General features: G+C 33.6%; 5 protein-coding genes across 5 annotated transcripts; 1 reads left to right on the top strand and 4 right to left on the bottom strand.

Moving 5' to 3' along the window:
* Nucleotides 1-14868: 14868 nt before the first annotated feature.
* On the bottom strand, nt 14869-16554 carry LOC142231127 (neprilysin-2-like). Its single transcript, XM_075301746.1, has one exon. It carries the CDS (start codon nt 16552-16554, stop codon nt 14869-14871), a length of 1686 nt encoding a protein of 561 aa, XP_075157861.1.
* Nucleotides 16555-30533: 13979 nt separating this feature from the next.
* LOC142231125 (neprilysin-2-like) lies at nt 30534-32246 on the bottom strand. Its single transcript, XM_075301745.1, has one exon. The coding sequence runs from the start codon at nt 32244-32246 to the stop codon at nt 30534-30536; it is 1713 nt and encodes a 570-aa protein (XP_075157860.1).
* A 2232-nt stretch (nt 32247-34478) lies between these two features.
* LOC142231124 (uncharacterized) lies at nt 34479-35873 on the top strand. Its single transcript, XM_075301744.1, has one exon. The coding sequence runs from the start codon at nt 34479-34481 to the stop codon at nt 35871-35873; it is 1395 nt and encodes a 464-aa protein (XP_075157859.1).
* A 19731-nt stretch (nt 35874-55604) lies between these two features.
* Nucleotides 55605-57776, bottom strand: LOC142230019 (neprilysin-1-like). The gene has a single exon (XM_075300630.1). It carries the CDS (start codon nt 57751-57753, stop codon nt 55735-55737), a length of 2019 nt encoding a protein of 672 aa, XP_075156745.1. The 5' UTR covers nt 57754-57776; the 3' UTR covers nt 55605-55734.
* Nucleotides 57777-67407: 9631 nt separating this feature from the next.
* Nucleotides 67408-69387, bottom strand: LOC142231123 (endothelin-converting enzyme-like 1). The gene has a single exon (XM_075301743.1). The coding sequence runs from the start codon at nt 69385-69387 to the stop codon at nt 67408-67410; it is 1980 nt and encodes a 659-aa protein (XP_075157858.1).
* Nucleotides 69388-72089: the final 2702 nt, after the last annotated feature.

Here is a 72089-nt window from a genome sequence, read left to right as displayed (position 1 = left end):
TAAGAAGTTAGAAGATACCTTGCCATCGGCAAGTGTTACCGCAACCCAAGTAATTCGATTGTGGATGACAGTCTATAGTACAAGTTTCTATGCAATCCATGGTGGATGGTACATAAGATTCGGCCAGGCCGAACTTACGGCCGTATATACTTGTTTCAAAGTCAAAAACCAAAACGACAAATACAAAATATTTTTTTTTGCTATTCCCTGCGCCTACTAACGTAACTTCCTACTTATTTCGTATAAATATGTAATAAAAACCACCAGCAATTCTTACTTACAGAAGTGCTACTTGGTAAGCGAAGGAGGAAGCACCCGCTTACTCTAGTGCAACTTAGTTGCGCTCATTTCATCACCTCCATACTTTTGTTGACGCTCAATCAAAAAAGTATTAAGTTCATCGCACGATATAAACGATGAATATTGTTGACTTACATGTTTAGAAGAAATAGCGCTGAATTCTGCGCTGAAAATTTTGCGTAGAATAGTAGTGCCTACAGTCTGGATACTATATTTCTAGTGCTTCCAATTTTATAATTATTTTTTGCTGGGAAGTATCTACTTTGGGTCAGAAATGAACCACATTGATTTTGGGAAAAAATCGGTTCGGATTTAGATATATCTAGATATATATATATATATATATATTATATATATATATATATATATATATATATATATATATATATATATATATATATATATATATATATATATATATATATATATATATATATATATATATATATATATATATATATATATATATATATATATATATATCTAGATATATCTAAATCCGAACCGATTTTTTCCCAAAATCAATGTGGTTCATTTCTGACCCAAAGTAGATACTTCCCAGCAAAAAATAATTATAAAATTGGAAGCACTAGAAATATAGTATCCAGACTGTAGGCACTACTATTCTACGCAAAATTTTCAGCGCAGAATTCAGCGCTATTTCTTCTAAACATGTAAGTCAACAATATTCATCGTTTATATCGTGCGATGAACTTAATACTTTTTTGATTGAGCGTCAACAAAAGTATGGAGGTGATGAAATGAGCGCAACTAAGTTGCACTAGAGTAAGCGGGTGCTTCCTCCTTCGCTTACCAAGTAGCACTTCTGTAAGTAAGAATTGCTGGTGGTTTTTATTACATATTTATACGAAATAAGTAGGAAGTTACGTTAGTAGGCGCAGGGAATAGCAAAAAAAAATATTTTGTATTTGTCGTTTTGGTTTTTGACTTTGAAACAAGTATATACGGCCGTAAGTTCGGCCTGGCCGAATCTTATGTACCATCCACCATGGATTGCATAGAAACTTGTACTATAGACTGTCATCCACAATCGAATTACTTGGGTTGCGGTAACACTTGCCGATGGCAAGGTATCTTCTAACTTCTTACCACCGTGTTCTCAATTGTAAGTTAGTCCATACGGGGAATATATTAAAGAAACAAAAAGGCCGATTAAATACGTAAATAAATTCAGTTTGACAAAATTTTCTATAGAAATAAAATTTTGACAAAACCTTCTATAGAAATAAATGTACCAAATTTCACCACGTACCAAATTTCAACCGGGTCGGATGAATTTTGCTCCTCCAATAGCTCTGGAGGTCATCTCGGGGGATCGGTTTAAATGGGGGTTATATAATTAAGACCGGTGTGGACCAATTTTTGCATTGTTGTTAGAGACCATATATTAACACCACGTACAAAATTTCAACCGGATCGGGTGAATTTTGCTCTTCCAAGGGGCTCCGGGGGTCAAATCTGGGGATCGGTTTATATGGGGGCTATATATAATTATGGACCTATATGGACCAATTTTTTCATGGTTGTTAGAGACCATACGCTGGTAGAAAAATGCTTCGTACTATTAACGAACGGGCTTCGTTGATTATTTTTCGTTAATATAACGAAATTTTTCGTTGTAAACGAAAGTGATCGTTAATACAATGAAATCAATCGTAAAAAAACAATTTTGTGTTTTTGTTTTTCGTTACATTAATGAAATACGTTTCGTTAATATTACGAATATAAACTTTTATATACTCCCAAACTGGAATTGAAAATTTTATTTATAAAACGAACGTGACCGTTAATATAACGATATGGACCGTTAAAAAATAAATTTAAAATTGGTATCTTTCGTCATATTAATGAAATATGTTCGTTAATAGTACGAATGGGGCTTTGAGTATTTCTGGCGTCTTTGTAATGTGTACATACACATGTATACATGACAATAAGCACATGTTTCCGTGTGCATCTTGAAACGGTAAAAAGTTCACTGGAAAATTGTCTGATGGGCAAACCTCCATTTGGTCGTTTGTATTATACAACATTTACGTTCTTTTCGCTAAAGAGTACACAGGCTCATTAGAGTTTCGTTGTGAGTTATAAACATAGATCGTGGGTGAGTTAATTTTTTTATATTTGCAATTTTGGGAAGTGAACATTCAGATGAAAATGTGTAATAATTACCGGAATTAACCTTAGTGACAACGAAATTGGAGAAATTGTATTAAAGGGTGATACGGTCAAAATTTGGTCAATATAAACTTGACGTATTTCTTTCAATTTTGCATTTAAAAAACCTGAACATTTAAAAAACCTGAATGTTGCTCCTATTTTGATTTTGGAATTCACTCTTGTCAAAATGCCGTCCAAGCAAGAAGAGCAGCGTATCAAAATTTTGCTCGCGAAAATCCGAGCTACTCGCACGCAAAGCTGGCAAAATCGCTAAATGTTGCCAAATCAACCGTTACAAATGTAATTAAAGTGTTTGGGGAACGTTTGTCGACAGCCAGGTAGTCTGGATCGGGGGGAAATCGAAAACCGGAAGCGGCTGAGACGACAAAGAGAGTTGCCGGTAGTTTCAAGCGAAACCCTAACCTCTTTCTCCGAGATGCCGCAAATAAGCTGGGTGTATCGTCTACAACCGTGCATCGAGCCAAAAAACGAGCCGGACTATCGACTTACAAGAAGGTAGTGACTCCAAATCGCGATGATAAACAAAATACGAGGGCCAAAGCGCGATCCCGGAGGCTGTACACTACGATTCTGACGAAGTTTGACTGCATGGTAATGGACGACGAAACCTATGTCAAAGCCGACTACAAGCAGCTTCCGGGACACGAGTTTTATACGGCAAAAGGAAGGGGAAAGGTAGCAGATGTTTTCAAGCACATAAAACTGTCAAAGTTCGCAAAGAAATATCTGGTTTGGCAAGCCATCTGTACCTGTGGCTTGAAAAGCAGCACTTTCATAGCTTCCGGGACTGTCAACCAAGAAATTTACGTGAAAGAGAGTTTGAATAATCGTCTGCTGCCTTTCCTGAAGAAACACGGCTTTCTTCGGCGAAGAAGGTGGACAACGTGGCTGTACAAAATCTGATGGCAGGTGTCAAGGTGTGAGGCCCGGCAATTCGGATTTGAAAAAGCGAAAGCCTAACTGAATATTTTTCCTGAATTTTATACTAATTGAACTTGAAATTTTGCATTTAAAAAACCTGAACACCCCCCCCCCCCATTTTGAAGGTGTGTGTGTGTAGAATGTTGCTCCTATTTTGATTTTGGAATTCACTCTTCAGTTGTCAAAATGCCGTCCAAGCAAGAAGAGCAGCGTATCAAAATTTTGCTCGCGAAAATCCGAGCTACTCGCACGCAAAGCTGGCAAAATCGCTAAATGTTGCCAAATCAACCGTTACAAATGTAATTAAAGTGTTTGGGGAACGTTTGTCGACAGCCAGGTAGTCTGGATCGGGGGGAAATCGAAAACCGGAAGCCGCTGAGACGACAAAGAGAGTTGCCGGTAGTTTCAAGCGAAACCCTAACCTCTTTCTCCGAGATGCCGCAAATAAGCTGGGTGTATCGTCTACAACCGTGCATCGAGCCAAAAAACGAGCCGGACTATCGACTTACAAGAAGGTAGTGACTCCAAATCGCGATGATAAACAAAATACGAGGGCCAAAGCGCGATCCCGGAGGCTGTACACTACGATTCTGACGAAGTTTGACTGCATGGTAATGGACGACGAAAACCTATGTCAAAGCCGACTACAAGCAGCTTCCGGGACACGAGTTTTATACGGCAAAAGGAAGGGGAAAGGTAGCAGATGTTTTCAAGCACATAAAACTGTCAAAGTTCGCAAAGAAATATCTGGTTTGGCAAGCCATCTGTACCTGTGGCTTGAAAAGCAGCACTTTCATAGCTTCCGGGACTGTCAACCAAGAAATTTACGTGAAAGAGAGTTTGAATAATCGTCTGCTGCCTTTCCTGAAGAAACACGGCTTTCTTCGGCGAAGAAGGTGGACAACGTGGCTGTACAAAATCTGATGGCAGGTGTCAAGGTGTGAGGCCCGGCAATTCGGATTTGAAAAAGCGAAAGCCTAACTGAATATTTTTCCTGAATTTTATACTAATTGAACTTGAAAAGGAAATTTAATTTGATTTTTTAAATAAACGATTTCACCGATTTACACGCGTTTTCCCTTGACCAAATTTTGACCGTATCACCCTTTATAAGTACGGAGATGTTCGCATTGTACTAATTCGCCAAGTATCGCCTTATATTCCAACCTATAGCCATATTTATATAGCCAAATTGACTTACGGAGCCTCTTATGAAGCGTTGCCTCACTTTCAAGAAATTGTTTCATTTGGGTTTTGGGGCGGATTTCCCTAGGGCCCGTTCTCATACCGCCTATTTAAAAGGAGGCATAACCTAACACAATCTAGCAATGACAATGAGATAAAGAAGTCATGCAACATTGTTACAAACAATTAAACTTAAGACCACATAGGTGATAAGCAAAAACATTGAAATACAAAATAATAATTGTTGCACATAAAATATCTCTACTATATATAAAACAAAATAAATTCAGAATACTATAAATACAATATAGGTGGCAATAATTTCGAATTAGTAATCGATTGTCAATTCAAGCATACTCAAAAGAGATATGAAACTCTTCATAAAATCGACAATAATCCTTATAGGACAACTACTAGTACTACTGGATTGTAAAGCAGAATCTACAATAGATGCGAATATTATAAATAGACGACACCTTGGGATAATCGAAAATGCTATGGATCTAGACTCTAGTCCTTGTGATGATTTCTACAAATATGCCTGCGGCAATTGGGCAAAAAATATCGAAGGTGTCGGAAGGGAATATCGCGATATATATGATTTGGCTTATTATCAAAGTAATAGAGATTTATCCCACTACCTAAGTAATGAAACAAATATGGAAGGTAAACCCGTTTTTGTATTGAAGACCCAGGAGTATTTGAAATCCTGTTTGAATCTTGAGCACTATACAACTTTCCACTATCTAATGTGGTTGAAGAACAACGAAAATTTAAACCTTATCGATATTTGGGGAAACTCATACGATTCCATAGATATTGATTGGATACGAACATTGGCTATTATGCATAAATACGGACAATTTGGAATTTTCATAGATCGCATTCTAAGCGAAGGAGAAAACAAGATCAGCATTGCATTGCAGAAGGTGAAAAATGTTCATCGCACGATATAAACGATGAATATTGTTGACTTACATGTTTAGAAGAAATAGCGCTGAATTCTGCGCTGAAAATTTTGCGTAGAATAGTAGTGCCTACAGTCTGGATACTATATTTCTAGTGCTTCCAATTTTATAATTATTTTTTGCTGGGAAGTGTCTACTTTGGGTCAGAAATGAACCACATTGATTTTGGGAAAAAATCGGTTCGGATTTAGATATATCTATATATATATATATATATATATATCTATATATATATATATATATATATATATATATATATATATATATATATATATATATATATATATATATATATATATATATATATATATATATATATATATATATATATATATATATATATATATATATATATATATATATATATATATATATATATATATATATATATATATATATATATATATATATATATATATATATATATATATATATATATATGTGTATATATATGACGTTAGTCGATTTGCCAAAAGCATGCCATGCACCAAATTTCATCAAAAACGTTTGCGGAATTCTGCAAAAAAGAAAGACATGGACAGACGGACGGTTGTATTTAAAATCAAGGTCGAAGTGGTAGCACAATCGGCTTCAACTTTGTCACAAATAGTTCCACAGTATGTGCTGACTTTGGTATCAGAGAGTATCATAAATGTTGGTGAAGTGTATAATTGGACCCGCTCGACTTTAGACTTCCCTTACCTTTTTAATTTCTCTACACTGAAAAAAAAGCATGACCAGTTCCAAAGATTTTGTCTTTACTTTAAAAATTTTGGTATTGATTTCGAGCCAAAGAAGCGAAGAATATAAGTAAGGAAACTTTTAAGATACAATTCTCTTTTAAATTTGGGTTTTGTGCACTTGGTTCTAGGAAGCAGATTTTAATTTTTCGTTGTTTAGCTTTTTTTTCTTCATAACAGGTTGGCTGATTACTCCCTGGTCTGACACATTAATGGCGTCGCTAGTTTTAAATGCTATTATTTTTATATAGTACCAACCTTCAAATGATTCGTGTCAAAATTTGACGTCTGTAAGTCAATTAGTTTGTGAGATAGAGCGTCTTTTGTGAAGCAACTTTTGTTATTGTGAAAAAAATGGAAAAAAGGAATTTCGTATTTTGATAAAATACTGTTTTCTGAAGGGGGAAAAAAATACGGGAAACCTTGATAATGGGTTTCCGGACTCTGCCCCAGGGAAATCAACAATAATTGATTGGTATGCAAAATTCAAGCGTGGTGAAATGAGCACGGAGGACGGTGAACGCAGTGGACGCCCAAAAGAGGTGGTTACCGACGAAAACATCAAAAACAAGTATATACGGCCGTAAGTTCGGCCAGGCCGAATCTTATGTACCCTCCACCATGGATTGCGTAGCAACTTCTACTAAAGGCTGTCATCCACAATCGAATTACTTGGGTTGCGATAACACTTGCCGATGGCAAGGTATCGTAAAACTTTTTAACACTGTCTTCTAAATTGTAAGTTAGCCCATACGGGGTATATATTAAACAAAAAAAGGCCGATTAAATACGTATATAATATAGTTTGACAAAATTTTCTATAGAAATGAAAACTTGACAAAATTTTCTATAGAAATAAAATTTTGACAAAATTTTCTATAGAAATAAAAACTTGACAAAATTTTCTATAGAAATAAAATGTTGACAAAATTTTCTATGGAAGTAAAATGTTGACAAAATTTTGTATAGAAATAAAATGTTGACAAAATTTTCTACAGAAATAAATTTTTTACAAAATGTTCTATAAAAATAAAATTTTGACAAAACTTTCTATGGAAATAAAATTTTGACAAACATTTCTATAGAAATAAACGTTTGACAAAACTTTCTATAGAAATGAAATTTTGACACAACTTTCTATAGTAATAAAATTTGACAAAATTTTCTATGGAAATAAAGTTTTGGTAGATTATTTTTTGGCGATATGGACCAATTTTTGTGTAATAAGTCATCGGCTATATATAACTAAAGACCGATATTGACCAATTTTTACATGGCTGTTAGAGGCCATATATTGACAAAATGTACCAAATTTCAACCGCATCGGATGACTTTTGCTATATATAATTATGGACCGATATGGACCAATTTTTGCATGGTTGTTAGATACCATATACTAACACCATGTACCAAATTTCAACTGGATCGGATGAATTTCGCTCCTCCAAGAGGCTCCTGAGGTCAAATCTGGGGATCGGTTTATATGGGAGCTATATATAATTATGAACCGATATGGACCAATTTTTGCATGGTTGTTAGAGACTATATACTAACACGACGTAGTAAATTTCAATTGGATCGGATGAATTTTGCTCCTCCAAGAGGCTCCGGAGTTCAAATCTGGGGATCGGTTTATATGGGAGCTATATATAATTATGAACCGATATGGACCAATTTTTGCATGGTTGTTAGAGGCCGTATACTAACATCAGGTACCAAATTTCAACAGGATCGGATGAATTTTGCTGCTCCGGGAGGCTCCCCAAGCCAAATATGGGGATCGGTTTATATGGGGGCTATACGTAAACGTGGTCCGACATGGCCGATTTTCAATACCATCCGACCTACATCAATAACAACTACTTGTGCCAAGTTTCAAGTCGATAGCTTGTTTCGTTCGGAAGTTAGCGTGATTTCCACAGACGGACGGACAGCCGGACAGACGGACAGACGGACGGACGGACGGACATGCTTAGATCGACTCAGAATTTCACCACGACCCAGAATATATATACTTTATGGGGTCTTAGAGCAATATTTCGATGTGTTACAAACGGAATGACAAAGTTAATATACCCCCATCCTATGGTGGAGGGTATAAAAATCCACAATATGATTTTGAATGACCTAAAATGAAGTTGATCGAGATAGCAGAAGCCTTAAAGATATCAAAGGAACGTGTTGGTCATATCATTCATCAATATATGGATATGCGGAAGCTCTGTGCAAAATTGGTGCCGCGCGAGCTCACATTTGACCAAAAATAACAACGTGTTAATGATTCAGAGCAGTGTTTGCAGCTGTTAACTCGTAATACAACCGAGTTTTTCCGTCGATATGTGACAATGGATGAAACATGGCTCCATCGCTACACTCCTGAATCCAATTGACAGTCGGCTGAGTGGACAGCGACCGGTGAACCGTCTCCGAAGCGTGGAAAGACTCAAAAATCCGTTGGCAAAGTAATGACCTCTGTTTTGTGGGATGCGCATGGAATAATTTTTATCGATTATCTTGAGAAGGGAAAAACCATCAACAGTGACTATTATATGGCATTATTGGAGCGTTTGAAGGTCGAAATCGCGACAAAACGGCTCCATATGAATAAGAAAAAAGTTTTGTTCCACCAAGACAATGCACCGTGCCACAAGTCATTGAGAACGATGGCAAAAATGCATGAATTGGGCTTCGAATTGCTTCCCCACCCACCGTATTCTCCAGATCTGGCCTCCAGCGACTTTTTCTTGTTCTCAGACCTCAAAAGGATGCTCGCAGGTAAAAAATTTGGCTGCAATGAAGAGGTGATCGCCGAAACTGAGGCCTATTTTGAGGCACAACCAAGGGAGTACTACCACAATGGTATCAAAAAATTGGAAGGTCGTTATAATCGTTGTATCGCTCTTGAAGGGAACTATTCTGAATAATAAAAACGAATTTTGACAAAAAAAATGTGTTTTTCTTTGTTAGACCGGAGACTTATCAGCCAATCTGTTATGCTATCAAAGTCCTTTAAAAACTTTTTAACGACAACTTTATTTTCCACATTAAGACTCGACTTCCAGTAGAAATTATGCTATGCTTGAAGTAAAAAACGTATTTAAATTAAAATGTTGAAAAACATGTCCTATTTTTGAACGATTTTTTGCTTTGTAGTCAAAATGGAAAAAGACAACAAATTTAAAGAAAATTTCATTGAATTATTAAAGTCAAGTTGACCTGACCACAAACATTTTTTCTTTCATGTTATGATACCCAGTTTTAAGTGAAATCACTTAATTATAAGGAAAATATGACTTCATTGAAAAGTTTATCAACTTTTGTAAAAGGAAAAAAACTTTATATTATGGAAATGCGTCTTCTATGCTAATCAAAATTTGCATTCGTATTTTAAAGACATGAAATCTTTAACCTCACGACAATATTTTTTTCAGTGTACGTATCCAAATATTGAAAAGGTCGAAAACTCGACTGTTTGTTTCTCATTACAATCCTTATTTGAAATAAAGTAAAAACAAACTCCGGTCACCATTATTGGAAACACGAATACAAAAGCATTATATATATTACATGCAAGGCCGTATTCAGTGGGGGGGGATGAGGGGGGTCAACCCCCCCCCCCCCCCCCCCCCGAAATGAATGAATATTTTTATATAAATAAATATATATTTTTATCTGCATAGAAAAATCTTATCGAAGATGTTGAAGAAAAGCTGGAGGTTTTATTTTGAAAAACGCTTACCTATAAAACTTGCACAAATCATAGAATACTAGTTGAAAAGCCCGTCAAACGACGGTAAAAAAAAAAACAAATTGTTTTTGTTCTCGCACCAAAAATTTCATTTTTGGAAAATGTCTTTCTGCTTTTTATGTGTGTTTGTTCTTCTTTTTGTGAATATGACTCGCTTTGTTTGGCCATAGCAACAACAACGAAACAGCCAAACACACATGTGTAAATGAAATGGCGCAAAACCTGCGAAAAGAACCTGCCTAATTCAGCGATGGAAGCACTTGGAAAGTGCAATAAAGAGATATTTCAAAACGTGCATATTCTTTTAAAAATTTTGGTCACTTTGCCAGTTACTCAGGTCACTTTGCCAGTTACAATTTTTAAGAAAGTACAAAAAAGGAATTTTTTGAGCGGAAAGGTACTGTTTACTAAATATCAACAAAATTTCACTGGAAGATTATTGTCAAGAGACTAAATTTTAAAGAAAATAAAATTTTGACAAAATTTTCTATATAAATAAAAGTTTGCAAAAATTTTCTATAGAAATAAAATTTTGCAAAAAAATTCTGTAGAAAAAAAAATGTTGCAAAATTTTTTCTATAGAAATAAAATTTTGCAAAAATTTCCTATAGAAATAAAATTTTTACAAAATTTTCAATTGAAATAAAATTGTGACAAAATTTTCTATAAAAATAAAATTTTGCAAAAATTCTATATAGAAATAAAATTTTGACAACATTTTCTACCGAAATAAAAAATCGATAGTATAGAATCGCATTCCTTTTTCGACTAAAACATTCTTGAAGTTAAATAAAATCCTGTTTTTTACTATGTCTTTTATAAAATCAAGATTTTCTTCCGACATGAACATGTCTGTTTTGCCATATTTGTAAAAGACTATTAGCAAATAAGGTTGATAAAGACTTTCTCAAAATATTAAAATATTTTGTCAAAGCTTTTGTACCATAAATCTGATATCGACTCAAAAATGTCTACACAAAATATACTAAATCATCGCGGGGGTACTACGGTACTGACGGGGTGAAAAAGTGTTGAAAAAAGTACTATAGTACTGCATTTTCCATCCCTGCAGTTACTACGTGCTCATCCCAGTGTTGCCGGGTTGGGGGTTTCCCCCCAAATTTAGGGGGTTTTTTGCACGTTTAGGGGGATTTTTAGGGGTAACATTTAGTTGGGGGGATTTTTGGGGGTAAAAAAAATATCTTAGATCTTATAAGGTGGAGCAATTCTCAACAAAATTTGGAACAATTCTAGCATGTATTTTGAGAAAAAAATAAGGGAAATCAACCCATGTTCCTAAATACAAGCAAGTATGCAATGACATTCTTTTTTAAACGCATCTGTTGAAGGGGCATTTTTATACCCTAAACCACATAGTGGTCAGGGTATAATAAGTTTGATCGGCCAAAATATGTGCCTACCAGAAATATTGATTTTAGACCCCATAAAATATATACCGATCGACTCAGAATCACCTCCTGAGTCGATCTAGCGCTTGGTGTCCGTCCGTCCGTCCGTCCGTTCACAGGATTCCGGTCGCAATTATTAACCGATTTTGATGAAATTTGGTACAGGGAGTTTTTTGGGCACAAGGACGAACGCTATTGAATTTGGAAGAAATCAGATCAAATTTAGATATAGCTCCCATATATATGTATCGCCCGATTTCGACAAATGAGGTAACGTTGCGCGTTTTTTCAAACGGATCGTCACCAAATTTGGCAGAAGGTAATCTTTTCCATCGCCCTTCAAGTCTGCAAAATTTCATCCAAATCGGTTCAGATTTAGATATAGCTCTCATATATATGTATCGCCCGATTTTCCCAAATTTGGCCACAAAACCTTTATTTATCAACCGATCTTACTCAAAGTTGGCTAAATATAATCTTCTATAGCACTAACTATATGTGCAAAAAATCATCGAAATCGGTTCAGATTTAGCTATAGCTCCCATATATGTACCACCCGATTTTTCTAAATTTGGCCATAAAATCCTTATTTATTAACCGATCTTACCCAAATTTGCCTAAATGTAGTCTTCTATAGCACTAACTATATGTGCAAAAAATCATCGAAATCGGTTCAGATTTAGATATAGCTCCCATATATATGTATAGCCCGATTTTCCCAAATTTGGCCATAGAACCCTTATTTATTAACTGATCTTACTAAAAGTTGGCTAGATCCAGTCCTCTATAGTACTAATTATATGTGCAAAATTTCATCAATATCGGTTCAGATGTAGATATAGCTCCCATATATGTATCACCCGATTTTGAAAAATTCGCCCATAATAACCTTATGTTTGACCATACAGGCCTCATTTCTTAACTGATCTTACTCAAATCTTGCACAAGGTAACCTTTTGTGGTATAAATCAAACCCGCAAAATATTATACAAATTGGTTCAGATTTAGATATAGCTTCCATATATATGCATCGCTCGATTTTCCCAAATTTGACCATAGTACTCTTATTTATTAACCAATGTTACTCAAATTTTAAATTTTGATGTACTAGCCGATCTTACTTATACGTACTTGTAGCTCTTACATAAGAATATTGCTCGATTTTTACAAATTTGTATTTATTACCCACACTAATTTAACGATTTTCTCTTTTTTAATAATGGGCTCAATATTAGTGGCATACTAGCTCCGTAGGCGCAATATCAACACAGCCAGTGTTGCTAGAAGTAGGGGAAATTCCCTATATGTAGGGTTTTTCTAATATTTAGCGTCTTGTAGGGACGTAGGGCCACAATGTAGGACATTTTCACTCAACACAATTTGTAATAATTTTTACATTTTGGTGGCTCTAGAGGAGGAAATTAGAAGCCGTCAAGGCTTGATCTTTAACAATGTGTGGTAAACTTTATTCCTGTAGAAAATTTTGTCAACATTTTATTTCTATAGAACATTTTGTCAAAATTGTATTTCTATAGAATTTTTTTTCAAAATATTATTTCTATAAAAAATTTTCTCAAAATTTTATTTCTGTGGAATTTTTTCTCAAAATTTTATTTCTACACACAAAAAAATTTTTTTCTGATAATTGATCCAATTAATTTTTAATTGAAATGTTTTCAATCACAGAAATGATAGTATCAATTAAAAAATTAATTGAAGGTCAATTAAAAATTTAATTGATCCAATTAAAAAATTAATTGATACTATTATTTTTGTGATTGATTTTTGTTTCAATTAAAAAATTAGTTGAATCAATTAAATTTTTAATTGAATATTTTTTAAAACTCAATTAAAATTTTAATTGGTCAAATTTTCGTGAAATTTTTTTGTGTGTATAGAATTTATTGTCAAAATTTTATTTCTATAGAAAAATTTCTCACAAAAATTTGTTTATAGAAACTTTTTCCAAAATTTTAATTTTATAGAGATTTAACAAAAAGGATTACTAATTTGGGTAGAATTCTACCAACTGTGGCAACCGTGGTCGTAATACAAATTTATATTCTAAGTTATATACGTAGCATATTCATGTTTTAAGATAATAAACTACATACAACCATTTTTGTTTTGTAAAATTTCTTAAATTTAACGAAAAATATAGTAGGGAAAATTGTTTGGGAATGTATGGGAAAGTAGGGAACTTTGTTTTGTTCTTGTAGGGTAAACCGAACATATTCCCTGGCAACATTGACTATGTGCTATAGTCAGATTGACACAAAGCACCCATAGACATGTACCCCTTAATTTTCTTAAAGATGCAACTGCGGTTTCTCTCCCAGACCTATATGTTACCCCACAAATGCTTATGATTACTAATTCTGTAATAGTGGTTTAGGGTATGATATAGTCGGCCCCGCCCGACTTTCTACTTTACTTACTTGTTAATATTTGATACAATTAAAACAAGGTTAGGTTAGGTTAGGTGGCAGCCCTATGTATCAGGCTTACTTAGACTATTCAGTCCGTTGTGATACCACTTTGGTGGACTTCTCTCGTATAACTGCCCGATTCCATGTTAAGATCAATGTAAAGGAACCTCCTTTTTATAGCCGAGTCCGAACGGCGTTCCACATTACAGTGCAACCACTTAGGGAAGCTTTGAAACCCTCAGAAAGGGATAATCCACCGCTGAAAAACTTTTTGGCGTTCGGTCGAAGCAGAAATCGAACCCGAATTTGTGACAAATGGTGTTATAATTTTTATTTATTTCAAAAGAAAATTTTTAGGATTAAAAAAAACTTATTTTGTCTAAAATTTTGTTCCTCTGAAAAAATCTTCTTTCACTTTATATATTTGTGTTAAATTTAATTTTTAAAGTGTATCACTACAGGATTTTTAACGAAATTTTGGGCCTCTTTTTGTACTATTTACATACTTAAAATTTTTGGGGGTTTATGAAAAAAGTCTAGACCAATTTAGGGGTTTTTTCTTAAGATTTGGGGGGAAGAATCAAAAATTACCTGGCAACACTGGCTCATCCGAACGTTTATTTTCAACAATGAAGAGATTAAAGACGTATCTTAGAAATTCGACTAGCGAGAGTAGACTCAATGGATTGGCATTAATGTCGGTTCGTCGCCGAATATATGTGCCGACTGAAGAAGTCATTGATTTATTTGCTGCCCAAAAAGCCCGTCGGCTCAATTTAATATTATAAAAATATTGTATACATACCTTTGCATAAATAAAATGTTCTACACATGAGATTATATGAATATTTTTTTTCAAGTTGAACCCCCCCCCCGAATTAAAATCCTGGCTACGGCCTTGATTACATGTCATTTTATTTAAAATTTATTTTTTTTTACATTTCGATTGTTAACAATGTTTCTACTCTAGTCTATACTCTTTTTTGCATGACAATTAAAGGCTTGATCAAATTTGGGAAAATTTTCAACAATGTCATTCACACGATCCCGATTTTTCCCATGCTGATCCCTAAATACATCGAATGATTGCTCTACACAGAATACTAGAGCGGAATTTAAGAAAAATAATTGGTCCTTAGTAAATTCACTATGTGATAATTCTGCAGGGATGCTTATATCACGATTCTTTACAATCTCATTGATATAGGCCAAACCAGTTATATCGGATAGTTTTTCTCGTGCCGTTTCACCATAACGATTTTGAACTTCTTCGGTTGCATTGCCATAGAAGGGATTATCTAGAAATGTTTGATACATCTCCTCATTGGGTTTTCCTTCAGCATCAAACTGAAGTCTATCAAATGTAAAAGCATGCATTATTTCATGGGCCAAAATGAATCCAAGCGAAGTGTATTTAAAGAAATCATGAAGATCTTTGTGATATATTGGCTGTCTTATGGTGTAGAAAGGAAAATATACTCTATTGCATTCGTGATTAAAATGTATGACATGCTCTCCTACAATTATGGAACATGGCGGATTCGCAAGGTTGGTTTCTCTTTTCAATGCCAATAATTTCAAATGGTTACCATAGAAATCCGATGCTTTGATTTCTATATTTTTGTAGAGATTATTCAAAATATTTTCGGCATTTTCGGCTGGGTATGTGCCGATTTTCAATTGCATTTTATCCAATTTGTTTATTATGTAATTCAGAGATGATTCCTTGAAACCATAGGGGTTTCGTAAAAATGTTCGATTCACTTCCTCTTTCATGGTGTTGAATAGCTCATAGACTCCATCGAAAATATCAGGGTGATATTGCAGATAAATCCATTCCATTACAGAGGCTAGGACATCACGAGTTGCTAGTATACATCCTTCAGCTACAAATGTTTTTGGGCGCATAGTATACAGATACTTTACAAAACGAATTATCAAATATTTGCCAAAAATATGATGGTCGAATGTTTGCGATTGATCTTTATCGGTGCCATTATGGGATATCTCATTTTGGACATATTCTAAAAGCTTATTTTCATCTGGGCGATCGCCCAATGTGGATGTAATTTTGTCATCGATTTCTTTAATTTGCATCCAAAGTTTTTCATAGTCAAAATGATCCATTTCCACATCTAGAAGGTGCAGTAACTTTTTGAATTCAAATTCAGATAGTTTTCCCATGACATTTGTGAGGGCTTCTCCTACAAAGCCATACTTCATGAAAACTCTTAATATATCTGTAGCATTTTCTTTGCCAGTCACCGCAGGATCTTTTAGAAAACTTGTTAATGTTATATTCTCCGTCTTCTCCAACCATAGCAAATATTCCCAGGGAGTATAAAGATCGGCATTATTCATGCATGACTGATAGTAATTTTGCACCAGATTTTCAAGTCTATTACCTGTTTCCTTTTGAAGTTTATACATGAGAATATTCCATTCACGCGCATATTGATATTCCAGGATAAGTGCATTTGAAGCAAGGAATTTACTAACACCATCCACATTGTTGGCCCAATTGCCACAGGCATATTCGTAAAAATTTTCGCATGGATTGGCCTTAGGGTTCATGGAATATTCGATCAGTTGTAATTGTCTGGTATTTATATTACCAACTGATGAAGCGATTACATCACCTTTGCTCTCCATCACAACGATTAAAAGGACTACCAAAGAGATTTGTATTATATTAATTTTTGTGTCTTTCATAATTTTCCAATTCAAAAACCTAATGAATTCTTAACTTTCAGATTCAAAGCTAAAACTATTACTGTATGTTTAGTGGTATACGCTGCAATTATTTATTGACTCCATCATGCAAATATGTTTTGAGGTAGTAAATATTAATGAGGTATGATCTTTGCACATTATCACCTTAAGGTTTTGCGAAATATTCTAAAATTTCGAAACATTGTAAATTCTATTACAAAGTATTGTAATACTTTCATTTACATTGTAGTAAGCTATGTGAAAGGGTATAATACCCAGTGGGGAAAATTGGGTTCGATGGGAAAACAAGTAAGTGAAATCTAACTATATTATACCCTTCACCACTACACAGAAAAAATCACCAAAATATTTCCGATTAAAAAGTTGATTGTAGTTGAAAATATTTTCAATTATTAAATTATTTAATACAATCAACTTTGTTTAGAAATAGAAATATTTAATTAAAAACAAGTAAGGAAAGTCTAAAGTCGCGCGGAGCCGACTATATCATACCCTAAACCACCATTACAGAATTAGTAATCATAAGCATTTGTGGGGTAACATATAGGTCTGGGAGATAAACCGCAGTTGCATATTTAAGAAAATTAAGGGGTACATGTCTATGGGTGCTTTGTGTCAATCTGACTATAGCTCATAGCCAATGTTGCCACGGAAAATGTTCGGTTTACCCTACAAGGACAAAAAAAGTTCCCTACTTTCCCAAACAATTTTCCCCGCTATATTTTTCGTTAAATTTAAAAAATTTTACAAAACATAAATAGTTCTAAGTACTTTATTATCTTTAAACATGAATATGTAACGTATATAACTTAGAATATAAATTTGTATTGCCACAGTTGGTAGAATTCTATCCAAATTAGTAATCTTTTTTGTTAAATCTCTATAAAATAAAATTTTTGAAAAAGTTTCAGTAAACAAATTTTTGTGAGAAATTTTTCTATAGAAATAAATTTTTGACAATAAATTCTATAGAAATAAAATTTTGAGAAAAAATTCCACAGAAATAAAATTTTGAGAAAATTTTTTATAGAAATAATATTTTGAAAAAAATTTCTAAAGAAATACAATTTTGACAAAATGTTCTATAGAAATAAAATTTTGACAAAATTCTCTACAGGAATAAAGTTTACTACACATTGTTAAAGATCAAGCCTTGCCGGCTTCTAATTTCCTCCTCTAGAGCCACCAAAATGTAAAAATTATTACAAATTGTGTTGAGTGAAAATGTCCTACATTGTGGCCCCACAAGATGCTAAATATTAGAAAAACCCCACATGTAGGGAATTTCCCCTACTTCTAGCAACACTGCCTGTGTTGATATTGTGCCTACGGAGTTTGTATGCTGGATCTAGCCAACTCTTAGTAAGATCGGTTAATAAATAAGGGTTCTATGGCCAAATTTGGGAAAATCGGCCAATACATATATATGGGAGCTATATCTAAATCTGAACCGATTTCGATGATTTTTTGCACATATAGTTAGTGCTATAGAAGACTACATTTAGCCAAATTTGGTAAGATCGGTTGATAAATAAAGGTGTTGTGGCCAAATTTGGGAAAATCGGGCGATACATATATATGAGAGCTATATCTAAATCTGAACCGATTTGGATGAAATTTTGCAGACTTGAAGGACGATGGAAAAGATTACCATCTGCCAAATTTGGTGACGATCCGTTTGAAAAAACGCGCAACGTGACCCCGTTTGTCGAAATCGGGCGATACATATATATGGGAGCTATATCTACATTTGATCCGATTTCTTCCAAATTCAATAGCGTTCGTCCTTGTGCCCAAAAAACTCCCTGTACCAAATTTCATCAAAATCGGTTAATAATTGCGACCGGAATCCTGTGAACAACAAATACATGGACAGACGGACGGACACCAAGCGCTAGATCGACTCAGGAGGTGATTCTGAGTCGATCGGTATATATTTTATGGGGTCTAAAATCAATATTTCTGGTAGGCACATTTTTTGGCCGATCAAACTTATTATACCCTGACCACTATGTGGTAAACAACTATGGGACCACAGACATTTTTGTCGGCGGCGGTGGCTGAAACTATGCTTGGTCTCCGGCGGCGGCGGATTGACGGCTAAGCCGATAGAAATTTGTTCAGCGGCAGACAATTTCCCATTACAAAATCAATTTAAAGTTATCCAAATGGTAATGAGATTAGTTGTACAACCAATCTTACAATCACATTTACATTTCATTCAGATTTTCTGTGCAAAATTTTTGCAAAATTATAATAGCAACTTGATACTGACGGATTTTGGGTGAAATGTTAACCATTTAATATTTAAATCTGACCCGATTTGCACAAGTTTTTTTAGACTTCTTAAAAAATCTCTAGACTTCAAATTTAAATTGGATAATGCCCTAGGGAGGTGCACAATGTTAGTAAGCAACTATGGGACCAGAGGCATTTTTGTCGGCGGTGGCTGAATTTATTTTTGGCCTCCGGCGGCGGCTTGACGGCTAAGCCGATAGAAATTTGTCTATTCAGCGGCAGACAATTACCCATTATACACCCAGACAAGGAATATGATCACCTCAACCATGTTTCAAGAGCAAAATGTCATTTTTGAATGGTGACCATTTAACATGTTTGTCGCAACCATGTTATTTTCTCGGGCATTATGTGTATGATTTCGCAAGCATATTATTTTTGGCGAGAAAACAACATTTTTGCCATAAACATGTTACATGGTCACCATCCAAAAATAACATTTTGCTTTTGAAACATGGTTGAGGTGATCATATTCCTTCTCTGCGTGTAAGATCAATTTGAAGTTATCCGAATGGTAATGAGATTGGTTGTACATCCAATCATACAATCAGATTTCCATTTCATTCAGATTTTCTGTGCTAAATTTTTGCAAACTTATTACAGCAACTTGTGACTGACGGATTTTGAGTGAAACCATTTTGACAAAAATTATTAATACATTTTTATACCCTGCGCCACACTGTGGAACAGGGTATTATAAGTTAGTGCATATGTTTGTAACATCCAGAAGGAGACGAGATAGACACATGGTGTCTTTGGCAATAATGCTCGGGGTGGTTCCCTGAGTCGATATAACCATGTCCGTCTGTCCGTCCGTCCGTCCGTCCGTCTGTCTGTGAACACATTTTTGTGATCAAAGTCTAGGTCGCAGTTTAAGTCCAATCGACTTCAAATGTGGCACATGTTCCTGTTTTGGGTCAGAACAGAACCCTATTGATGTTGGAAGAAATCGGTTCAGATTTAGATATAGCTCCCATATATATCTTTCGCCCGATATGCACATATATGGATCCAAAAGCCAGAGTTTTATCCCGATTAGCTTGAAATTTTGCACAAGGAGTATAATTGGTAGTATAGTCATGTGTGCCAAAATTGATTGAAATCGGTTCAGATTTAGATATAGCTCCCATATATATCTTTCGCCCGATATTGACTAATATGGTCCTAGAAGCCAGAGTTTAGGCCCAATTTGATTGAAATTTTGCACTAGGAGTACAACTAGTAGTGTAGTCAAGTGTGTCAAATTTGATTGAAATCGGTTCAGATTTAGATATAGCTCCCATATATATCTTTCGCCCGATATGGACTAATATGGTCCTAGAAGCCAGAGGTTTGGCCCAATTTGATTGAAATTTTGTACTAGGAGTACAACTAGTAGTATAGTCAAGTGTGCCAAATTTGATTGAAATCGGCTCAGATTTAGATATAGCTCCCATATATAGCTTTCGCCCGATTTACACTCATATGACCACAGAGGCCAATTTTTTACTGCGATTTAGTTGAACTTTTGCACAGGGAGTATAATAAGCATTGTAGCTATGCGTGCCAAATTTGGTTCAGATTTAGGTATAGCTCCCATATATTTTTTTTTCTGATTTCGACAAAAATGGTCAAAATACGAACATTTCCCTTTTAAAATCGCCTCTGCTTAGTCGAAGTTGTAAAAATTACTCTAATTTTCCTCTACTTCTAATACATATATATCGAGCGATAAATCATAAATAAAATTTTGTGAAGTTTCCTTAAAATTGCTTCATATTTAAATCTTTCCCATATTTTTTTACTATCATTGTGTTTCACCCTAGTGCATTAGCCAACTTAAATTTTGAGTCTATAGATTTTGTAAGAGTCTATCAAATTCTGTCCAAATCGAGTGATATTTAAATGTATGTATTTGGGACAAACCTTTATATATAGCACCCAACACATTTGACGGATGTGATATGGTATCGAAAATTTAGATCTACAAAGTGGTGCAGGGTATAATATAGTCGGCCCCGCCCGACTTTAGACTTTACTTACTTGTTTTTATTTAAATCAATGTTTTTGATTAAGTATAAATCGGGCGAAAGATATATATGGGAGCTATATCTTAACCTGAACTGATTTCAACCATATTTGACATGCATAGTAAGAATATTAATTTTACTCTTTGCGCAAAATTTAACGGAAATCGAAGTGAAACTGTGGCCTTTGGTTCATATAAGTGTAAATCGGGCGAAAGATATATATGGGAGCTGTATCTCAATCTGAACCGATTTCAACCAACTTTGGCAATCCTTATGACACTATCGATTTTACTCCCAGTACAAAATTTAAAGCAAATCCGGGCAAAACTCTGGCTTCTGGCGCCATATAAGTGCATATTGGGCGAAAGATATATATGGGAGCTATATCTAAATCTGAACCGATTTCAACCAAATTTGGCACACTATCAATTGCACTCCTTGTGCAAACTTTGAAGCAAATCGGGCTGATATTCTGTCTTCTGGGGCCATATTAGCAGAATCGGGTGAAAGATATATATGGGAGCTATTTATACCCTAAACCACATAGTGGTCAGGGTATAATAAGTTTGATCGGCCAAAAAATGTGCCTACCAGAAATATTGATTTTAGACCCCATAAAATATATACCGATCGACTCAGAATCACCTCCTGAGTCTTGGTGTCCGTCCGTCCGTCCGTCTGTCCATGTATTTGTTGTTCACAGGATTCCGGTCGCAATTATTAACCGATTTTGATGAAATTAAGTACAGGGAGTTTTTTGGGCACAAGGACGAACGCTATTGAATTTGGAAGAAATCGGATCAAATTTAGATATAGCTCCCATATATATGTATCGCCCGATTTCGACAAATGGGGTCACGTTGCGCTTTTTTTCAAACGGATCGTCACCAAATTTTGCAAAAGGTAATCTTTTCCATCGCCCTTCAAGTCTGCAAAATTTCGTCCAAATCGGTTCAGATTTAGATATAGCTCTCATATATATGTATCGCCCAATTTTTCTAAATTTGGCCATAAAACCCTTATTTATCAACCGATCTTACTCAAATTTGGCTAAATGTAATCTTCTATAGCACTAACTATATGTGAAAAAAATTATTGAAATCGGTTCAGATTTAGCTATAGCTCCCATATATATGTACCGCCCGATTTTTCTAAATTTGTCCATAAATCCCTTATCTATCAACCGATCTTACTCAAATTTGGCTAAATGTAGTCTTCTATAGCACTAGATATATGTGCAAAAAATCATCGAAATCGGTTCAGATTTAGATATAGCTCCCATATATATGTATAGCCCGATTTTCCCAATTTGGCCATAGAACCCTTATTTATTAACCGATCTTACTAAAAGTTGGCTAGATCCAGTCATCTATAGTACTAACTATATGTGCAAAATTTCATCCAAATCGGTTCACATGTAGATATAGCTCCCATATATGTATCACCCGATTTTGAAAAATTCGCCCCTAATAACCTTATGTTTGACCATACAGGCCTCATTTCTTAACTGATCTTACTCAAATCTTGCACAAGGTAAACTTTTGTGGTATTAATCAAACCCGCAAAATATTATGCAAATTGGTTCAGATTTAGATATAGCTTCCATATATATGCATCGCTCGATTTTCCCAAATTTGGCCATAGTACTCTTATTTATTAACCAATGTTACTCAAATTTTAAATTTTGATGTACTAGCCGATCGTATTTATACGTACTTGTAGCTCTTACATAAGAATATTGCTCGATTTTTACAAATTTGGATTTATTACCCACACTAATTTAACGATTTTCTCTTTTTATACCCTTCACCACTACTGTGGTACAGGGTACAATAAGATTGTGCATTTGTATGTAACGCCCAGAAGGAAAAGTCTGAGACCCATCGTTTAGTATACCGATCGTCTTAGAATTAAATTCTGAGTCGATTTAGCGATGTCCGTCTGTCTGTCTGTCCGTCTGTCTGTCTGTCTGTTCATGTATTTTTGTGTGCAAAGTACAGCTCGCAGTTTGAGTCCGATTGTCCTAAAATTTAATATAGGGTCCTGTTTCGGCTCAAAGACGATCCCTATTGATTTTTGGAAAAAATCGGTTCAGATTTAGATATAGCTGCCATATATATTTTTCACCGATCTGGTCATAATTGGCGTGTATATCAACCGATCTTCCTCAAATTCCGTACATCCGAATATTTTTTGAGTCTCGAAAAACTTGCAAAATATCAGCCAAATCGGTTCAGATTTAGATATAGCTCCCATATATAGCTTTCGCCCGATTTACACTCATTTGCCCACAGAGGCCAATTTTTAACTCCGATTGAGTTGAAATTTTGCACAAGGAGTAGAATTAGCATTGTTACTATGCGTGCCAAATTTGGTTGAAATCGGTTCAGATTTGGATATATCTCCCATATATAGCTTTCACCCGATTTACACTCATATGACCACAGAGGCCAATTTTTAACTCCCATTTAGTTGAAATTTTGCACAGGGAGTAGAATTAGCATTGTAGATATACGTGCCAAATTTCATTGAAATCGGTTCAGATTTAGATATAGCTCCCATATATATGTTTTTCTGATTTCGACAAAAATGGTCAAAATACCAACATTTTCCTTGTAAAATCGCCACTGCTTAGTCGAAAAGTTGTAAAAATGACTCTAATTTTCCTAAACTTCTAATACATATATATCGAGCGATAAATCATAAATAACATTTTTCGAAGTTTCCTTACAATTGCTTCAGATTTAAACGTTTCCCATATTTTTTTTTACTTACATTGTGTTCCACCCTAGTGCATTAGCCAACTTAAATTTTGAGTCTATAGATTTTGTAAGAGTCTATCAAATTCTGTCCAAATCGAGTGATATTTAAATGTATGTATTTGGGACAAACCTCTATATATTCAGCGCCCAACACATTTGACGGATGTGATATGGTATCGAAAATTAGATCTACAAAGTGGTGCAGGGTATAATATAGTCGGCCCCGCCCGACTTTAGACTTTCCTTACTTGTTTTTATTTAAATCAATGTTTTTGATTAAGTATAAATCGGGCGAAAGATATATATGGGAGCTATATCTTAACCTGAACTGATTTCAACCATATTTGACATGCATAGTAAGAATATTAATTTTACTCTTTGCGCAAAATTTAACGGAAATCGAAGTGAAACTGTGGCCTTTGGTTCATATAAGTGTAAATCGGGCGAAAGATATATATGGGAGCTGTATCTCAATCTGAACCGATTTCAACCAACTTTGGCGCACCTTATGAAACTATCGATTTTACTCCCTGTACAAAATTTAAAGCAAATCCGGCCAAAACTCTGGCTTCTGGGCTCTGGGGCCATATAATTGCATATTGGGCGAAAGATATATATGGGAGCTATATCTAAATCTGAACCGATTTCAATCAAATTTGGCACACTATCAATTGCACTCCTTGTGCAAACTTTGAAGCAAATCTGGCTGATATTCTGTCTTCTGGGGCCATATTAGCAGAATCGGGTGAAATATATGGGAGCTATTTATACCCTAAACCACATAGTGGTCAGGGTATAATAAGTTTGATCGGCCAAAAAATGTACCTACCTGAAATATTGATTTTAGACCCCATAAAATATTTACCGATCGACTCAGAATCACCTCCTGAGTCTTGGTGTCCGTCCGTCCATCCGTCTGTCCATGTATTTGTTGTTCACGGGATTCCGGTCGCAATTATTAACCGATTTTGATGAAATTAAGTAAGGGAGTTTTTTGGGCACAAGGACGAACGCTATTGAATTTGGAAGAAATCGGATCAAATTTAGATATAGCTCCCATATATATGTATCGCCCGATTTCGACAAATGGGGTCACGTTGCGCTTTTTTTCAAACGGATCGTCACCAAATTTTACAAAAGGTAATCTTTTCCATCGCCCTTCAAGTCTGCAAAATTTTATCCAAATCGGTTCAGATTTAGATATAGCTCTCATATATATGTATCGCCCAATTTTTCTAAATTTGGCCATAAAACCCTTATTTATCAACCAATCTTACTCAAATTTGGCTAAATGTAATCTTCTATAGCACTAACTATATGTGCAAAAAATCATTGAAATCGGTTCAGATTTAGCTATAGCTCCCATATATATGTACCGCCCGATTTTTCTAAATTTGTCCATAAAACCCTTATCTATCAACCGATCTTACTCAAATTTGGCTAAATGTAGTCTTCTATAGCACTAGATATATGTGCAAAAAATCATCGAAATCGGTTCAGATTTAGATATAGCTCCCATATATATGTATAGCCCGATTTTCCCAATTTGGCCATAGAACCCTTATTTATTAACCGATCTTACTAAAAGTTGGCTAGATCCAGTCATCTATAGTACTAACTATATGTGCAAAATTTCATCGAAATCGGTTCACATGTAGATATAGCTCCCATATATGTATCACCCGATTTTGAAAAATTCGCCCCTAATAACATTATGTTTGACCATACAGGCCTCATTTCTTAACTGATCTTACTCAAATCTTGCACAAGGTAAACTTTTGTGGTATTAATCAAACCCGCAAAATATTATGCAAATTGGTTCAGATTTAGATATAGCTTCCATATATATGCATCGCTCGATTTTCCCAAATTTGGCCATAGTACTCTTATTTATTAACCAGTGTTACTCAAATTTAAAATTTTGATGTACTAGCCGATCGTATTTATACGTACTTGTAGCTCTTACATAAGAATATTGCTCGATTTTTACAAATTTGGATTTATTACCCACACTAATTTAACGATTTTCTCTTTTTTAATAATGGGCTCAATATTAGTGGCATACTAACTCCGTAGGCGCAATATCAACACAGCCAGTGTTGATAGAAGTAGGGGAAATTCCCTATATGTAGGGTTTTTCTAATATTTAGCCTCTTGTAGGGACGTAGGGCTACAATGTAGGACATTTTCACTAAACACAATTTGTAATAATTTTTACATTTTGGTGGCTCTAGTGGAGAAAATTGGAAGCCGGCAAGGCTTGATCTTTAACAATGTGTAGTAAACTTTATTCCTGTAGAGAATTTTGTCAACATTTTATTTCTATAGAACATTTTGTCAAAATTGTATTTCTATAGATTTTTTTTTTTCAAAATATTATTTCTATAAAAAATTTTCTCAAAATTTTATTTCTGTGGAATTTTTTCTCAAAATTTTATTTCTATAGAATTTATTGTCAAAATTTTATTTCTATAGAAAAATTTCTCACAAAAATTTGTTTATAGAAACTTTTTCGAAAATTGTATTTTTATAGAGATTTAACAAAAAAGATTACTAATTTGGGTAGAATTCTACCAACTGTGGCAACCGTGGTGGTAATACAAATTTATATTCTAAGTTATATACGTTGCATAGTCATGTTTTAAGATAATAAAGTACTTAGGACCATTTTTGTTTAGTATTTTTTTTTTAATTTAACGAAAAATATAGTAGGGAAAATTGTTTGGGAATGTATGGGAAAGTAGTGAACTTGTTTTGTCCTTGTAGGGTAAACCGAACATTTTTCGTAGCAACATTGACTATGAGCTATAGTCAGATTGACACAAAGCACCCATAGACATGTACCCCTTAATTTTCTTAAATATGCAACTGCGGTTTATCTCCCAGACCTATATGTTACCCCACAAATGCTTATGATTACTAATTCTGTAATGGTGGTTTAGGGTAAATATAGTCGGCCCGCCCGACTTTCTACTTTACTTACTTGTTTTATATATGAACCGATTTTTTCCAAAATCAATAGGGTTATATTTTGGCCCGGCCCTGAGCAATATTTCCAAAGACACCATATGTCTTTCTCGTCTCCTTCTGGGGTTTGCAAACATATGCACTTTTTGTATAAATATATTTTTTCCATTAAAAATCAATAAAAAAAATTAAAAATGACCGGCTGAAATTTGGTACATGGTGTTTGTATATGGTCTCTAACAACCAACCAAAAATTGGTGCACATCGGTCCATAATTACATATAGCCCCCATATAAACCGATCCCCCGATTTGGCTTGCGGAGCCTATAAGAGAAGCAAATTTCATCCGATCCGGCTGAAATTTGGTACATGGTGTTAGTATATGGTCTCTAACAACCATGCAAAAATTGGTCCACATCGGTCCATAACTATATATAGCCCCCATATAAACCGATCCCCAAATTTGGTTGCGGTGCCTCTAAGAGAAGCAAATTTCATCCGATCCGGCTGAAATTTGGTACATGGTGTTGGTATATGGTCTCTAAAAACCATGCTTAAATTGGTCCACATCGGTTCGTAATTATTTATATAGCCCCCATATAAACCGATATATAGCCCCCATATAAACCGATCCCCAGATTTGGCTTGCGGAGCCTAAAAGAGAAGCAAATTTCATCCGGCCCGGTTGTAATTTGGAACATAGTGTTATGGTCTCTAACAGCCATGTGGTCTCTAACATCCATGCAAAAATTGGTCCACATCGGTTCACAATTATATATAGCCCCCATATGGCCGCTAATAACCATGCCAAAATTGGTCCATATCGGTCTATAGTTATATATAGCCGATCCCCAATCACACAAAAATTAGTACATATCGTTTCTTAACCATGGTTGCCACTCCAGCCAAAAATAATCTACCAAAATTTTATTTCTATAGAAAATTGTGTCCAGATAAAATTTTATCTCTATAGAAAATTTTGTCAAAATTTTATTTCTATAGAAAATTGTGTCAACGTTTTATTTCTATAGAAAATTTTGTCTAAATTTTATTTCTATAGAAAATTTTGTCAAAATTTTATTTCTATAGAAAATTTTGTCAAAATTTTATTTCTATAGAAAATTTTGTCAAAATTTTATTTCGATAGAAAATTTTGTCAAACTGAATTATATATGTATTTAATAAGTCTTTTTTAATTTAATATATACACCGTTTGGACTTACTTATTATTTAGAAGACGGTGTTGGGAGATTTTAAGATCGGCAAGCGTTACCGCCACCCAAGTAATTCGATTGTGGATGGCAGTGCTTATAAGAAGTTTCTACATAAGCTTCGGCCTGGCCGAACTTACGGCCGTATATACTTGTTGTATTGTAAAATTTTTTTAAATTTAACGAAAAATATTGTAGGGAAAATTGTTTTGGAATGTATGGGAACCGAAACATGTACAGTCCAGGCGTGTATAGATTGGTATCTGGCGTTTTCTTTTCAATGGCTCTATTAACCATGTTCCTTAATCTATATCTGTCCATAAAGCTCGAAAAATAATTGTATAATTAGATATAATGCATTTGGACGTCAATTGCCTGTTTCATTATCAGGCTAACATGAAATATAATAAGCAACGATGAGCCCGTCGTAAAACTAGGAAAAAACACGACTAATGTACGCGTTAGAATTGTTGTTGTATCCTGGAAACCAGTTTCTGTTAATTGTCATATGTTGTAGTTGACTGTAGAAACAATAAGCATTGTTCGACTGTTCACCACTTAGGTGAATTCTAACAAATTAGCTTTCTAAAAATAAATTTCGTGTTGTTGCATTACTATGTAACAAAACGAAATAAAATAAGATTAAGGGACTTGTAAGTTATATGAAAAGATGATGTACAGTGGGAGAAAAGATGATTCAATTTGTAAGAGGAAATTTCCTAAATGTTATCTCCATAAGGAGTTAGCATAAAGGGCCCAAAATTGAGTTATCTCTCCCAGCCAGATCTATACTAAAGGCTGTGGAAAGGTTCATTCGCCCGAACCGAAACATGTACAGTCCAGGCGTGTATAGATTGGTATCTGGCGTTTTCTTTTCAATGGCTCTATTCAGTGATGCCATGCGTAGGGAAAAATCCTTTTTTGTGGGGTTTTTTTCCTAAAATTACATCTGTAGGGAAAAAAGGACAGATTTTTCATTTTTCCACAAATGTAGGGAATTTTTCCAATTTCCATAGTTTACTACATTTTGCAACAAGAAGAGTACTTTTCCTTAATATTCCAGATATTTGAAGATACAAAATATATGGTAGTCAAAGCTTCAACGAATGGAATACGCAATTCACCGTTAACGATGTTATTGTAATGATTTTATTTAGAAAAGTTCAGCGGTAACATTAAAAGATGTTTTGCATTGGTATTTAATTACAAATGCGTAAATAGATTTCATTTGCAGGAATGAACGCTTCCATTAAGGTTCATAAACAGGTGACAGCTTCCTCAACTTGGTGCCTCTCAATATTTTCTAATACAAAGATCACTTGCAGTGCATACGCGGATTCGTGTACATAAATGTAGGATTAAATATTATTACAATACTTATTCGAGCCTATTGGACAGAAGATTAAGGGAATTAGAACTATTACTGAAAAGAACTTGTCCAATAAGCTCGAATAAGTATTGTAATAATATTTAGTTTAAATGACTTGGACATTAAGCCGGCCTGCACTGGTGTCAGAATAACATAAAAATAGTAAATGAAGGATTTTTATTCCGGAATATCTTCAAAAACTGTTTTACAACTGTTACATTCACAACAGTTTTTAATGTTTTAGAAAAATGTCGTCTAGAGAAGAAAATAAAACTATTCCAACAAAATTTAGAAAATAGTCTTCTGACCATATTGGCTCATTGTTGAATTAAAGCGTTGGCTAGAGGCGGTCGAAAAAGACGATTTTAAATACCAATGCATTGCTTGTGGAAAGTTCGTAAATTGTAGAAATCAGACCTGAAGAAACACGCGGCCATTAACGTCCACAAGAAAAATGTTGGTAGCGTTAAAAATGAGCAATGATGTTGCAATGTTCGAAATCCGAATAAAAATGTCAATATTCATATTATTGAACATTTGGTCCCTTTATTGAAGGATATAATCCCTGACTATTAATTTTAAAGAAATTGAATTCAATATAAAATATTTGTCATTTTCTTGGCAAATTTGTATGAATTTAGTACCGTAGGGAAAAATGGAGGGAAAAAAATTTTGGGCGTAGGGAAAAAAGGGAATTTTTAGGAGCCGCGTAGGGAATTTTCAAAAAACTTCCTGGCATCACTGGCTCTATTAACCCTGTTCCTTAATCTATATCTGTCCATAAAGCTCGAAAAATAATTGTATAAGTAGGGAACTTTCTTTGTCCTTGTAGGGTAAATCGAACATTTTCCCTGGCAACGCTTTGAGCTATAGTCAGATTGAGACAAAGCACCCATAAACATGTACCCCTTAATTTAAATATGCAACTGCGGTTTATCTCCCAGACCTATATCAATGTTATCCCACAAATGCTTATGATTGCCTAATATCAGACATTTCTGCTAAGATTGTGACAAGACTCCCATAAACATATACCGCCCTTTATGTTCTTAAATATGGAAATCTCCAAAACCTATACAAATGATACCCCACAAATGCTTATATTTACTAATTCAGTAGGGGTGGTTTAGAGTATGATATAGTAGGACCCGCCCGACTTTCTACTTTACTTATTTGTTTTTTTTTTATTTCGTTTTTATTTAAAACATTAAAATACTACAAAATAATTATTGGATAGCATATTATATGTTTTTGTTTTTCTTGTTCGCCATTGCTTCGTTAATTAACAATTAAAGGCTTTGCTGAATTCTGGTAAATATGAAACAATTTCATTTACACCACTCTTATTCTTGTCATAATCTTCACCTCCAGCATAAAGTGACTGACGAGCACAAAAGGTACGAGCGAAATTTAAGAAAACTAATTGGTCTTTGGAAAATTTACTTTGCGATGGAAAAGGAGAATTATTGTAATCTCCATTATTTAAGATCTCAATGATTTTGGACAAACCAATTATGGAGGATAATCTGTAATTGGCCTTAGGACCATATTGTTCTGTCATATTTTGTAATTCTCTATTAAATGTGGGATTCTCCAAAAACGATTTAAAAAGATCATAGTTAATATCTGCTTCGGCACCAATTGTGAGGCCTTGAATTATTTTCTGGGCTAGCATAAATCCAAGGGAGGTATATTTATATGGCTCATAAAGTCTACGGTGATACACGGGAAGTTTTAGTAGAGAAAGTTGAAGATGTACACTATTACATGTAGGATTATAGTAAGGTGATAATCCCTCTCTAGTTACCAAGCATGGATCTCTACGTTTGTTTATGCTATTTATGGCCAATAATTTCAAATGATTACCATAGAAATCGTATCGACTAAGTGTAATATTCTTATAAAGATTTTCTAAACTATCTTGGGCTTTTTCATTGGGTACATTACCAAGTCTCAACTTCATTGTATTCAATTTGGCTGTTAACGTATCCATAGATGTTTGATTGAAATCATAAGGATTTTTTACAAAAGTTAGTTTCAAGGCCTTTTTAATGGTATCAAATATTTTCTGGACTTCTTGGGAAGTGTCTTGCCAATCCAGTTTTTCTTGCAGATAAATCCATTCCATTACAGAGGGAATAACCTTGTGTATCGTTGCTATACATCCTCCATTTACAAGGCTTGTTCTAAAGTCATGAAGATAGTATACGAAGCGTATTATCACATATTTGCAAATAAAATGATGATCATATTTAAAAAGCAATTGAACTAGATCGGTGGTATATTCAGGTATTTCGGTTTTGATCATGTCATTCGTAAGATGATCGAAATTTTTACTTTCTCTAATACGGCTCATCACAATATATTGAAAATTTGCATCGATTTCTTTAATTTGTGTCCAAAACTCTGCATAGTTCAACTCATCCATATCTAGGAGATGTAGTAAGTTCCTTACTTTAGATTCGGATAATTTCTCAACAACATTCTTGTCATTGTTGGTTATACCAAAATCAAATCCATATTTTGCAAAAATTCTAAATAGTAATCGAACTTTTAGTATTCCACCCTTTTCCGCATCCTTTAGGATATTTATCAATGATATATTCTCATGTTGCTCCAACCATAACAAGTATTGCAAGGGAGTATAGAGATCATTTTGCATACAGGATTGATAATAAGTGAAGACCATATTTTTAAGATTATTTTCTCTAGTCCAATCATTGTTCGAGATGAGTTTATTCCACTCCCGCATGTATTGATATTCCATCAAATGGTGATTTGTAGCTAATGCTTTATCAATATCTTCCACATAATTGGTCCAATTACCACAGGTATATGAATAGAAATCATGGCATGGATTGACTTCAGTGTCCATAGATGCCTCACCAATTTTTTGATGGCGATAGCTTTCATAATCTCGTTTTACTTCTGTATCACCTTTACTCTCTATCCCAAGAGTTACAAGGACTAGTACAAATATTTGTACTATATTCATTTCGATTTAATTGAATTAATACTTATTCCGAATATTTTCTAAACATTCTGGTTAGAAATAGTACTATTTATACCTTACAATATAAGACAGTTTTTTCTATAGACTTCTCCTTCTACACCTTGTACGAATTTATGTTGAGGTAGCAATTATTTATGTGTCATGATCTTTTTACATTATCATCTGAATGTTCATTAAAATATTTTCTTTTGTGTCTTCAAACATTGTAACAACTATAACAAAGTATTATTAGCAATATTTCGACATACATTGTAATAAATTATATAAAATGGGATCACATCCAGTGGGAAAATTAGGAATGAGGTTTGTTTTCTCGGACATTTTCCATTCCCAGGAGAGTCCCGAAATTTGATACACATTTGTGTTTTCTCTGCAAGCTGATCAACTTCGAAGAAAGGCTATATCGGTCAATATTTTGGTATAGCTGGTATAAAGTTTTGACTATCTAGACCTTGAAATTTCTATGCGACTTTATTGAAATCGTAAATCTTAAAATTCCTTAAGTCCAGAAATAGATGCGCCGATAATAGACCATCCAAGCAAAAATAGATACTTCCAAACAAGTAGTTTGTGATCCCGAAGTAGTGCAAAATTGGATCATCTCCAATGACTTTTCAATGGGCTTGTCACAGGACGAAAGTATTTCGTTTTCGGATCCTTTGCATTGCTTTAGATGTTATGTCTTGGAAGTTCATTTGAATGAAGAAATTAAGAAAAACAAGTATATACGGCCCTAAGTTCGGCCAGGCCGAATCTTATGTACACTCCACCATGTACATAAGATTCTACTAAAGGCTGTCATCCACAATCGAATAACTTGGGTTGCGGTAACACTTGCAGATGGCAAGGTATCTTAAAACTTCTTAAAACCGTTTTCTAAATTGTAAGTAAGTCCATACTGGGTATATATTAAACAAAAAAAGGCCGATTAAATACGTATATAGTTCAGTTTGACGTGTTTATTAGCAGCCATATACTAACGATCGAGAGGGAAATTTAACATATGTTACAACACTGGGGGAGTCAGTAAATGATGTATGCGCTGTATCCAAAGAAATCTTACATAGTATTGAGGAATTCGCTGTTGAGAACAAAATACGGTCAGATCATTTCCCAATAATGGTAAAAATAGTTTTCAAATACGATTTAGAAAGAATAGAAAATATGTCACTGTTGCCAAAAATAACTTGGAATGATTATGCTAAAGATCAATACCAAAGTACTTTGTTTGCAAATATTTGTAACGCTGCAGACCCAAATCAAATGAGTCTCAGTGAGATATGTGAAATAATAAAACAATCTTCTCCAAAAACCAGCAGAAAACGGTCTTTTGAACCAAAATATAAATGGTACGATAACGAATGTAACAGAGCAAGAATAGCGAGCTTCAAACTGCTAAAAATTTTTAGAAGAACTAAAGATTTGGAAGACAAAAAACGATATATTGCAGCACAAAAACATTACAAAAAAATATGTAGCACTAAAAAATATATATATTACAACACAATTGCGAGCAAATTAAACTGTGTAAATCAGTCAAAGGAATGGTGGAAAATGGCGAGAGAAATACGTAATCAAAGGAATCTGGTTGGAACGGGAATTACCTCCGATATATTTAGACGTCATTATGAAGAATTGCTGAATAGCAATGAAGAAACTACCTTAATTTATTATGCACCTCCATTCAAGGAAGATTTTGACTTAGATAGACCATTTTCTAACTCCGAATTAAACCAAATTCTGTCCAAAGTAAAGAACAATAAGGCCCCAGGCGAGGACAGAATACCCTTTGAGTTTTTCAAAAATGGTACAGACATATTCCACAACTGTCTTCTTAAAACATATAATAATATTTATGCAAGTGGAAAAATTGACCCCGTATTCACAAAAACAATAATTTATCCGATATATAAGAAAGGAAATATTAGTGAGGCGGCAAATTACAGAGGCATATCATTTATGAACTGCGCAGCAAAAATATTTATGGGTTTAATAAATGAACGGCTCTATAACTGGGTAGAAAACCATGAAATTTTAAACGAATACCAAGCTGGATTTCGGAAAAAATACTCTACAATCGATAACATTTACAATCTTTCTGCGATAGTCAACATATAACTAAGAGAGAGGAAGAAAGTATATGCGTTTTTTATAGATTTTAAAGCCGCTTTTGATAATATATCAAGGCAAGCTTTAATATATAAACTTTTCCGAATGGGTATATCACATAAATTAGTGACTTTAATAGAGAAAATATACAGCAAGACTAAATCAGCCGTGTGGAACGGCAGAGAACTCTCCGAGTACTTCGAAACGAAAAAAGGAGTAAAACAAGGATGTCTGCTATCACCATTATTATTCGCTCTTTACATCAATGATATGCATGATTTTCTGGAAGGTGGTATATATGTGGAGAATATCAACATTAGACTTCTTCTATATGCAGATGATATTGTTCTGCTAGCAGACGATATAAATATCCTACAAAACATGATAGCAAAACTTGAAATTTATTGTAAAATGTGGAGTTTGGAAGTAAATTTATCAAAATCTGAAATTATGGTCTTCAGAAATGGAGGAAAATTAAGTAGATATGAGAGATGGACATACAACGGATTGGAAATAAAAATAGCAAACGAATTTAAATACTTGGGGGTCACATTTACACCAAAAATGAAATTCAATAAGCATGTGAAAAATAGAAACAATGAAGCAAAAAATGCAATAAATGCAACATGGAAACAATTTATAGGAAGAGAGGATATAAGCATGAATGCTAAGTGGAGATTGTTTCTTGCTGTCTGCCGATCAATCCAGGCATATGGGGCACAAGTTTGGGGGTTTTCTCACTTCGAAGAAATTAATATGGTACAGCAATATTTTCTAAAACGGATTCTAAGAGTACCAAGTCATACCCCAAATTATATATTAATGCTTGAAACGGAAGTGGAGGACACCCAAATTTATACACTGGGACTTCATTTGAAATATATAGAAGATACCCTGTTCCATTACTCACAAAAAAGACTCCCAAATAGACTTTCTGAGATAGTATTCCATCAAGCTTGTTTCTGGGCAAAAGAATTAAAAACACTGTCACAAACCTTTAATCTGCCATGGCCAAATGTATCCTCTTTATCGGACTGGAAATTATTCGCACAAAATTTAATAAGTAGCATAAAACAGCAGAAGAATGAAGAAAGACTGAACCGAAAACAGGATAGTCAAAGTTTAAGGTTATATAAATATTTGAGCTCAAGCAAGGCTCACATTTATTTAAATGAAAAGTATTCATATGAAAAGGTTGTGTGGATTTTTAAGGCTCGAAGTGGAATGATTCCTCTTGGATATAACCAATTTGATACTAGCGAACAGAACAGAATATGTAAGCTATGCAATATGCGTGAGATTGAGACTCTTCTACATTTCTTGGGAATATGTCCTGTCCTCAGAGAATATAGATCTGTCATATTTGGGAAACCCACGGTGTACATGGAGGAAATTATAAAAATACTTGATGGAGATGGCGAAGGAGACTGGGATAAACTAGTAAACTACCTACAAATCTGCTGTAAATATCGGCAATTTTTGATTAATGAATATCATTAAAAAAAAAAATGAATTACAATATTAATACGCTATGCGACTGACGTAGTTGTTTTGTTTACATAGTCGCAAATATATAACAAATCTACTTAAATTGAATATTATGTATAAATGTTCCTTTAAACAATTGTATAACTGAAGATAACTATTGTATTCAATAAAGAAGTACTTAACTAACTAGAACTATACTAACGCAGTGTTCCGAATTTCACCACGTACCAAATTTCAACCGGATCGGGTGAACTTTGCTCCTCCAAAGGGCTCCGGAGGTCAAATCTGGGGATCGGTTTATATGGGGGCTATATATAATTATGGGCTGATGTTGACCAATTTTTGCATGGTTGTTAGAGACCATATACTAACACCATGTACCAAATTTCAGCCAGATCGGATGACATTTTCTTCCCTTAGAGGCTCCGGAGGTCAAATCTGGGGATCGGTTTATATGGGGGCTATATATAATTATGTACCGATGTGGATCAATTTTTGCATGGTTGTTAGAGACCATATACTAACACCATGTAGCAAATTTCAGCCGGATCGGATGAAATTTGCTTCTCTTAATCGTAGAGGCTCCGCAAGCCAAATCTGGTACTCGGTTTATATGGGGGCTATATATAATAATAGACCAATGTAGACCAATTTTTACATGGTTGTTAGAGACCAATATATATACTAACACCATGTACTAAATTTCAACCGTATCGGATGAATTTTGCTCCTCCAAGAGGCTCTGCAAGCCAAATCTGAGCGTCGGTTTATATGGGGGCTATACGCAAAAGTGGTCTGATATGTCCCATTTGCAATACCATCTGACCTACATCAATAACAACTACTTGTGCCAAGTTTCAAGTCGATAACTTGTTTCGTTCGGAAGTTAGCGTGATTTCAACAGAGTATACAATCTAGCTTGAATGTCAATAATTACTTGTATACTCACCATTATTCTATTGTAATAAAGGGTGATTTGTTAAGAGCTTGATAACTTTTTTAAAAAAAAAAACGCATAAAATTTGCAAAATCTCATCGGTTCTTTATTTGAAACGTTAGATTGGTCCATGACATTTACTTTTTGAAGATAATTTCATTTAAATGTTGACCGCGGCTGCGTCTTAGGTGGTCCATTCGGAAAGTCCAATTTTGGGCAACTTTTTCGAGCATTTCGGCCGGAATAGCCCGAATTTCTTCGGAAATGTTGTCTTCCAAAGCTGGAATAGTTGCTGGCTTATTTCTGTAGACTTTAGACTTGACGTAGCCCCACAAAAAATAGTCTAAAGGCGTCAAATCGCATGATCTTGGTGGCCAACTTACCGGTCCATTTCTTGAGATGAATTGTTCTCCGAAGTTTTCCCTCAAAATGGCCATAGAATCGCGAGCTGTGTGGCATGTAGCGCCATCTTGTTGAAACCACATGTCAACCAAGTTCAGTTCTTCCATTTTTGGCAACAAAAAGTTTGTTAGCATCGAACGATAGCGATCGCCATTCACCGTAACGTTGCGTCCAACAGCATCTTTGAAAAAATACGGTCCAATGATTCCACCAGCGTACAAACCACACCAAACAGTGCATTTTTCGGGATGCATGGGCAGTTCTTGAACGGCTTCTGGTTGCTCTTCACTCCAAATGCGGCAATTTTGCTTATTTACGTAGCCATTCAACCAGAAATGAGCCTCATCGCTGAACAAAATTTGTCGATAAAAAAGCGGATTTTCTGCCACTGATTTTGGTAATAAAATTCAATGATTTGCAAGCGTTGCTCGTTAGTAAGTCTATTCATGATGAAATGTCAAAGCATACTGAGCATCTTTCTCTTTGACACCATGTCTGAAATCCCACGTGATCTGTCAAATACTAATGCATGAAAATCCTAACCTCAAAAGAATCACCCTTTATATTTTTCATTCCGCTTGTAACGCAAACGAAATATCGATTTCCGACTATATAAACTATATATGTTCTTGATCAGGGAGAAATTCTAAGACGATATCCTTCTGTATTTCTGGCTGTGTGTCTGTTGTAATGACGCTATAGCTTTCAATAATGAATTTACCGTACTGATATTTTACACAAACTCGTCTTTTGTCTGTATGCAGGTCAAGTTTGATGATGGTTTTTTATAGCACCATATAAAGTGATGCTCTGAGCTGGGTTCCTTAGCATCGAGACATCGCAATTTCTATCCGAGTTGCTTGAAAATTTAAATCTATAGATATTTTGAGTTTTTGGTATAGCCCCATATAGACCGATTTCCCGCTCTGACTTCTTGTGTTTCTCGAAACCAACATTTGTATCTGATTTTGTTGAAATTGGAAAACTAGAGTTAATTTGTTTTTTTTCCTAAAATTGGAAAAATTTGGTTTATATTGGTATAGGTTTGATATTGTTCTCATACACACCGGTCTCTCGAATTATCTTCTTCAGGGAAAAGAAGGAGCACTGATCACCCAAATTGCATGGGACTAGAAGTAAAACCGATCTGCTTGGGAGAGTAGATTTTACCTCTTACAAAGTTCAGAATCCAAGCTGAACCTCAACCTCCGAATTTATGTTTCATACATGCTAGAATGCGGCCCATTGAGTTGAGTTCTCTAAAAAGCATTTCCAATACAAACCATTGTTTCGTATTTCTTGTCCACATCCTCTTCACAGACCATTCTTGCTGTGTTACGATCAAAAAAAGCAGATAATATCGGTATTTTTTTTGCAATTTTTAGTTTATTTTAAAGTTTCAAATAATAAAAACAAAATTCTTCAACTTATTTTCATTAATACAAATGACATTTAAAAACTTCGAAATGTTATTCGGTTGTGAATACTATATGAAAATGCTTACTGCTGAATGATAGTTACGGTTGGTCGTAGCAACCAATTTGAATCAAAATTAATCAAATGAGGTAGGTTTGGTTGCCACAACCAATTATCTTGTAGGACAACAGAAAATCTGTTAAAAATCTCAACTAATGGTTACAGGTATGAACAAATGCATGTAAGTACAGAAAATTGGTATAATCAACTTTTATTTATTTCTACACGCTCACAAAAAATCGCTTCTGTAACATATACTCCCAAACATATTTTGCTTCAAGCATATACATTTTTGGCTATTGCACAAACATTTATATGTTTGATCTCTTCCAATATATAATATGTTTGAAAGCATATTGGTCTAAACAATATATGTTTGGGTAGTCAATTTCCAAACATTTTGTATTTTTGCATCCAAATTCAATAATGTTGTCTTCCAAAAAACAATATGTTATTATGTGAACATATAATATGTTTGGAAGCATTTTGCACCCAAAAATATTATATGCTTAAAAAAATTCTCCCAAACAATATTGTGCTCAAAATTTTATTTATTTATTTATATATTTACAATCATAATGAATTATGAAGATAAACAGGTAATATAGGTGCTAACAACATAGGTTTTCGACCTGAATGCTCAAAATTTTGTTTCTGCCCAATTGTATATTCCCCCACATCTTTCTCACTTCCACGAGATTTTTTAGTTCTTAGCACCTTTTTCTGTAATACAAACATTGTAGAAGAAATTATTCAATTGTATGATTTTTTTTTATTTTAATTTTACCTTTTGCCGGACGGGGATTCGAGCAGCGGACCACACAGTTTGTAAGGATCAAAGAAGTAGCTGATCAATTGCCCAAGGAAAAATAAAATGTTAATTTTGTAATAACAAGCAACAACCACCAACTTAATTCAATATCGCTCCCTGTTAAATAGCGCTCCAAGTTACTAAACACATATATGTTTATAGGCTATTTCTAAATTAATATATGTTTGCATCCAAGCATATTATATTTAAAAACATTTTATGTCCCAAACATAATATGTTCTAACATATTAACATATATGCCCCAAACATGTTATGCTAGTTTATGAACATTATATGCTTGCACTCAAAAATATTGTGTTTAAAAATTTGTGTTCCAAACATATAATGTTTATAGCCAAACATATGAAAAACAGTCTTTTTCATCCGTGTAAATACAGAATGTTTATAAATTCAACCGGATTCCAACTAATCTATTCTCTGTGTGTATCTTAATATATGGTCCCCATTACTGCTTATGAGGTATATATCTATGATCATATATGTAATGTTTAAATAAAGTATATAAAAATATATATAATAAAAGATTAAAGAGAGACATTAAGTTAAATTAAGGGAAAATATCTCTTCGTGAGCAAAATTACGGAACATTTCAATTACAAATTAAAAGGAAATAATTTGATAAAAATCAATGTTACTCAAATTTCAAATATAGACGTATTAGCCAATCGAATTCAGACTTACATATAGGTCTTACATAAATATATTATTCGATTACCCACACTAAATGAGCGATTTCCTATTTTCCTGTATTGTTCAAATGGACTCAATATATATGGCATTCTAATCGATATTCTTATTTGTTCTAACAGCAACAGTAGAAAACCTCTATTATTCTAGAATCTCAATTTTGCACTGCAACGTTTGAGATATGTTAGATATAATCATTTTTAGCGTCGATGTCAGTTTTAATTTCTATGATGGACGCATCATAATTTACCATAGTAAAACATATATAAATTGCAAAGAACAAAAAACATTAAATGTAACATTGTTGCAGTATAAATTAAGAAGCATTGTTGCTACATCACCATTTGTCGTGTGTTTTTTTATGAGAAAGTGAGAGCGCGTGGCTGTTTATTTAATTTTTTTTACAAACAATGTATGCTAGCTTTCTCAATTAGAAAATGTATTCATATGCACATTAATGAACTTGATTAGTCACAAATATAGTTTTTCTCGGACTTTTTCCATTCCTGGGAAAGTGGATTTTTTTCGAATTTGTCTGGATAACGGTAACAGAAAAACTTATTTGGTGTGGCATATACGTGTATTGGACATTTTAACAAATTAGAAATAGTCTAATACTGAGGTTTTAAGACGCTATGTGGAAACTTTACAATGTAATTTATTTTAATCTCTTACATTGGCCAACAAATTATACCATAAGTAAAATATCTATATATATAAAATTCAATCTATGTTTGTTTATTTGTTTGTTTGTATGTTCCGAGTTGGCTCCGAAACGGCTGAACCGATTTACTTGAAACTTCCAGAAATCGTGGGGGCGTTCATGTGGTGAAAAAAGGATACCTAATTTTTTGACACCTGGTCGCGGAGGGGGACCTCCTCTTTGTCGGACTTTTTGAAAATTGGACCAAAGATAACCGATTTTGTTGAAATTTTCATTAAAGGTTGGGTTTGGCATTTAGACAAAGATCCGCTACTTTATATTTCGATATTTGGTGGCGGAGGGGGACCTCCCCTTTGTTAGACTTTTTTTAAAGTACAGTGAAAAAACTAAAATTCTCTAAATTATCTGAGATTTACAGAGACCATACGGTGAGGTTATTGAAATAATATGGGGTACCTGACGATTTCATATGTAGATGGGGAGGGGGACCTCCCCCTTGCCCTACTTTTTGAAACTTGGAACAAAATTATGTGATTTGCTTGAAATTTTCATTGAATGTTGGGGTTGGCATCTAGACAAAAATCCGCTACATTATTTTTCGATATTTGGTCGAGGAGGGGGACCACCCCTTTGCCCGACAAAACTAAACTCCCCTGACTGAAATTTTACGGAAAAAATGGGTGAGGTTATGAAATTTATATCAGGTTCCTGATTTTTTAATAAAAATAAAAGGGCATAGGGAGACATCCGCTTCTCTTAAGTACATACAGAGAAACAATTAAACTTTACCGAGTTACTTGAAATTTACAGAGGACTGGGGAGAGGTTACGATATTAATAGTTGATACCTGATTTTGTGATATTTGGACGGATTTTGTTGGACGCCCCTTTAGGCTTATAATTTGCTTGACATTTTCTGGGACGTTTACAAAGGTAAGCTACATCACTTTTCGATATTTGGTCGGGGAGGAGGTCCTCCTCTAAAACTGAAAAAAAACATTCTTTAGTTTTCTTGAAATTTACAAAGGCAGGTTATGAACGAAGAGGCAACCTTCCTTGCCCCACACGTGAAGGAAAGTTTCAAGAATTTTCAGGGAAGGTTAGGAGTGCTATTCACTACGGCACGCAAAAAAATAATTCTTTCCTCCCAAACGAAATTTTAGACAAACAAAGTTCGTTTCTCATTTGCTTTTCGTTGAAAGGAAGTGTATTTGGAAGAAAAGGTATATACTTTTTGTGCTAAACGTTTATTCTTTTCCAGGATGTAAAAACAATTTCATAAAGACTAAATAAATACAAACAAGTATATACCGCCGTAAGTTCGGCCAGGCCGAAGCTTATGTACCCTCCATCATGGATTGCGTAGAAACTTCTTCTAAACACTGCCATCCAGAATCGAATTACTTAAGTTGTGGTAACGCTTGCCGATGGCAAGGTATCTTAAAACCTCCTAACACCATCTTCTAAATTGTATGTAAGTCCATACGTGGTATATATTAAATCAAAAAAGATCGATTCAATACGTATATAATTCAGTTTGACATAGTAGACATAAAATTTTTACAAAATTTTCTACAGAGATAAAATTTTGAAAAAAAAAATTTCTATAGAAATAAAATTTTCACAAAATTTTCTATAGAAATAAAAATTTTGACAAAATTTTCTATAGAATGAAAATTTTGACAAAAATTTCTACAGAAATAAAATTTTAACAAAATTTTCTATAGAAATAAATTTTGACAAAATTTTTCTATAGAAATAAAATCTTGGTAGATTATTTTTGGCTCGAGTGGCAACCATGATTATGAACCGAATAAAATTTGAACAAAATTTTCTATAGAAATAAAATTTTGGTAGATTATTTTTGGCTCTAATGGCAACCATGATTATGAACCGATATGAACCAATTTTTGTGTGATTGGACCAATTTTGGTATGGTTGTTAGCAACCATATACTAACACCACGTTCCTAATTTGAACCGGATAGGATGAATTTTGCTCCTCCAAGAGGCTCCGGAGGTCAAATCTGGAGAACGTTTTATATGGGGGCTATATATAATTATGGACCGATATGGACCAATTCTGCCACGGTTGTTAAAGATCATATACTAACACCATGTTCCAAATTACAACCGGATTGGATGAAACTTGCTTCTCTTGGAGACTTCGCAAGCCAAATCTGGGGATCGGTTTATATGGGGGCTATATATAATTATGAACCGATGTGGACCAATTTTTGCATGGTTGTTAGATACCATATACCAATATCATGCACCAAATTTCAGGCGGATCGGATGAAATTTGCTTCTCTTTGAAGCTCCGCAACCCAAATCTGGGGATCGGTTTATATGGGCGCTATATATAATTATGGACCGATGTGGACCAATTTTTGCACGGTTGTTAGAGACCATATACCAATACCATGTAACAAATTTCAGCCGGATCGGATGAAATTTGCTTCTCTTTGAGGCTTCGCAAGCCAAATCTGGAGATCGGTTTATATGGGGTCTATATATAATTATGGACCGATGTGAACCAATTTTTGCATGCTTGTTAGAGACCATATACCAACATCATGTACCAAATTTCAGCCGGATCGGATGTAATTTGCTTCTCTTTGAGGCTCCGCAAGCCAAATCTGGGGATCGGTTTATATGGGGGCTATATATAATTATGGACCGATGTGGACCAATTTTTGCATGGTTGTTAGAGACCATATACCAATATCACGTACCAAATTTCAGCCAGATCGGATGAAATTTTCTTCTCTTTGAGGCTCGGCAAGCAAAATCTGGGGATAGGTTTATATGGGGGCTATATATAATTATGGACCGATGTGAACCAATTTTTGGCACGGTTGTTAGAGACCATATACCAACACCATGTACCAAATTTCAGCCGGATCGGATGAAATTTGCTTCTCTTTGAGGCTCCGCAAGCCAAATCTGGGGATCGGTTTATATGGGGGCTATATATAATTATGGACCGATGTGGACCAATTTTTGCACGGTTGTTAGAGACCATATACCAACACCATATACCAAATTTCAGCCGGATCGGATGAAATATGCTTCTGTTAGAGGCTCCACAAGCCAAATCTAAGGGTCCCTTTATATGGGGGCTATACGTAAAAGTGGACCGATATGGCCCATTTTCAATACCATCCGACCTACATCGATAACAACTTCTTGTGCCAAGTTTCAAGTCGATAGCTTGTTTTGTTCGGAAGTTATCGTGATTTCAACAGACGGACGGACGGACGGACATGCTTAGATCGACTCAGAATTTCACCACGACCCAGAATATATATACTTTATGGGGTCTTAGAGCAATATTTCGATGTGTTACAAACGGAATGACAAAGTTAATATACCCCCATCCTATGATGGAGGGTATAAAAATTCTGGCTAATTGCATTTTCCCTCACATCTTTCTCACTTCCACGAAGTTTTTTTAGTTCTTAGCTCCTTTTTCTGTAATACAAACAATGTAGAAGAAATTTTTTTATCTTTCGCCTGGACGGAGAATCGAACCGCGGACCATGCAATTTGTAAGCCAACACACTATCCACTGAGCTATGTAGCCGTTATTGTCATCAATAGACAATTACCCATATAAGTTATATTTATATAGCATAGCGTGCGGCGCCCACGAGCCGATTAAACAAAGTTTATTGCATGCCAAGGGTCGTGTGTTCGATCCCTGCTAAGACCAAAGTTTTTTTAGATATATTCCAGATATGGTCGGAAGATTCCGAAAAAATTTTCAACATTATATTCTACTTTATTAAATTTTTACTTTGAACTGTAAAATGTGTCTTATTAAAGACCTAAAGTCAGAAAAGAACAGTGTTTGATATAAACGAAATGGACTGTGTTGTTGGTTCAAAAATAACTTTTTTTATTGAAAAAATAAAAATTTTGTACCAAGCGAATTTTTTGGTGATAAAAGTGTATACCTTTCGAAGCAACTCAAAAAACTCTAACAAAAGAAAAACGTTTTCGGTACACGTTTTCCAAACTTTTTTTTTCTTTGCGTGGGTGTTTGTCGATATTGTATCGGGGAAAGTGACGTCCTTTAAAATAATAGAGCAAAATTTAAACATCTCCGATCTACTTGAAATTTAAAGGGAACGTGGGAGGAGGTGATTAAATTTATACATGATTTTTAAATTAGTATATGATTTTTCGATATCTGGTTGGGAAAGGGGAAAATTGAAATAAACTTTGTCGATTTACTTCGATAGAATATATAGGGACCATTGAGTAGTTGTGAAATTAATATAGGGTACGTGATATTCCGATATCAGGTCGGAGTGGAGCGAAGGTGGGGAGAGGGTTCCCTTTTGTCCGTTTTTTTTTTTTTTCTTAAATTGAAAGTAGAGGATTGTCCGTAAATGGGAACTCGGTACATAATTTTATGATTTTTTGCACAGGCTTTTGCAAGACTTCTTTTTAGTAAAGAACTTAAATTTATATGAATTTGGCAGCAAAATGATGCACCCCTTTTCCAACATTTTAGCAAATGTTAATGTGGTAAAATGTTTTACTACTTTTGCTTTTTCCGATTTATTGGATGGGAAACAGTAATTCTTTGTATATTATTATAATATAGTGCTTAATTTTCAGATATGTTGAAGAAAAGGATACCTCTCCTTGACAAACCACACTGAAAATTCACAAGAAATATAGAAGATTGTCGCACTACTTGAATACAGAACATTATTTAAAAAATTTGGAGGGTGTACCCTACCTCTCCCCGACATTTTTAAGACGAACCGTTTTATATATGCATATCCGCCGTATTTGTACCTAAAAACGAAATAGCAAGTAGTCCGATTTGTTTGTTTTTCAGCCCGAAGGATATGGTTGACTAAGTTAACGCAAAATGTTCCTACAAGTACGCTTCGGGAGGCGCTGCGAAGCGGGTCGCGTTACGCTAGTATTTGTATATAAGGTAAAAAAAAAAAACATAAAATTCTAAATAATTTCAAAAATTTGTATTTGAATCGATCTGGACCGCACGATCTAATTTATTGTTTGAAGATTTTTATACCCTAAACCACACGCAGAGAAGGAATATGATCACCCCAACCATGTTCCAAGAGCAAAATGTTACTTTTTCACGGAAAACATGGAGCATGTTTGTCGAAACCATTCACTTTTCTCGGAAATTATATATCTGATTTCGGAAAGCATGTTATGCTTGACGAGAAAATAATATTTTTGCGACACGGTCGCTGTGAAAAAGTAACATGGTGCTCTTGAAACATGTTTGAGGTGATCATATTCCTTCTCTGGGTGCACATAGTGGTTAGGGTATAATAACTTTGATCTGGCAAAAAATGTGCCTACCAGAAATATTGATTTTAGACCCCATAAAATATATACCGATCGACTCAGAATCACCTCCTGAGTCGATCTAGCGCTTGGTGTCCGTCCGTCTGTCTGTCCATGTATTTGTTGTTCACAGGAATCCGGTCGCAATTATTATCCGATTTTTATGAAATTTGGTACAGAGAGTTTTTCGGGCACAAGGACGAACGCTATTTGGAATTTGAAAGAAATCGGATCAAATTTAGATATAGCTCCCATATATATGTATTGCCCGATTTCGACAAATGGGGTTAAAAAAATAATCTTTTACATCACCCTTCAAGTCTGCAAAATTTCATCCAAATCGGGTCAGATTTAGATATATATGTATCGCCCGATTTTCCCAAATTTGTCCACAAAACCCTTATTTATTAACCGATCTTACTCAAAGTTGGCTAAATTTAATATTCTATAACACTAACTATATGTGCAAAAAATCATCGCAATCGGTTCAGATTTAGCTATAGCTCCCATATATATGTACTGTCCGATTTTTCCAAATTTGTCCACAAAACTCTTATTTATCAACCGATCTTACTCAAAGTTGGCTAAATTTAATATTCTATAGCACTAACTATATGTGCAAAAAAATCACCCAAATCGGTTCAGATTTAGCTATAGCTCCCATATATATGTACTGCCCGATTTTTCTAAATTTGGCTATAAAACCCTTATTTATCAACCGATAGTAAGCAAATTTGCCCAAATGTAATCTTCTATAGCACTAATTATATGTGCAAAATTTCATCAAAATCGGTTCCGATTGAGATATAGCTTCCATATATATGTATAGCCCGATTTCCCAAATTTGGCCATAGAACCCTTATTTATTAACCGATCTTACTCAAAGTTGGCTAGATCCAGTCCTCTATAGTACTTACTGTATGTGCAAAATTTCATCGAAATCGGTTCAGATGTAGATATAGCTCCCATATATGTATTGCCAGATTTTGAAAAATTTACCCCTAATAACCTTATGTTTGACCATAGAGACCTCATTTCTTAACTGATCTTACTCAAATTTTGCACAAGGTAACCTTTTGTGGTATTAATCAAACCCGCAAAATATTATGCCAATTGGTTCAGATTTCCATATAGCTTCTATAAATATACATCGCTCGATTATCCCAAATTTGGCCATAATACTCCTATTTATTAACCAATGTTACTCAAATGTTGAGGTACTAGCCGATCGTACTTGTATCTCTTATATAAGAATATTGCTCTAATTTTACAAATTTGGATTTACTGCCAACACTAATTGAGCGATTTTCTCTTTTTTTAATAATGGGCTCAATATTAGTGGTATACTAACTATGTAGGTGCAATATCAACTACAGCCAGTGTTGCTAGAAGTAGGGGATATTACCTGTATGTAGAGGTTTTCTAATATTTAGCGTCTTGTAGGGAATTAGAGCCACAATGTAGGGAAATTTTCAATCAACACAATTTGTAATAATTTTAACATTTTGGTGGCTCTAGAGGAGGAAATTAGAAGCCGGCAAGGCTTGATCTTTAACGATGTGTGGTAACAACAGTTACCACTCGTGCCAAAAAAATCTAACAAAATTTAAAGATTACTACAAATTACCATAAATCTACCAAACAAATATTTCTATAGAAATTTTTGTCAAAACTTTATTCCTGTAAAAAATTTTGTCAACATTTTATTTCTATAGAAAATTTTATCAAAATTGTATTTCTATAGAAATTTTTGTCAAAATATTATTTCTATAAAAAATTTTCTCAAAATATATATAATTTATACATAGAATTTATTATCAATATTTTATTTCTATAGAAAAATTTCTCAAAAAAATTTGTTTATAGAAACTTTTTCCAAAATTTTATTTCTATAGAGATTTAAAAAAAATGCTATTTTTGGTAGAATTCTACCATCTGTGGAAACCGTGGTGGTAATACAATTTTTTTCTAGGTTATATACGTTGCATTTTCATGTTTTAAGATAACAAAGTACTTAGAACCACTTTTATTTTGTAATTTTAAATTCAATGAAAAATATTGTAGGGAAAATTGTTTGGGAATGTATGTATACTTTTTATATCCTTGTAGGGTAAACCGAAAATTTTCCCTGACATGACTGACTATGAGCTATATTTAGATTGAGACAAAGCACCCATAAACATATACCTCTTAATTTTCTTAAATATGCAACTGCGGTTTATCTCCCAGACCTATATCAATGTTACCCCACAAATGCTAATGATTACTAATTCAGTAAGGGTGGTTTAGGGTATGATATAGTCGCCCCGCCCGACTTTCTACTTTACTTACTTGTTTTTCATACACAGAAAAAAATATCACCAAAATATTTCCAATTAAAAAGTTAATTGAATTTGAAATTTTTTCAATTAATAAATTAATTGGTACAATTAACTTTTTAATCAAGATAGAAACAGTAAGTTAATTAAGTCAATGATTGAAAATTTTAAAATTTTTAATTAAAAAGTTAATTGATACAATTAAATTTTAATCAAATTCGGAAGACTAAGTCAGTTTATGATGATGAACATTTTTTTAAATTTTTAATTAATTTTTTTTTCAAACAATCAATTGTTAATCCAAATAAAAATTCTAAGCCAATTCAGAATTTAATTGAAAATAGTTACCTTTTTATACCCACCACCATAGAATGGTGACGGGGGTATAATAAGTTTGTCATTCCGTTTGTAACGCATCGAAATATCGATTTCCGACTATATAAAGTATATATGTTCTTGATCAGGGAGAAATTCTAAGACGATATAACGATGTCCGTCTGTCCGTCTGTCTGTCTGTCTGTCTGTCTGTCTGTCTGTTGTAATCACGCTACAGACTTCAATAATGAAGCAATCGTGCTGAAATTTTGCACAAGCTCGTCTTTTGTCTGCAGGCAGGTCAAGTTCGAAGATGGGCTATATCGGTCCAGGTTTTGATATAGTCCCCATATAAACCGACCTCCCGATTTGGGGTCTTGGGCTTATAGAAATCGTAGTTTTTATCCAATTTGCCTGAAATTTGAAATCTGGAGGTATTTTATGACCATAAAGAGATGTGCCAAAAATGGTGAGTATCGGTCCACGTTTTGGTGTAGCCCCCATATAGACCGATCTCCCGATTTTACTTCTTGGGCTTATATAAACCGCAGTTTTTATTCAATTTACCTGAAATTTGAAATCTAGAGGTATTGTAGGACTACAAATACGTGTGCCAAAAATTGTGAGTATCGGTCCATATTTTGGTATAGCCCCCATATAGACCGATCTCCCGATTTTACTTCTTGGGCTTATAGAAAACGCAGTTTTTATTCAATTTACCTGAAATTGGAAATCTAGAGGTATTGCAGGACCACAAATACGTGTGCCAAAAATTGTGAGTATCGGTCCATATTTTGGTATAGCCCCCATATAGACCGATCTCCCGATTTTACTTCTTGGGCTTATAGAAACCGCAGTTTTTATTCAATTTATCTGAAATTGGAAATCTAGAAGTATTGTAGGACCACAAATATGTGTGCCAAAAATTGTGAGTATCGGTCCATATTTTGGTATAGCCTCCATATAGACCGATCTCCCGATTTTACTTCTTGGGCTTATAGAAACCGCAGTTTTTATTCAATTTACCTGAAATTGGAAATCTAGAGGTATTGTAGGACCACAAATACGTGTAGGACCAAAAATTGTGAGTATCGGTCCATATTATGGTATAGCCCCCATATAGACCGATTCACCAATTTTACTTCTTGGGCTTCTAGAATCCGAAGTTTTTATCCTATTTGCCTGAAATTGGAAATCTAGAGGTATTTTCGGGTCACAAAGAGGTGTGCCGAAAATGGTGAGTATCGGTCCATATTTTAGTATAGCCCCCATAAGAACGATCTCCCGATTTAACTCCTTGGGTTTCTAGAAACCGTAGTTTTTATCTGATATGCCTGAAATTGTAAATATTCTGGTATTTTAGGCTCACAAAAACGTGTATCGGATTAAGTTTTTATCGGTCCATTTGGTAATGCCTCCATATAGACCGACTTCACTTCTTGAGGGTGTAGAAGGCGCACAGATCATGAAAATTGCTTGAAACTCAATGTAAAATTTCCAGATTTTACTTCTACAGATTTAAGATTTCAAATCAAGACGTTATTTTATAATTTTCTTGCACACTTACAAGAGATGTTAATGATTCCTCTAAACCTCAAACAAAAATGGTTCTTATAAATCCAGAATCTGATATAGTCCTCATAGGTGAAATCTTTAAATTTATCTTCGGGTTGTGTCCTCAAGTCCTCAAGCCCTCCTGAAATTTCAAAGGAAACCCTAATATTTGGTTCATGGTGGTGGGTATTTAAGATTCAGATTGTTTTAATTAATAAATTAATTGAGTTTTGCAATCAACATCAATTAAAAAATAACAACACAAACTGGTAATACGGGTCAATTTTTATGCCTTTTAATATTTAAAAAGTCACTGTCAATTGAAGGTCATAATGGGGTCTGTATTAATTTTTAAGTTTCAACCGCTAAAACAATTTAAGGACATTAATTTGTTATCATACGTTGGATTTAGCTATACATCATTAATACAAATATTTAAATGTATTTAAACCAAATATAACAAGTAAGGAAATTCTAAAGTCGGGCGGGGCCAACTGTATTATTCCCTGCACCACTTTGTAGATGTAAATTTTCGATATCATATCACATCAGTCAAATGTGTTGGGGGCTATAAATAAAGTTTTGTCCCAAATACATACATTTAAATATCACTCGATCTGAACAGAATTTGATAGACTTCCACTAAATCTATAGACTTAAAATTTAAGTCGGCTAATGCACTTGGGTGGAACACGATGTTAGTAAAAAACAAGCTAGGAAAGTCTAAAGTCGGGCGGGGCCGATTATATTATACCCTGCACCATTTTGTAGATCTAAATTTTCGAAACCATATCACATCCGTCAAATGTGTTGAGGGCTATATATAACGGTTTGTCCCAAATACATACATTTAAATATCACTCGATGTGGACAGAATTTGATAGACTTCTACAAAATCTATAGACTTAAAATTTAAGTCGGCTAATGCACTAGGGTGGAACACAATGTTAGTAAAAATATATGGTAAACATTTAAATCTGAAGCAATTTTAAGGAAACTTCGCAAAAGTTTATTTATGATTTATCGCTCGATATATATGTATTAGAAGTTTAGGAGAATTAGAGTCATTTTTACAACTTTTCGAATCGAAATCGTCACTGCTTTTACAAGGAAAATGTTGGCATTTTAACCATTTTTGTCGAAATCGGAAAAACATATATATGGGAGCTATATCTAAATCGGAACCGATTTCAACCAAATTTGGCACGCATAGCAACAATGCTAATTCTACTCCCTGTGCAAAATTTCAACTAAATCGGAGTAAAAAATTGGCCTCTGTGGTCATATGAGTGTAAATCGGGCGAAAGCTATATATGGAAAATATATCAAAATCTGAACCGATTTCAACCAAATTTGACACGCATAGCTACAATGCTAATTCTACTCCCTGTGCAAAATTTCAACTAAATCGGAGCACAAAATTGGCCTCTGTGGTCATATATGTGTAAATCGGCCGAAAGCTATATATGGGAGCTATATCGAAATCTAAACCGATTTCAACCAAATCTGACACGCATAGCTACAATGCTAATTCTACTCCCTGTGCAAAATTTCAATTAAATCGGAGTAAAATATTGGCCACTGTGGTCATATGAGTGTAAGTCGGGCGAACGATATATATATATATGGGAGCTATATCTAAATCTGAACTGATTTCAATAAAATTTGACACACTTGACTCTTAACCAATTAGACGGATATCAGCTTTTTACCGCAAACTCCTCTTCAGTGCATTTTTTGTTAAATTTTTCAATTTTGGCGATACCTGAACTCATTGGTTTACGTGATTAAACCAGCAACGATTGATGCTTTGAAAACCAATATTCAACGTGTCGTTGCTGATATACGCTCTCAAATGCTTGAAAAGGTGGTCGAAAATTGCACCTCCGGAATGGCCTTTGTGCAAAATAGTCGTGGTGGTCATATGCAGAAAATTTTATTTAAATGTTAAATGACAAGAAATTATCTACCAAATGAAAATGTTGTTGGTCATTTCTAAAATTCTAAGCATGTCTGGCAAAACAGATTAATGTTTTGTCAAGGTTTTGATATAGCGCCCACACTCAAAAAAAAAAATTACTTGGATCCAAAGATTTTGACTTTCCCTTAAGGATTTTGGTATTGATTACGAGTCAAAGATTCGGCTTCTTTAAAATAAAGACATTTTTTCGCCATCTATATGGCTTTAAATCTAGGACCAATAAAATTAAAATTAGGATACAGATCTCATTCATCAAATTTTCATTCTCTTTTCGCGGTTTCATTAATAAAGGTAAACACATACATACAAATGCCAGTTTAAAAATACAAATTTTAACGGATACTTCAAAGTAAAAAATGTTTTTTTTAATTCCAAGAAAACTTTAAAGCTAAGACGCTAAATCCTCAAAATAAGTCATAGCCTATATTTGAAGTGTTTTATCTAAAGTTTCAATATTTCAGTTAATTTAAGGACAATTTCTTTAATTCAAAAATGTGTTTCTTTACTTTAAGGAAAATTAAAATCAGTTCAGTTACAAAATTTTTGTCCTAAATTTAATGAAAAAAGTTTTTGAAGCAAACATTATAAACTATATTTTAATTAAAATTTCATTATTTAAAAAAAAAATGCCCTTAATATTTTGTAATTTTCTAAAATTTACACCCATAGAAAAAATCATGAACGGCGTGGTCATTTTGAAACGATCCGTTCATGAAAGTGAATCAACACACATGTGTTGTCAAACTGAGAACAGATGGGGACAATCTGACAACATAACAAGTATATACAGCACTAAGTTCGGCCGGGCCGAATCTTAAATACCCACCACCATGAACCAAATATTAGGGTTTCCTTTGAAATGTCAGGAGGGCTTGAGGACTTGAGGACACTTCCCGAAGATAAATTTAAGGATTTCACCTATGAGGACTATATCAGATTCTGGATTTATAAGAACCATTTTTGTTCGAGTTTTAGAGGAATCGTTAACATCTCTTGTAAGTGTGCAAGAAAATTATAAAATAACGTCTTGATTTGAAATCTTAAATCTGTAGAAGTAAAATCTGGAAATTTTACATTGAGTTTCAAGCAATTTTCATGACCTTCTACACCCTCAAGAAGTGAAGTCGGTCTATATGGAGGCATTACCAAATGGACCGATAAAAACTTAATCCGATACACGTTTTTGTGAGCCTAAAATACCAGAATATTTACAATTTCAGGCAAATCAGATAAAAACTACGGTTTCTAGAAACCCAAGGAGTTAAATCGGGAGATTGTTCTTATGGGGGCTATACTAAAATATGGACCGATACTCACCGTTTTCGGCACACCTCTTTATGACCCGAAAATACCTTTAGATTTCCAATTTCAGGCAAATAGGATAAAAACTTCGGATTCTAGAAGCTCAAGAAATAAAATCGGGAAATCGGTCTATATGGGGGCTATACCAAAATATGGACCGATACTCACCATTTGCGGCACACCTCTTTATGGTCCTAAAATACCTCTAGATTTCCAATTTCAGACAATTTGGATAAAAGCTACGGTTTCTATAAGCTCAAGACCCCAAATCGCGACGTCTTTTTATATGGGGACCATACCAAAACATGGACCGATACTAACAATTTTTGGCACACATATTTGTGGTCCTACAATACCTCTAGATTTCCAATTTCAGGTAAATTGAATAAAAACTGCGGTTTCTATATGCCCAAGAAGTAAAATCGGGAGATGGGTCTATATGGGGGCTATACCAAAATATGGACCGATACTCACAATTTTTGGCACACGTATTTGTGGTCCTACAATACCTCTAGATTTCCAATTTCAGTTAAATTGAATAAAAACTGCGGTTTCTATAAGCCCAAGAAATAAAATCGGGAGATCGGTCTATATGGGGGCTATACCAAAACATGTACCGATACTCACCATTTTTGGCACACCTCTTTATGGTCATGAAATACCTCTGGATTTCAAATTTCAGGCAAATTGGATAAAAACTACGATTTCTATAAGCCCAAGACCCCAAATCGGGAGGTCGGTTTATATGGGGACTATATCAAAACCTGGACCGATATAGCCCATCTTCGAACTTGACCTGCCTGCAGACAAAAGACGAGTTAGTGCAAAATTTCAGCACGATTGCTTCATTATTGAAGACTGTAGCGTGATTACAACAGACAGACAGACGGACATCGTTATATCGTCTTAGAATTTCTCCCTGATCAAGAATATATATACTTTATATAGTCGGAAATCTATATTTCGATGTGTTACAAACGGAATGACAAACTTATTATACCCCCGTCACCATTCTATGGTGGTGGGTATAAAAATGACACCATAAGTTTTCAAAACAACAACCAGCGTTCATGATCTGAAAACGTAATGGTTACGAATTTATAAACAAAATTAAAAAAAAGATTTCCCCTACCGTGACTCGAACCTGTGTTGCCTGCACGATACACGTTAACAGTCGCCTTAGCACATTGCACCAACGGCGGAGTTGACATAACAACGTCTAACGATTATTTTAAGACATTTCATGACCAAAGAAAAACGAATGCCGTTCATGAAATCGTGAACGCACGTGGACGAAATCGTGAACATTCCGTTTTGATTTTTTGTGAACGTTTCCGTTTCATTTTGACAACGTCCGTTCACGATTGTGAAACGCAATTTTTTCTATTAGTGTAGGTTGCGTAATCTTTAATATCACGTCAATATTTTTTTTTCAGTGCATATAAACGAATCTACTTATTAATTTATTTCTTGGGCTTCTAAAAGCTGCAATTTTTATTCGATTTGTTTGTAATTGGAAATCTAGAGATATTTTGGGTCCACCAATAACTATATGGTACAGTTATTGGTGGTGTGTATTGGTCCAAAGCCCCCATATAGATCGATTTTCGGATTTAACTTCTTGAGCTTCTATATAACGCAATTTTAATCCGATTTGCCTGAAATTGAACCTAAGGTAACATATGAATAGGTCGATATTTTGATTAGAAAACGCCTGATTTTCTAAATTTGCCGAAACTAGAAGTAAAATTTGTCATATTTCAATTTTAATGTTTTTATACCCTGACTTCTATTTGTTAAAAATTGAAATTAGCAAACGTGTCTCTTGAACTCGGGGGTTTTTCAAATTTTTTATCCAATTAACTTTGAAACATTCGTAAACAGAGTAGAATTAAATAGTGGCTATTCCTTAGGCTTCAAAATCAAATGCACATAAATATATATTAATTTTGTTTTTATTTTTATTAAATTATTATTTAAAGTTAATAAGAATACTTTATAAATAAATGTTATACTGAAATAATTACAAGGCGATTGCACTGTCGATCTTCGCAAAAGGAATTATCTTCAATTCCACACTTGACAAGTCTCAATGGGTAACATACGACTTTGGCGCGAACATCGAAAAGCCCGAGAAAATTCTCTAAAATGCTGGAGAGCATCATTAATACGATCACTAACTTCACCATGTTCCAAATCCGAAATATTAGGATCACAAAATAGTTGGGCAAAATTTAAAAAGAAAATCTGTTTGGCTGTCATCGCTTGACCTCGAACATGCCAAGTTTGCATTAATTCATTGGGGAATTGATTGAAGAATGTCCCATAGGCATAATGTAAACCGCTAACATCGGCAATTTTCTCATTTACCACATCGGGATAGAGATCTTGAAGGCAATTAAAATTACGATCAAATTCCGAATTCGAGAAGATGGTATTGTATTGCCAGGAATTCATTCTACCACGATAGTCAACCTGTAAGCCTAGACGATCGAAACCATGAAACATTTCATGGGCCAACGTGGTGCCAAATGAACTATATTTGTAGATTTGCTCATAATCCGGATGGAATAGGGGAGGCCGTAACGAGGTAAAAGGGACCATGACTATATTGGGCCGTGTTAGGAAATAATTAGAGGAACTACTACCCTCACCATAGATTTCCAAATTGAAGAATTGTGAAACATTTCGCGTTAATGTATTGGGATGACCAGCATGGGCAGATTTGAAATTGAATTCCAAAATTTTCAAATGATTACCATAGAAATCGGTCTCACTTAATTCTAGCTTCTCATAGAAATCCTCTAGAATTTCTTCAGCATTATAGGTGGGTAAGTTGCCAACTTTCAATTGAAGATTCGAAAGTTTTTCACATAGATGTTCCAGTAGAGTTTCATTAAACTGCATATTATTGGCTCTTAGGGTTCGATTGAAATGTTCCACAATATTATCAAACATTTGTTGAATATGAGAGCTATACTCTACGATTTCAGGATGCTGTTCCTTATAGATCCAATGCATGGCCAAAGGTAATAGAGTACGAGTGGTATCGACACAATCAATATCCGAGAATTTTCTGGGGCCATGTTGCTGTAAATGCCACAGAAAACGAACTTCCAAATATCGGCTAATGAAATGATTATCGTATTTCTTTAGCAATTCATACAATGCTTGCATATAATCCAAATTTTGTATATACAATTCCATATCGGGGTCTGGGGCAGTGTGATCCAAAGCTATGGCCAAATATCTGCTTAACCATGGCAAAGGTAAATCTTTAATGGTTATCAGGCGGGTACCATCATCTTCGATTTCATCCAATTCCCTTAAACGCCCCTCAAATTCGCTAATCGATTGCCATAGTTTTTCAAAGGTTTTCGTATTTCCCGGCAAGTGTAAATAGCGTATTAGATCTTCCAAATTTTCATAGGTTATTTCTTGGAAACCTCCTCCCTCGACTGGTTTATCTAAATCCATTATGGTCTTGGAACTATCATCTCTCCTATGGATCATCATCTCCTCTATGAAAATTCCATTCAAGCCATAGCGTCGCATTACCCCTAAGGTGTGGACCCAATCGAAATGGGAACGGCTACTGTGACCCGTCCACAATTTTGGCAATTTAAGTTTTTCATGTTCTCTCAACCAATCCAAATAGGCAAAATGATCCAATTCTTGAACTGCAATACAGGATTTATAAAATGTATGGGCCATTTTAACAAATTTCGGTTTACGCCACAACCTCATCGCATTCAGATGCTTCGCCATTTCCCGATTCACTTCATAATCTGTCATTGAGAGCATATCGTTGCGACCATAACGTACCGCTTTATGGTAATCTTCCCAATTGCCACAGGCATATTGGTAGAAATCTTCACATGGATCTGCCTCAACATCCATTGAACCTTCAATCATATCCAAGTATCTGCGATTTATGGTAAATCTGTGATTATGCATGGGGGCTGCATCGATGACCTCTACGGCGATAACCATCAACCATGTTATTGCCGCCACATACCACCGGAATTGATTTGTTTTGGTTTTCCCATTTCTCTGGGATAGGGGTTTTGTGAAAATGGTGTTCATTATTCCAATGTTAAATAAAAACTGTTTTGTTATTATTCTCATGGAGACTTCGTCATTAAATTGATACGAATGTCTTGCTTGGGGCCTTATCGCTATCTCTTGCTATTCAAGTCACACCCTACAATGGGCAATGAATATCCAATACAGTAACCAGAGGCATAAGTACATATATAAATCATTAATTTCAAATGGTTTTGAGTACTAAACAAAAGACATGCGGCTATGTGTGAACTAAGAGTTTTTGTTGAGGCCATCCAGTTTAATCCGATTTGTGTTTTTTGGAATAAAACAAATATTCCTGGAATTTTTGTTTGAAGACATAGAAAAAAGCAAATATATATGTCCGAAGGTTCGGTTATGCCGAAATTTACATACCCTTCACCATAGATTGAGTACAAATCTCTACTTGATAATTTCATCCATAATCTTGGGTTGTGGTAAACATAGCATCTTTTAACATTATCTTCTCGATTTTAAGTTAAAAAACAGATTAAATAGATATTTGTCAAAATTTCATTTCTATAGAAAATTTTGTCAAAATTTTATTTCTATAGAAAATTTTGTCAATATTTTATTTCTGTAGAAATTTTTAACAAAATTTTATTTCTAAAGAAAATTTTGTCAAAATTTTATTTCTATAGAAAATTTTGTCAAAATTTTGATTCTATAGAAAATTTTTTCAAAACTTTAGAAAATTTTGCTAAATTTAATTTCTATAGAAAATTTTGTCAAAATTCTATTTCTATAGAAAATGTTGTCAAAACTTTATTTCTATAGAAAATGTTGTCAAAACTTTATTTCTATACAAAATTTTGTCAACATTTTATTTCTATAGAAAATTTTGTCAACATTTTATTTCTATAGAAAATTTAGCAAAATTTTATTTCTGACGAAAATTTTGTGAAAATTTTATTTCTATAGAAAATTTTGTTATTTCTATAGCAAATTTTGTCAAAATTTTATTTCTTTAGAAAATGTTGTCAAAATTTTATTTCTATAGAAAATTTGGCAAATTTTTATTTCTATAGAAAGTTTTGTCAAAATTTTATTTCTATAGAAAATTTTGTCAACATTTTATTTCTATAGAAAATTTTGTCAAAATTTTATTTCTATAGAAAATTTTGTCAAAATTTTATTTCTATAGAAAATTTTGTAAAAATTTTATTTCTAAAGAAAATTTTTTAAAAATTTTATTTGTATAGAAAATTTTGTCAAAATTCTATTTCTATAGAAAATTTTATTTCTAGAGGAAACTTTGTTCAAATTTTGTTTCCATAGAAAATTTTTTCAAAATTTTATTTCTATAGAAAATTTTGTCAAAATTTCATTTCTATAGAAAATGTTGTCAAAACTTTATTTCTATACAAAATTTTGTCAACATTTTATTTCTATAGAAAATTTTGTTGAAATTTTATTTGTATAGAAAATTTTGCAAAATTTTATTTCTGAATTTTGTCAAAATTTTATTTCTATAGAAAACTTTATCAAAATTTTATTTCTTTAGAAAATTTTATCAAATTTTTATTACTATAGAAAATTTTGTCAAAATTCTATTTCTATAGAAAATTTTATCAAAATTTTGTATCTAAAGGAAACTTTGTCAAAATTTTGTTTCCATAGAAAATTTTGTCTAAATTTTATTTCTGTAAAAAATTTTGTCAAATTTTATTTCTATAGAAAATTTTGTCAAAATTTTATTTCTATAGAAAATTTTGTCAATTTTTTTTCTATACAAAATTTTGTCAACATTTTATATCTACAGAAAGTTTTGTTTTATTTCTATAGAAAATTTTGTCAAAATTTAATCTCTATAGAAAATTTTGTCAAAATTTTATTTCTATAGAAAATTTTTTCAAAATTTTATTTCTATAGAAAATTTTGTCAAAATTTTATTTCTATAGAAAATGTTGTCAACATTTTATTTCTATAGAAAATTTGGCAAAATTTTATTTCTGAAGAAAATTTTGTGAAAATTTTATTTCTATAGAAAAATTTGTAAAAATATTATTTCTATAGAAAATTTTGTCAATTTTCTATAGAAATAATATTTGTATAGAAAATTTTTTATTTCCATAGAAAATTTGGCAAAATTTTATTTCTGAAGAAAATTTTGTCAAAATTTTATTTCTACATAAAATTTGTCAAAATGCTATTTCTATAGAAAATGTGAAAATTTTATTTCTATAGAAATTTTTTTCAAAATGTTGTTTCTATAGAAAATTTTGTCAAAATTTTATTTCTTTAGAAAATTTTGTCAAAATTTTAGTTCTATAGAAAATTTTATCAAAATTTTATTTCTAAAGGAAACTTTGTCAAAATTTGGTTTCTATAGAAAATTTTGTCAAAATTTTATTTCTACAGAAAATTTGTCAAAATGTCATTTCTATAGAAAATGTGAAAATTTAATTTCTATAGAAAATTTTGTCAAAATTTTATTTCTATAGAAAATTTTGTCAAATCTTTATTTTTTGTACAAAATTTTGTCAAAATTTTATTTCTATAGAATATGTTGTCAACATTTTATTTCTACAGAATATTTTGTCAACATTTTATTTCTATAGAATATTTGGCAAAATTTTATTTCTATAGAAAATACTTTCAAAATGTTATTTCTAAAAAAAATTTTGTGAAAATTTTATTTCTATAGAAAATTTTGTCAAAATTTTATTTCTATAGAAAATTTTGTAAAAATTTTATTTCTAAAGAAAATTTTTTCAAAATTTTATTTCTTTAGAAAATTTTGTCAAAATTCTATTTCTATAGAAAATTTTATCAAAATTTTATTTCAAAAGGAAACATTGTCAAAATTTTGTTTCCATAGAAAATTGTGTCTAAATTTTATTTCTGTAAAAAATTTTGTCAAATTTTATTTCCATAGAAAATTTTGTCAACATTTTATTTCTATAGAAAATTTTTTCAACATTTTATTTCTACAGAAAGTTTTGTTTTATTTCTATAGAAAATTTTGTAAAATTTTATTTCTATAGGAAACTTTGTCAAAATTTTGTTTCCATAGAAAATTGTGTCTAAATTTTATTTCTGTAAAAAATTTTGTCAAATTTTATTTCTATAGAAAATTTTGTCAAAATTTTATTTCTATAGAAAATTTTGTCAACATTTTATTTCTACAGAAAGTTTTGTTTTATTTCTATAGAAAATTTTGTCAAATTTTATTTCTATAGAAAATTTTGTCAAAATTTTATTTCTATAGAAAATGTTGTCAACATTTTATTTCTATAGAAAATTTGGCAAAATTTTATTTCTGAAGAAAATTTTGTCAAAATTTTATTTCTACATAAAATTTGTCAAAATGTTATTTCTATAGAAAATGTGAAAATTTTATTTCTATAGAAAATTTTTTCAAAATGTTATTTCTATAGAAAATTTTGTCAAAATTTTAGTTCTTTAGAAAATTTTGTCAAAATTTTAGTTCTATAGAAAATTTTATCAAAATTTTATTTCTAAAGGAAACTTTGTCAAAATTTGGTTTCTATAGAAAATTTTGTAAAAATTTTATTTCTACAGAAAATTTTGTCAAAACTTTATTTTTTATACAAAAGTTTGTCAAAATTATATTTCTATAGAATATGTTGTCAACATTTTATTTCTACAGAATATTTTGTCAACATCTTATTTCTATAGAATATTTGGCAAAATTTTATTTCTATAGAAAATTCTGTCAAAATGTTATTTCTATAGAAAATTTTGTGAAAATTTTATTTCTATAGAAATTTTGCAAAATTTTATTTCTGAAGAAAATTTTGTCAAAATTTTATTTCTGTAGAAGATTTTGTCAAAATTTTATTTCTCTAGAAAATTTTGTCAAAATTTTATTTCTATAGAAAATTTTATCAAAATTTTATTTCTAAAGGAAACTTTGTTCAAATTTTGTTTCCATAGAAAATTTTTTCAAAATTTTATTTCTATAGAAAATTTTGCTAAAATTTAATTTCTATAGAAAATTTTCTCAAAATTTTATTTCTATAGAAAATTTGGTCAAAACTTTATTTCTGTACAATATTTTGCCAAAATTTTATTTCTATAGAATATGTTATCAAAATTTTATTTCCACAGAAAATTTTGTCAAAATTTTATTTCTATAGAAAATTTTGTCAACATTTTATTTCTATGGGAAATTTTGTCAAAATTTTATTTTATAGGAAATTAAATAAAAATGAAAAGGAATATTTTGCAAAATCTAACAAAACACCAAAAATTCTACCAATCTACCAACTGTGGCAACCGTGATGCAAAAGCGTATAAATCTTAATGGTGAGGATTTTAAAAACAATAATGCGAATCGCTATGATTATTCGTCCCGGCCGAACTTAAGGCTATATACTAGATTTGTTTCAAATAAAATAAAAATGTAAATTTGAGTAGATTAACAATTTTGATAGTTCTTGCAAATTTTATAATTTTTATACCCAAAAATGGTAGTTTTATAATGAACGCCAAATAAATTATATCTCTCAATTTTCAATTTTTTCTCACTATATTTTGGGCTGATAACAGTGTACATAACTGAATAAAAAATAAAGTGTTATTATACGTTTAGAAATGTCTTTACTTTTGGTGTATACTTTTTGTAACAAAAATCTTTATTTATAATTTGATTGGCACAAGAAAATACTGCCGAAGAACTGTATTAAACATATTCAGTAGGATTGCTTTAGAGTGTCATATAGTCTTCTTTGACGGGCACCAGCTTTTCCTTATATGCGCTTTTAATGCATTTTAATGATCTTGATAAGAAATCGTTTCGAACGGTTCATCACACGACTACAACTTTTTGATATTTAATGACTTTCAAATCTCAATTGTCAATCATTAAAATGATTAAGAGAGAGAGAGAGAGAGAGAGAAAGAAAGAGAGCAAGAGCTATATTAAGTTAGTGCATATGGTTACAGCACCCACAAGGAAATCAGATAGACACGTGGTGTATTTACCAAATATTTTTAAAGGACAGTGAATGAAGTAAATTTCTCCGATTTACTTGAAGTTTACAGAGGATATGGAGGAGGTTATAAATTAATACATGGTACCAGATTGTTTTGATAACATGACATGGAGGAGACCTCCCCTTGTTTCAGACAAGCGTCACTCAGAAGTGATGCAAATTCAGTGGAACGGCTGTTGAAATGGTGGACATGCGTCCTATGACAAGCCCATGTTAAATTCATCGCTTCTGTCTCAATTTAACACCACTTCCGGATACAAAAAGAACATTTTCACTACTTGTTGGCGACGCTTTTTGCTGGGTACTTTATCCTTCGAAATATTCTTTGAGGGATGCGGCTGACTGAGTTAACGCAAAGGTTTGGTAATGTCGCACATACAGACCGATCTCCGGTTTTGGATTCTGAGATATCTAGACAACCCAATTTTTATCCAATTTTGGAAGTCCCGCATTATCTTCTTTAGGGGATTAAAGTCGCACCGAAACTATTTTCTCGAGCTCATAGGAGTACTGGGGCTAAAAATCTATGGAATAAAGATATGAAACCTTAGGACATATTTCTTTGCCATCGACACCTGTTACCACATTCAAGTAATTTAAATTTAAAAATTTGAATGTTCGCTGGAAAGTAGCAATTATTTCTGCTGCGTCTAGAAGCTGTACTAAATCGGGACTTCACACAATAAAATCTGCACTGAATCGTTCGTTTTGTAAGAACTTATTACTCTGACCCTCTTTGAAATAGTGCTAAATTTTTTGCTGAGAATTATTATACTGGGAAAACGCTTTTCGGCAGAAATTACCATAATTGTATGAAATTTTTCCCATATATCATTCGATATTTATGCACTTGAGTATACCAGTGCTGGGACAAATTGTCATTGGAATTTTCTTAAAGTTTGGTCTCTCTCTCTTTCTATGTCAATTTTGCTGACATAGGATATTGGATATGATTGAGGTTGCTCAGTTTTGTGTCGGCTGATATTCACCATAACCAGTATTCGGCTTGTTGTGCGTTTTAACTTTTTCTTTCCCTCGTATCCTTCCTTCTAACTCTGTGCCCCTAATTTAATTTTAGTGCCCGTCTCACAGCTGGGTCAGGTATCGAATCACCACTTCTGCGATATGATTAGCTATTTGATCTCTTCCAATATATAATATGTTTGAAAGCATATTGGTCTACACAATATATGTTTGGGTAGTCTAAGTTCCAAACATTTTGTATTTTTGCATCCAAATTCAATAATGTTGTCTTCCAAAAAACAATATGTTATTATGTGAACATATAATATGTTTGGAAGCATTTTGCACCCAAAAATATTATATGCTTAAAAAAATTCTCCCAAACAATATTGTGCTCAAAATTTTATTTATTTATTTATATATTTACAATCATAATGAATTATGAAAATAAACAGGTAATATAGGTGCTAACAACATAGGTTTTCGACCTGAATCCTCAAAATTTTGTTTCTGCCTAATTGTATATTCCCTCACATCTTTCTCACTTCCACGAGATTTTTTAGTTCTTAGCACCTTTTTCTGTAATACAAACATTGTAGAAGAAATTATTCAATTTTATGATTTTTTTTAATTTAATTTTACCTTTTGCCGAACGGGGATTCGAACAGCGGACCACACAGTTTGTAAGGATCAAAGAAGTAGCTGATCAATTGCCCAAGGGAAAATAAAATGTTAATTTTGTAATAACAAGCAACAACCACCAACTTAATTCAATATCGCTCCCTGTTAAATAGCGCTCCAAGCTACTAAACACATATATGTTTATAGGCTATTTCTAAATTAATATATGTTTGCATCCAAGCATATTATATTTACAAACATTTTATGTCCCAAACATAATATGTTCTAACATATTAACATATATGTCCCAAACATGTTATGCTAGTTTATGAACATTATATGCTTGCACTCAAAAATATTGTGTTTAAAAATTTGTGTTCCAAACATATAATGTTTATAGCCAAACATATGAAAAACAGTCTTTTTCATCCGTGCACGGTTCGCAATCAAACCCTCAATGTCTGCTATTGCCTGCCGACTACTTTAACTCATTCCGTAATGGCACGCAATTTTGCCTGCAGGATTGTACTGTGGTCCGGCAATGGGAATCCTTCATATATATGCCCAGTCGCTTCACCTCTTACCCATCTTCTATCTATCGGTGTAGTAGTTATATCACTCTGGTATTTGTCCTGGGGTCCCATTCTCCAAGGGCCATCTTACTGGCGTCAGAATGTCGCACTCGGCAGCTGTGGCCATCTCAGGTATACGATCATAGGTCGTGGTGGCATCCGCTATTTCACTCACCGTCTCCCCTATTAGCCTTTGATAGTTCGACTTGCTTCATGTTTCGTTCATTCTCCCAACATCCTCAATCTCATTGCAATCATGGCGGCTACGCTTTTTATCAGAACTTCGGTAAGGTCTTAAGTCCAGTATCGTCTCCAAGGCTCTGGTTGACGTTATCTTCATTGCTCTATTTATGCCAGGACAACATGTCGGTTGTTCCCGTTATAAAATTTCTATGTTGCAATTCCTCGTTGGATATAGTTTGCAAGCAGGGTATTATCCCAGAAAATACTGGGTAAGTAGTTGAGGTGAAAAACTAGTTACTAAGAGCGTTTTTGCATACCCTCAGCAATACACCATGCTTGAGAATAATGACTTACAATCACCGGTTGGTTTCGGTTACCACACATCATATTTTCATGGGTACTACCACGTAGTCAATGTATTTGTTGTTTTTTTCTTGTATTGTGTACAATGTTTGCTCATATCTCCCTCTTGGTAATACTGCAGAGAAGTACTTTCCCTATACATGGCCTTCCGAAGGTAATCAAGATTTCCTTTGTACTAGTAAAGGGTGATACGGTCAAAATTTGGTCAAGGGAAAACGCGTGTAAATCGGTGAAATCGTTTGTTTAAAAAATCAAATTAAATTTATTTTTCAAGTTCAATTAGTATAAAATTTAGGAAAAATATTCACTTAGGCTTTCGCTTTTCCAAATCCGAATTGCCGGGCCTCACGCTTGACACCTGCCATCAGATTTTGTACAGCCACCTTGTCCACCTTCTTCGCCGCAGAAAGCCAGTTTGCCTTGAACTGCTGCTCGTCCTAGCAGTTTTTTAGGTCTTCTTTAGGTTCCGCTTGACAATAGCCCAGTATTTCTCAATTGGGCGGAGCTCTGACGTGTTGGGAGGGTTCTTGTCCTTGGGAACCACCTGCACGTTGTTGGCGGCGTACCACTCCATGGCCTTTTTACCGTAATGGCAAGATGCCAAATCCGACCAAAACAGTACGGAACAACCGTGTTTCTTCAGGAAAGGCAGCAGACGTTTATTCAAACACTCTTTCACGTAAATTTCTTGGTTGACAGTCCCGGAAGCTATGAAAATGCTGCTTTTCAAGCCACAGGTACAGATAGCTTGCCAAACCAGATATTTCTTTGCGAACTTTGACAGTTTTATGTGCTTGAAAATATCTGCTACCTTTCCCCTTCCTTTTGCCGTATAAAACTCCTGTCCCGGAAGCTGCTTGTAGTAGGCTTTGACGTAGGTTTCGTAGTCCATTACCACGCAGTCAAACTTCGTCAGCATCGTCGTGTACAGCCTCCGGGATCGCGCTTTGGCCGTCGTATTTTGTTTTTCATCGCGATTTGGAGTCACTACCTTCTTGTAAGTCGATAGTCCGGCTCGATGCACGGTTGTAGACGATACACCCAGCTTATTTGCGGCATCTCGGAGAGAGAGGTTAGGGTTTCGCTTGAAACTACCGGCAAATCTCTTTGTCGTCTCAGCGGCTTCCGGTTTTCGATTTCCCCCCGATCCAGACTTCCTGGCTGTCGACAAACGTTCCCCAAACACTTTAATTACATTTGTAACGGTTGATTTGGCAACTTTTAGCGATTTTGCCAGCTCTGCGTGCGAGTAGCTCGGATTTTCGCGATGCGCGAGCAAAATTTTGATACGCTGCTCTTCTTGCTTGGACGGCATTTTGACAACTGAAGAGTGAATTCCGAAATCAAAATTCTACACACACACACCTTCAAAATGAGTGTTAAGGTTTTTTAAATGCAAAATTGAAAGAAATACGTCAAGTTTATATTGACCAAATTTTGACCGTATCACCCTTTAATTACTTACCAATTTTGTCCTAGGTTATCTCCACGATTATTTTGTAATCAAAGGATTCGCTGGGATGTATTCGACCAAGCCGGATTTTCGATTTCAATAATGATGAGTTCGGAAAAAGTCGAATCGCTGTTTTCTTTATCTGGAGATGAACATCCCAAAAAGTGAGATCAATATCAAAAATTATAATTTTTTAAAAAAAGATTTTGTTTATTAAAAAAAAAAAATATATATATATATATATATATATATATATATATATATATATATATATATATATATATATATATATATATATATATTATATATATATATATATATATATATATATATATATATATATATATATATATATATATTATATATATATATATATATATATATATATATATATATATATATATATATATATATATATATATATATATATATATATATATATATATATATATATATATATATATATATATATATATATATATATATATATATATATATATATATATATATATATATATATGATCTCTTAAAAATTAAATTATCTACGCCATAGTTGACACTTTCCTTTGGGATTCATACGACTATCACTGGGACAATGATAGACCTTGGAGAATGCTGACAAATGTGATATGGCATCATTAACACGATCATTAACCGGTCCATGCTCTATATCGGAATTGGGATTTGAATCACAATAATATTGAGCAAAATTTAAGAAAAATATTTTTGTCAATTCGATGTCATTGCCATGAATCAATCGGGTGGCTGTAAAGGCTTCAGGATAGTGAACAGTAAAAGCTTTAAAAGCATATCGCAAACCACTGACATCAGCTATCTTCTCATTTACCAATTCGGGATGAGTACGCGAAAGACATTGATAGTTTTCATCAAATAGGGGATTTTGTAAAATCTCCTCATATTCTCGAGGATTGTCAATGCCACGGGCATTGATTTGTAGGCCAGTGTAATCAAAGGCATGAAATAATTCATGACCTAAAATACTACCCAAGACACTGTATTTGAAGACGGGCTCATATTCCAAATCATATACTGGTTGTCGCAAAGCGGCCAAAGGTACCATTACAATATTCTTTCGAGGTATGTAAAAGGCTGAAGCACTGATACCATCCTCTGGATTTTCCAAATAGAAATATTGATCCAAATTAGTGGCCGTATTATCGGGATTGTAACCATTATGTTTGTTTTGGAAATGGAATTCCAATAATTTCAAATGATTACCATAAAAATCTAATGGGGATAATGTTAGATTGGTATAGAAATTCTCCAAAATTTCAACAGTGTTGGGTCGTGGTATATTGCCCACCTTTATCTGAAGGCCTTGCAGTTTAGCAGACAGATAGTGAAAAACCCTTGGACTAAATCCCATTTTATTTTCAATCAGGCTATGATTAAATTGTTCCACAATATTATGGAATATATCCTGGACTTCGGGTATTATCTCATTAAGTTCAGGATGTTGTTCAGCATAAATCCAATTCATGGCTAATGGCAAAAGACTACGGGCAAAATTGGCACACTCCCAACTTAGGAATTCAGTGGGTGAGGTCTCATGTAACATCCATAGGAATCGAATACCCAAATACTTACAAATGTAGTAATCCTTGAAGTCCTTAACCATCACATTTAAGGCCTCCACGTATGGAGTATTCAAAATATAGATTTCCATTTCAGGATCCAATGAAGCTACACCCAAAAGACTGCATAGGTATTTGTACATCCAAGGGAAGGGCAAATCTTTAATTGCTATTGGATTTGTAGCATCATCATCATCATTAGCTTCCAATCCATTTAGTTCAACCAAACGATCTTCAATATCCTTAATTTCTTCCCACAGAGTTTCAAAGGATATTCTAGTCAATGCTATTGACATACTTTCGGTGAGATGCCTTAATTTTTCTCTCGTCATTATTTGGAAATTTTCACCTTTCGTAGGTTTATCCAAATAGATGATTAACTTATTGGGATTATCTTCTTTGGCAATTAGATCCTCCTCCAAGAGTATATGATTAAGGCCATATCGTCTCAATATGGCTAAAGTATTAATCCAATCAAATTTATCCGTGTTTACACGAGCCCTACCTGGCAAAGGCCACGTTAGATTTCCATTCTCCTTCATCCATTTCACATAATTCAGATGATCAAAATCTTCCATCGCCATACAGGATTTAAAAACATGCTTGGCCATTTTCACAAATTCTGGTTTATTTTCATGGCCCCTCTTTGAGCTTAGATATCGACCAAGCTCTTTACTGGTCCTATGACTTACTTTTCCCAACATTTCCGTATATTTTTCTTCGGGAACATGATGATATTCTTTCCATTTGCCACAGGCATATTGATAGAAATCCTCACAAGGATCTACTTCTATATCAATGGAATGTTGAAGTATGTTCAAGTTGACATTATTGATGACATGATTCGAGATCTTTGTTGCTAATGACAGCTGGCCAAGAATCACAATACCAATGCCTATTAAACATGTTCGATTCGATTCCATTCCTCTTTAATTTAGAGCTCAATTTGTACTGATAATTTAAAACTTAAGTCTGTGCAAAATTCTAATTTCCTAAAATCAACATACTTATCGGTATGATTTTTATACCCTCCACCATAGGATGGGGGGTATATTAACTATGTCATTCCGTTTGTAATACATCGAAATATTGCTCTAAGACCCCATAAAGTATATATATATATATATTCTGGGTCGTGGTGAAATTCTGAGTCGATCTAACCATGTCCGTCCGTCCGTCTGTTGAAATCACGCTAACTTCCGAACGAAACAAGCTATCGACTTGAAACTTGGCAAAAGAAGTTGTTATTGATGTAGGTCGGATGGTATTGCAAATGGGACATATCGGTTCACTTTTACATATAGCGTCCATATAAACGGACCCCCAGATTTGGCTTGCGGAGCCTCTAAGAAAAGCATATTTCATCCCATCCGGCTGAAATTTTGTACATGGTGTTAGTATATGATCTAACCATGTCCGTCCGTCCGTTCGTCTGTTGAAATCACGCTAACTTCCGAACAAAACAAGCTATCGACTTGAAACTTGGCACAAGTAGTTGTTATTGATGTAGGTCAGATGGACTTTTACGTATAGCCTCCATATAAACGGACTCCCAGATTTGGAAATTTGGTACATGGTGTTGGTATATGGTATCCAACAACCATGCAAAAATGGGTCCACATCGGTCCATAATTATATATAGCCCCCATATAAACCGATCCCCAGATATGGCTTGCGTAGCCTCAAAGAGAAGTAATTTTCATCCGATCCGGCTGAAATTTGGTACATGATGTTAGTATATGGTATCTAACAACCATGCAAAAATTGGTCCACATCGGTTCATAATTATATATAGTCCCCATATAAACCGATTCCTACATTTGGCTTGCGTAGCCTCAAAGAGAAGTAATTTTCATCCGATCCGGCTGAAATTAGGTACATGATGTTAGTATATGGTCTCTAACAACCATGCAAAAATTGGTCCACATCGGTTCATAATTATATATAGTCCCCATATAAACCGAGTCCTACATTTGGCTTGCGGAACCTCTAAGAGAAGTAAATTTCATCCGATCCGGCTGCAATTTGGTACATGATGTTGGTATATGGTCTCTGACAACCATGCAAAAATTGGTCCACATCGGTTCATAATTATATATAGTCCCCATATAAACCGATCCCCTGATTTGGCTTGCGGAACCTCTAAGAGAAGTAAATTTCATCCGATCCGCAATTTGGTACATGATGTTGGTATATGGTCTCTAACGACCATGCAAAAATTGGTCCCCACCGGTCCATAATTATATACAGCCCCTATATAAACCGATCCCCTGAGGTGGCTTGCGGAGCCTCAAAGAGAAGTAAATTTAATCCGAACCGGCTAAAATTTGGTACATGGTGTTGGTATATGGTCTCTAACAACCATGCAAAAATGGGTCCACATCGGTTCTTAATTATATATAGACCCCATATAAACCGATCCCCAGATTTGAACTCCAGAGCTTCTTGGAAGAGCAAATTTAATCCGATCCGGTTCAAATTTGGTACGTGGTGTTAGTATATTGTCTTTAACAACCATGCAAAAATTGGTCCATATCGGTCCATAATTATATATAGCCCCCATATCAAACGATCCCCAGATTTGATCTCCGGAACCTCTTGGAGGAGTAAAATTAATCCGATTCGGTTGAAATTTGGTACATTGCGCTAGTATATGGCCGCTGATGGCTAATCACACAAAAATTGGTCCATATCGCCAAAAATAAGCTACCAACATTTTATTTCTATAGAAAATTTTGTCAAAATTTTATTATTATAGAAAATTTTGTCAAAATTTTATTTCAATAGAAAATTTTGTCAAAATTGTATTTCTATAGAAAATTTTGTCAAAATTTTATTACGATAGAAAGTTTGTCAAAATTTTATTTCTATAGAAAATATTGTCAAAATTTTATTTCTATAGAAAATTTTGTCAAAATTTTATTTCTATAGATAATTTTGTCAAAATTTTATTTCTATAGAAAATTTTGTCGAACTGAATTATATACTTATTTAATCTGCCTTTTTTGTTTTATGGACTAACTTACAATTTAGTAGATGGTGTTAAGGAAGTTTTAAGATACCATCGGAAAGTGTTACCGCAACACAAGTAATTCGACTGTTGATGACAGTATTTAGTAGAAGTTTCTACGCAATCCATGGTGAAGGGTACATAAAATTCGGCCTGTCCGAACTTACGGCCGTATATACTTGTTTTGTTTTTTTCTTTTGTTAAATTAGTAGGTGATAAGGTCAAATTTCAGTTTGGTCGTGTGAGTAATAATAGAGCATTGGACCACATTTTGCCTATGAAATATTGACCGTCGCAATTTTTTTTAATTCTCCATTAAATAAACAAAATCGTACAATTGGTCAAATACCACACAGATAAAAATAAACACAAAACATTTTCCTAATAAATACATGATTGAAGTTTACCACGTAAAAATAGTCGAATTATTTATGAAAGCCACTTAAGATTATTATCGATTTTTTTTTTAATTTTTAATTTTTTTTAATAATTTTAATTATTTTAATAATTAGAATTTATTTTTCGTCAAACAAATTTTGTCGAAGATATGGCGATTTCAAACAACAATTTCATTTATTTTAATCATTATCACAGCAAAAACCAAGTAAAGTCCAA

The sequence above is a fragment of the Haematobia irritans genome, chromosome 3, assembly GCF_050003625.1.
Source record: "Haematobia irritans isolate KBUSLIRL chromosome 3, ASM5000362v1, whole genome shotgun sequence".
NCBI lineage: Eukaryota > Metazoa > Arthropoda > Insecta > Diptera > Muscidae > Haematobia > Haematobia irritans.
The sequence above is the reverse complement of the archived record's forward strand: the minus strand, read 5'-3'. Positions and strand labels throughout refer to the sequence as shown.

Coding starts and splice junctions, on each gene's coding strand:
- LOC142231127 (XM_075301746.1), bottom strand. CDS start 16,554: ATGGAGAGCAAAGGTGATGTAATCGCTTCATCAGTTGGTAATATAAAT.
- LOC142231125 (XM_075301745.1), bottom strand. CDS start 32,246: ATGAATATAGTACAAATATTTGTACTAGTCCTTGTAACTCTTGGGATA.
- LOC142231124 (XM_075301744.1), top strand. CDS start 34,479: ATGGGTATATCACATAAATTAGTGACTTTAATAGAGAAAATATACAGC.
- LOC142230019 (XM_075300630.1), bottom strand. CDS start 57,753: ATGAACACCATTTTCACAAAACCCCTATCCCAGAGAAATGGGAAAACC.
- LOC142231123 (XM_075301743.1), bottom strand. CDS start 69,387: ATGGAATCGAATCGAACATGTTTAATAGGCATTGGTATTGTGATTCTT.